Consider the following 72,089-nt stretch of genomic DNA (forward strand, 5'->3'; position numbering starts at 1 on the left):
TTCCCTATCGAGGGAACTCAACACTGCGTCGATAAAATCGACTCTTTGGGGACGCTCCCTAAGCGTGCGCCTCTGAAGTATGAATGAAACTAATCCAATCCTGATTGGTGTTGCGTCGTGACGTAACATGTGACGGCATACCCGGAAGTATAAAAGTGACGCTGTCACAACACACACTAGCTTTCGCTCTTCAGCAAGCGCTTTATGTTGAAACTGTCTGTCTTATTTGGTGTTGTTTGTCTTATTATTGAAAGAAAGTATGGCCAGTGAACAATTCAAGATGTGTGTGCATCCCTGCCCTCGTTTCATCACGGGTGGGGACGCACACTCTCTCTGTGTGTATTGTTTGGGAGTGCAGCACGCACGGGCAGCTCTCGAGGGGGCTGCTTGTGAAATGTGTGAGGCTTTGCCTATTAGAGTGCTGCGCTCCCGGCTGGCGTGCTTTGACGAGCACGGTCAGGCTCGCGTTCCCCAGGGTTCCGGTCCCGCATATGTCGAGGCGATGCGGCGACTGAGATCCTGGGGTTCGCAGCGGGATCTGGCGGAGGAGAGTGAGAATGCTGAGGCATTTTCTCGCTCGCCATCGGCTGGTCCCGCAGCCTCTGAGAGTGGTGTGGGAGCCCGCGCTGCGGTTTCTCCTACCCGCGATCAGGTCCCGGTGCTTGAGCTGTCTACTTCTGAGGAAGGGGACGTGCTCAGCATCGATGCGGACGACCGTGATCTCAGCACGCCATCACGCGGCCTGGGTTATGAGGAGCTGGTGGAGGTTGTGACACGCGCTGTGGCCAGACTAAACATCAGCTGGCCACAACATGAGCAGGAAACGCAAGTCACCAGTAAAATGGACGAGCGTTACCTGCAGCGCAGGTCACAGCCTCACCGCCGGGGTCTGCCGTTTTTCCCTGATCTCCATAAAGAGATCTCGAGAACGTGGGAAAGACCGCATTCGTCCCGTATTTCGAGTCCCAATGTAATAGATTACAGCAATGTTATGGGGGCTCGAGATATGGGATATGGGAAGATGCCGAAGGTGGAGGAGGCTTTAGCGAGCTATCTCTCTCCCGAATCGGCGTCTTCCCTAAAGACCCCGGTGTTGCCTAGTAAGCCCTGCAGAGAGACATCTGCATTGGTGGGCAGGGCTTACATGGCGGCGGGTCGGGCTGGTTCGTGTCTGCACTCAATGGCGATTTTGCAGGCATACCAGGCCGACCTCCTGAAAGATTTGGATGAGGGGGAGGGGCCTACTCCTGAAGATGTCGCGGAGTTGAGGAAGGCCGCAGATTTGTCTCTCCGGGCCACTAGGGAAGCGGCCAGCGCTATTGGCCGCTCTATGGCGGCCATGGTGGCCACGGAGAGGCATCTGTGGCTGAACTTATCCGGTATTAAAGGAAAGGATAGGTCCTTCCTGCTGGATGCGCCGCTTTCGGCTTCTGGCCTGTTCGGCGACGCCGTTAATTCGGTTGTCGACAGGTTTCAGGAGTCGAGAAAACAATCTGCGGCGTTCCAGCAGTACCTCCCCCGGAAAGCGAAGGCCAAATCTAGTAGGGGGGGGCAAAGCAATCAGCCCCAGCCATCAGCCAGCTCCTCCCACAGGGCAGAGCAGAAGGAGAGCGTTTCCTCTAGAGCCCCCCCTCCGGGGTCTTGGCAACAGAGGAAACGCTCCCAAAAACCGAAGTCCTCCAGCCAGAAGGGCGACCTGAGGGACGTCATTCAGGCTAAGAGGACTTCGGAAAAGAGGTCCTAGCCAAGGCAGGACTTCAGAGGGCTGCCCCCTCCGCAGTGAGACAACCGAGGTTGTTCTCACAACGGGGCCCTCTAGGAAAAGATGCAGGTCCGCCGTTAACAGCGCTTCGGGCCGCATCAATTTCCAGCGAAAAGACACCAGAGGCCAGCCTCGAGAGGCTGGTACCCTTAGCAGATTTTGTAGAGGGATGGTATCATCTTCCCAACATATCTCCATGGGTCCTGCAGATAATACGAGTTGGGTACAGACTGCAGTTCGCGCACCGCCCCCCCAAGTTCTCTGGGGTGGTGCTCACTGCGGTGGTCCCAGAGCAGGCTCAGGTGTTGGAACAAGAAGTACAGACTCTGCTGTCGAAAGGAGCCATAGAACGTGTTCTTCCGGTAGACAGGGAGTCCGGGTTTTACAGCCGGTACTTTATAGTTCCAAAGAAGGATGGGGGGTTAAGGCCAATTTTGGATCTCAGGGTGTTGAACCGGTCTCTGAGAAGGTTCAAATTCAGAATGTTGACCATTCCAACAATCGTCAAATCAAAATCAGATCCGAGGACTGGTTTGTCACGATAGATCTGAAAGACGCCTATTTTCACATCTCCATCATTCCTTGTCACAGGAGGTACCTGAGGTTCGCTTTCGGGGGCGAAGCATACCAATATCGGGTTCTTCCGTTCGGCCTAGCACTCTCTCCCCGCACATTTACCAAGTGTATGGACGTGGCCCTTGCTCCACTGAGACTTCAGGGGATTCGCGTATTGAATTATCTCGACGACTGGCTTATTTTGGCCCAGTCTCGGGAGATGGCAGTTCGGCATCGAGATGTCGTTCTTGGCCATATTCAAAAATTGGGGTTAAGACTCAATTTGAAGAAGAGTGTGCTAGAACCGTCCCAGGGCACGACCTTTTTGGGAGTCGTGTGGAACTCGATTACAATGCAGGCACGTATGTCTCCCGCACGTATCGAGTCAATTCTGGCGATGGTGTCCAGGGTGAGGCTAGGTCAGGCCGTCACTGTGAAACACTTTCAAAGGATGCTGGGCCTCATGGCAGCGGCATCCAACATTATTCCTCTGGGCCTCCTTCACATGAGGCCCCTCCAGTGGTGGTTGAAGACCAAGGGGTTCTCACCCAAAGGAAATCCGTTCCGTATGATCAGAGTAACGCGCAAGTGCCTTCAGTCTCTGCAAATATGGAAGAAGCCTTGGTTCCTATCCCAAGGGCCAGTGTTGGGGGTGTCATGTCGCCGGGAAACCGTTTCGACAGATGCCTCCCTTACGGGCTGGGGCGCGGTCATGGACGGCCGCTTTACCAGGGGTCTGTGGCAGGACCATCATCGCACTTGGCATATAAATTGCCTGGAGATGATGGCGGTATTCAAGGCTTTGAGGAGCTTCCTCCCAGACATCGAGGGTCGCCACGTCCTTATACGGACAGACAATACGTCAGTGGTGGCCTATCTGAACCGACAGGGGGGACTCAGATCGCGCCCTCTGTGCAAACTGGCGCATCAGATTATCCTTTGGTCCCAGGGAAAGATATTGTCAATAAGGGCAATGTATATCCCAGGGGTTCAGAATCGGGGAGCAGACATCCTGTCGAGGCAGGGGCTGAGGCCCGGGGAATGGAGACTTCATCCGGATGTGGTGAAGTAGATATGGGAGAGGTTCGGACCGATGGAAGTGGATCTGTTTGCGTCTCGAGAGACGTCCCACTGTCCACTTTGGTTCTCCCTCTCACATCCAGCCCCGCTGGGGTTGGATGCCATGGTACAGGCTTGGCCGAGGCTTCGCCTGTATGCTTTCCCCCCGATCGCTCTGCTCCCAGGGGTCCTGGAGAGGGTCCGTCAAGAGGGCATCAGTCTACTTCTGGTTGCCCCGAGATGGCCGACACGAGTATGGTTCTCGGATATAATATCACTCCTCATAGCTCCGCCATGGCCGATTCCTCTGAGGAGGGATCTATTGTCTCAGGCGGAGGGCACAATCTTCCACCCTCGCCCAGAGTTGTGGAAGCTGTGGGTCTGGCCTCTGAGGGGGTTCAGTACCTGAATGCTGGCTTATCAGCTGAGGTGGTTGAAACCATACTTAGCTCTAGGGCCCCATCTACCAGGAGATTATATGGCCTCAAGTGGAAGGTGTTTCACACTTGGTGTGGAGAACGAAGGTTGGATCCAGTAAACTGCCCAGTGGCTTCAGTTCTGGAATTCCTTCAGAATCGTTTCTCTGCGGGTCTCTCCCCGTCCACTCTTAAGGTGTACGTGGCTGCCGTTTCGGCTTTCCACGCGCCAGTAGATGGTGGACCTCTGGGGAGGCACCAGTTGGTCATTAGGTTTCTCCGTGGTGCTTGGAGGATGAGGCCGGCGATCAGGTCCAGGGTGCCTGCCTGGGATCTGGCAATAGTTCTGGAAGGGTTGTCCCTCGCTCCCTTCGAACCTTTAGAGTCGGCTTCGCCTAAGGACTTAACGTTGAAAATGGTCTTTCTCTTAGCGATTACCTCTCTTAAGAGGGTGGGAGATCTCCAGGCCCTGGCGGTAATGCCAGCTTGCTTGGAGTTTGCCCCTGGCAAAGTAAAGGCCTTTTTGCACCCGAGTCCGGGCTACGTGGCTAAAGTTCCTTCGAGTACGGCTCGCTCTGTAGTCCTTCAGGCATTCCATCCTCCACCTCATGTGTCGGCGGGAGAAGAGAGGCTTCACTTGCTCTGCCCCGTCAGAGCTTTGAGTGTATACTTGGAAAAGTCTGCTTCTTGGAGAAGATCTGACCAGTTGTTAGTATGCTTTGGGTCACCTAAGAGGGGGCTCCCGGCGACCAAACAAACTATAAGTGACTGGATTGTCCAGGCTATTACTGAGGCTTACAAGGTGCGTGGGGTTCCTTCACCTTTGGCCTTAAGGGCTCACTCGACTAGAGGCATGGCTTCCTCTAGGGCCCTTCTGTCGGGAGTACCTCTGCAGGAGATTTGTGAGGCAGCCGGCTGGGCTACCCCGCATACTTTCATCAGGTTTTACAGTCTCAGCCTTCCCAGTACGCCCGGTGCACACGTACTCGGCCCTTGCTGAGTGCCTAATCAGTTTCACTCTGGGGCGGGTCTGTTCGGTGCGTGGCCTAGTGGGTACTCGTTCCCCAAAGAGTCGATTTTATCGACGCAGTGTTGAGTTCCCTCGATAGGGAACGTCTCGGGTTATGACTATAACCCTTGTTCCCTGAGAAGGGAACGAGACACTGCGTCGTGTTGCCACGCCCCCTTTTCAGACCCTTGAGCGTCTTGCTTCATCGCGAGGCTAGTGTGTGTTGTGACAGCGTCACTTTTATACTTCCGGGTATGCCGTCACATGTTACGTCACGTCGCAACACCAATCAGGATTGGATTAGTTTCATTCATACTTCAGAGGCGCACGCTTAGGGAGCGTCCCCAAAGAGTCGATTTTATCGACGCAGTGTCTCGTTCCCTTCTCAGGGAACAAGGGTTATAGTCATAACCCGAGACGTTATCCATCAGAGAATGTTCATCTCTGGTCACAAATAAGTAGCCATGTTTTGGTTCATTAATTTGCGTCATCCAGTCAGGCAATACATTAACAAATGATTGCTCATCTTTTAAAACGAGGGCAAAAAGTTGATCTTACACAATAAGAAGAATGTTACCGATACCTGCTTTATACCTACCATGTCTATACCTTAATGTCCCCAGCAGTGGTTGTGTTCTAAGGGTAGTAACAATTACGTCATTATCTATCATTACCTATCATTTAAATGTTCATATTTTCATGATATATGACATTTAACAACTTTTGTTTTCATGCACATTTAATTTTTTTAACAGTGAACTTGCAGGAGGAGGGGCGTAGGCTAGATTAAAGATTATGCATTTATGTATTTATTATGAAGAGAGCAGATGAACAGAGACTGTGCGTCACTTTCATGTTCAGCACCAGATGAATGTTTGAGGCCACTATATCTAGTTCACTATGAACAACACAATTACAAAATACAGTTATGAACAAAACACTTAAAGAATTAACTGAACTAAATGCAATCACAGAGGTGAAAAGTACCTGAGGAAATGTAATTTGTTACGGTACATATGCTTTTGGCTATACTTTGTAATTTTAATTTATAATTTATAAAGTTATCAAAAATTTAATTTATAAAGAGTATCAAAAATGTAGTATCAACTTTTACTTTCTTTACTACATTTTTGGATAAACTATGTACTCTTTACTCATATACATTTGTAACAAGCAATTACACATTACCAGACATCCCACCTCTCCCAGAAGGTCTGGGAGTCTCATGCATATTGATAGCAGCTCCATGTCAGCCGCAATTTATATACAATATCCCGGAAATCAGCTGTGTAACAGGCATGATTCAATTTACAGAACCATAGATATGAATTACGGAATTCATATCTATGGTATCTGCAAACAGTGACTGACTGTCCCACAACTCTGAATGAAATTCAATGACGTCAAGGCTGTAATGTGATTAGCAATAAAGGCACATGTGATCCAAGTTAGCCGTTACGCTTTTTCCAATGGAGCCACATACCCTCGTACAGTATCTTCTAATAATAAGACCATCTCTGTCTGCATTATATTTTTGCATGGCACTTAAAGCTGCAATACCTAAGATTTAGATGCCGCTAGAGGGCGCTACATTCAAAACAACAACAATGGCTTTGCTTGATGACGACGTGGAGGAACGCGGAATGATGGGAACTGTTGTTTTCAACTCCACCGTGGATAAATCAGTCAGACGGGAATCGAAAATTAGTTGTCATGGATGAGGTAAAGTTCGATTTCTATAAACGTTGTGTTTAATGACATGCTTGTTTTTCATTAAACTGAAATAACCGCAAGAAAAGTCAGGTTTAAAAGTAAATTAGTTACTGTACGAGTCACTGGACGAAGCTATGGTGGAGAGGGTTTGAAGGGGCAGGTCTCTTGCAAGGAGTTGACGTGGCTGGTCCTCCTTGGTAACTTTATAAAAATAAAAAATCTATTTAATGTACATTTGACACATCTTTTCATGTCGTGTAAGTATTCAACCACAGCTACAGTTTCACAAAATTAACGTTAAGGGGGTCGCACACCGGACGAGAAGCTGCAGCTCCGCGTCGCGCCACATCTTTAAAATTCGAAAACATTATTATCTATAAGTGTAACGTTACACATACCGGCAGCGCCATTCGGCGTCTGTCCGCGGCGCCAACAACGCCTCAGGACCGTGTTCAAAATCCTGCTGCGCCACAGAGCGCCATTTACATAGTTTTATATAAAATTTTAATTATTTTTGTCTCAAATCGTTGCTAATGGATCCTGACTTCGCCCTATGCTGCAATATGCATTTAGTTTTGCAGTCATTTACAGAAATCAGCTGCTTGAATGACAATTGCTGATGTTATTATTAGATTTTTCAGGTGAGATTCTCAATTCATTCAGTGAACGGATGCTCTGAGGTAAAGTTTTCAGAATGCAAACTCAGCAACGATTGTATTTAATTGTACAGTACAATCATAACATAGAACAGACATTATCTTCATTTCATGTCATTAAACATAACAATATTGCTGGCCATACACTGATGAGAAAGTGCGCGTCTGGTGTTCGATAACGTTACTGTGGAGTTGTCCTAAACGCGCCGCTTCTCGTCCGGTGTGTGACCCCCCTTTACAGCCAACAGTTCTCATTCCGAGAATAAATGAAAAGAATAATTGTGCTCCATTCCATAACAAATGCGTGAAACAAGCTGACGTTTGTTGCTTGATAGACACTAAAGCACAACTACAACTACCGCATTTGTCCAGGACTACACGTAGTACGAGCGGAAACCGAGGTAAGCGGATATGGCGCGATTGACTGGCGACTCCCAGCTCACCCCTGCTCATACGCCCCGTTTCCTTGGTTAAAATCTCAATTTTCTCGCGATTTAAACATTGTTTGAAACATTTGGAATATTGTGAGTTATCATCATAAATAAATATATAACACTAGCCTTGTGATTTTGGGATATTTGAATGCAAAAATCTTAGGTATTCCACCTTTAACTTTTTCTGCCGCAGTTTATTTCAGCTACAAATGAAGTGATATTGCCATCTATAGATCATTGAAGGTACTATTTCTTGTGGGGTTTTTTTTTTTTTTTTTTTACTTTACTTTACCCAAACTTAAAGGTTGTATCAGGGATTTCAGGCCCAAACAAAAATGATCACATTCATCTAATCTTTCCTAACGATCCTCAAGCTGCCCGCCCCATAAACAGACTGTCAAAAAAATGTAGGCAGCCTAGGCTCTGAGATCTGCACACAAAAACAAATGGGTACAACCACCACTCAAAATCAAAATAAACAGTGTTCTAACCAATCACTGACAGGGGCCAGTGTTGTTTGTTTTTGCGCTAGTCCACGGTGCCTGAACGCGGAGCTGAAGAATAAGCCATCATCTATCAACCCTATGCTATCAACGGACCAGATACATTTAATATGGAAGAGGAAATCCTCAAGAAGAGAAGGAGGGAGGGAGGGGCGAGTTAACACTTGGTTTGTTTGGGATCTCACTTCAAACCCAAACAGAAGTGACGTCACCCACAATCGCTTATACAACCTTTAAAGGGTAACGGTAACACTTTATTTGAAGGGGTGTGCATAAGACATAACAAAAACATTTTAAACAATGTCAACTTTGCATTAAAAGTGTCATAATTTACAGAATGACACTTAATGACAACAGTCATAAACATTCATAAAGACTCCTTCATATTCATGACAGGTGTTATGTTATGTTGGTAACACTTTAAAATAATGGTCCGAAGTTAACAAGTAGCTATGCAGGAAGTAAAAGGTAGTACTGCATTAACACCGAACTTAATACTATTAACTAATATGGAAGCAATATTAACTAAGCATTAAGTAATAGGTAATTTAGTACAAAGGTAGTTCCTTGGTAGGTATTTGAGTATTACTAAAGAAATATATCCTCATTGAGAACTACTTGTGAACTAAGAAATAATAACCAATTAATTACTAATCACAAAAGTAACAGGTCTAAAAAGTGAACAATTGTGGGGGTTTTATACTCTTAACATGGTCATAACATTTCAGAAGCATGTGCCTCGAATGGGTTCTTTGTGGAAACCAGTTTATGCCCCCCCCCCCCCCCCCCCCCAAATACATTAGCTAGGTTGAGATTGTGACCACTACTCTTGCCAGGATGGACGCATGTTCTCTGTTTATTTAAAACTTAAACATAAAATAATACTAATAATGACCGTTTTTAAAAAATAAACCTTAAATAATTAGGAAGTGATGCTGACACTCTCATGATTGGATTAGTTCATCATGTTTCGTCAAAACCACTGCGAATCAAGAGTTGGAATTACGAGTTTTGAAAACGATCAGGATAAAGTATTGAAGCATCTATTTAGTATAGCCTTTATATAGTTATTTAGATTATTTTGTGTAGCCTAGTTAGTTAGTAGCATAGTACAGTTAGGATGGAAAAATCAAAATGGCGGCGCGCACAGACGCAGCGGCTCACAGCTCTCCCTATTTGTGCTTCTTTTTGTGTTTATTGTATGCATTGTATGCGTTCGTCTACTCAAACTACGAAACACTACAGTCGTCTGGACTTACTGGACATCGGTTTCCAACTGAAGGTGACCATCTCCGGCGACTTTCACCGCACTCACAACATTCCGGACGAGATAGCAAGACCAGCGGGATCTCCGTGGATTGTTATCGGGTCTGGCAGGCGACGCAGACAGCGACGCGAGAGAAAACAAAAACGAGGCTGCAGGGCTGGGCTACTGCTCAAGCTAAGGAATAAGCCACTCAAACCTCCGCTGCCGAGCATCTACCTTACAAACGCCAGATCCATGGTACACAAAACGGACGATTTGGAAATACAGCTGGCTGGAAATCGTTATGTTCGCGATTGCTGTGTGCTTATCATCACAGAGACATGGCTACGTACACAAATCCCTGATGCCACGGTGCAGCTAGCAGGCCGCACGCTACACAGATGGGACAGAAACAGTGACGCCGGGAAGAGCAGAGGAGGTGGGCTCTGCATCTACGTGCATGAAGGCTGGTGTAATAACAGCACTATCTTGGACAGACACTGTTCTCCTGACTTGGAGTTTATGTCGGTCAGAGTATGTGAGCGGTGCGGAGCGGAAAGAATTTGCGCTCCACGCTCAAAGCATTTCATAATTACTCCGCTCAAGCTCCGCTCTGGGTATTCAATTTTCCGCTCCTCGCTCCCTCCCCACTCCGTCCTTAATACGTCTCGCTCCGTTTTCGCTCCATGGTAAAACTTTTTTTTTTTTTTTTTTAAATAACACCAACCTCTGGCTCTGATCAGAAGATACATGTAAGTAAACAAATACGCATTACTAAGAGAAGAACATCCACAAACTTTATTGGAATTTTGAACACGCCCAAACGTCAAATCATTTACCTCACTTTTATACAAAGCAAAATAAAAAAATAAGTTTGGAATGAGGCTAAATAAAATAAACTATCAAATAAAAAACATATTAAATAAAAATATCAAATGCAAAACTTTACATTAAATAAATAAATAAATCCCAAACGAAAATATAAAGTAAAACAAATTTCCAAACGAAAAAATATAGATCTCTTTAAGCCAACATTTATATTAGGCTATGCTAGTATCGAGAAATAGCCTAATATGAACAGGAAAAAATGCTGGCTGGTTGAACATTTTTTTTAATAAGCAAAGCTATATCTTCTCCAGTGCTGCGTTAACTTTCAGAAAAACGAGCTTTTGCAGAGTGGCAGGTGCCAAGCACATGCGATTATTGCTGGACATCAGACCAGCAATAGAAAACACCCTTTCCACGCTGGCCGAGCCGCTGGGAATGCTAAATATGCGTCTTGCAATTTGTGAAAGTTGTGGGAGTACATTGGAATTTTCTTTCCAGAAGCGAAGGACGTCGTCAACTTCGGTGTTCAATCTTGGCATTCCAAGGTATTGCTCGACTTCTCCCTTTACGTCTAGCGTTGTAGAAGACGAACAGGTCACAGTTGCGTATGACTGGAACATTGACTTGATTTTTTTTGCGCTCGATGGCTCAGGGTCAGGGACAGTCACAGGGTCAGCGACAAGGGAAGGGGATGTTCCTCTTTTATTTACGCTGCAGAGAAGTTCTGTTTGACGAACTAACAACTCCCGGATCTCAATCTGTTTGCCTTGAACCTACAAGAACAAGACAATTATGATTATTTTGCCCTTCTGTATTATTATTATTATTATTTATAATAATATTAATATTAATAATAATAATGAGTTTTCATACAGGCCTACTATATTATTTTTACCATAGTTTGCTACTACTCTTTTCTTTTAATAAACCATGGTTAATTTCTGAATTCTATACCGTGTGAATTACTTGCCTTTTCATCTCTTGCAATCCACTCGTTCTTGAAACGTGGATCTAATAATGCAGCCAGAATAACGTGGGTGTCGTCATAAAACCTTTGATAACGAGTGGAAAGGTTCTCAGCTAGAGTTTCTGCGAATGCAGCTATTTCCAGTGGAGTGTCACTGGAAATATCAGACATCACTCTGTGTATTTCCGCAACTGCCGGTAGGATCATGCCCAGGTTTCCCAGTTCCTTTTGTAAACTGTCTGTCAGTTCAGCAAATGGTGTGAGTACTTTCACTAAGCCTTGAAGAATCAGGACATCATTGCATGTGAGTTTCCCATCATCTGTGATTGACGTCATCCTGTTTTGCCACAGCGTGTCCTTCTCAAACATTTTCAGGACCGACTCGATCATCCGCAACTGACTGTTCCATCTGGTTGCGCATGCAGTGGTGGGACGAACACCTAATTTGTCGATTTCCTCTGTGTTCAGTGTGCTTTTTCTGACTGTTTTAACTACTTTTCCAACCTTGTTGATTATTGAATTGATTGCATTGTGCTTCGCGATTGCGTCTTTAATTGCCAGTTGGAGTAAGTGGATCGGACATCTCAAGTGAAGATTTGATTTTGTGACGTATTGATCTACCATCATGTTCAATTGGATGGCCAGCTGGTCTGCATGGAGCTGCAGGAGTGCAACATCTGGAGCATCACCCTCACAAACTGTCTCCCTGTCCCCGACATCTTGGTCCAGCTGATCCCCAAATTCGCAAAAACCCGGCAGATTGAAGGCTTTTACCATATTGCTAGCACTATCAGTTACTACTCTGATCACACCACGCTTCTGAATATTCCAGCGTCTCAGGACGTCTTCATATTTGGCATAAATGTGATTCGCTGTGTGGTGTCCCTGAATGTGTTCACAACTCAGCAGAACAGTGTGGCTTTGGAAGTTTTCATCTAAAAAACTGCCCACGACACCCAGAAAACTGTGACCTCGTCGGCTCGTCCAAATATCAAGGGCCAATGAGAGTCCATTGCAGTTCTCTAGCAGAATGCGCAATTTATTCTCCAACTCTAATAAAGCATGTGGCATGAGTGTGTCACGGACCGTGCTGTAGCAAGGTGGAGTGTAGCCAGGCTGTGCAATGTTCGCAAAATAGCGCATCCCTTCTCTTTCTCCTTTGGTGAGTGGCTCATAATCCATGTAGATCATTTTAAAGAAAGCCTGGTCTAGTTCACTCTTCCTCTCCTGTGAAATATGTGCTTTTGTCGTTCTTTGTTGAAAGAAGCCTTTAAATGCACTGCTCTGTGTCTCTTTACATGTTTGCTGTAATTTTTTCTCTGCAAATAAATGTAAATTGAACATATTATGGCGCTAAAATTAAATGCAAATAATAAGTAGCCTATGCTGCAAATTATTTACAAATGTATTCATTCTGCCTGAGTGGTTTAGGTTGTGCAACTGAATAATACCGACCTTCAGATTTTTTTTCCACGTGTGAGCGAAAAACGTGACCGTGTTTCCTTGACACATGCCTTTTAAGATTCCACAAGGAATCTTTTGACGTTGTGATCACCTCCCCGCACTCGCTTTCTCCTTTGTCATCACTACCTTTTACAATACATTTATATTTTTTCACCCCTTCTTCACGGTAATATTTCAGAAACTCCATCTTTCTGTTTTTCTTTAACTGTGTTTATTAACAAATTATACAATCGTCCGTCATATGGAGTTGCACAGGCGGAAATAGCGAGGGGTTCAGTGAAAATATCATTACAGCATGGGTAAAATTAAGTAAATGATATATACTTCATATAAATGTTTGTGAAAGTACTAGTAAATCAATTCAAATGCAAACAAATGCAAAATATGATTAGAAACATTTTGAGCACCCCTCCTTCACCGCCTCACAGTGGTTTGGTCCTATCTCGTGATTCGTTATTGAGCGATAGTGGAGCGTTTTCGGAGCGGGAGAAAATCACAACGCTCCGACATTTAAAAAATCCGCTCTTCGCTCCTGGCAAAATTACGCAACTCCGCTCCTCGCTCCGCTCCCACTCCGCACCGCTCACATACTCTGATGTCGGTGAGATGCAGACCCTTTTTTCTGCCTAGAGAGCTAGCTGTTATTGTCATTACTGCAGTCTACATACCACCTGACGCTAATGTAAACACGGCTCTCTCTCTGCTGCTAAATGCCATCAATACTCACCAACGCACCAACCCCAGTGGAGTCCACATTATTGCAGGGGACTTCAATAAGGTAAATCTCAAGACTGTATTACCAAAATTCCACCAATATGTAAAATGCCCTACAAGAGGGGAAAACACTCTGGATCATGTATATTCCAACATCAAGCATGCATACAGAGTTGTACCCCTTCCCCACCTGGGCCGGTCAGACCACCTCTCTCTGCTCCTCACTCCAGCATATATCCCCCTCAGGCGACAAACAAAGCCCACAAAAAAGACCATCACCACCTGGCCCGAGGACGCCCTCCACCGATTACAGGACTGCTTCGATAACACACAGTGGGAAGCCTTCTACCACGAAGACCTGGAAATATTCACAGACACAGTACTGTCTTACATCAAGTACTGTATTGGGAATGTCACTGTGGAAAAGTGCATCTGGGTGTCCTCAAACCAGAAACCCTGGATGACACGCCAGGTCCGCATGCTCCTCCGGGCCTGTGACTCAGCCTTCAGGTCAGGTGACAGATCATCGTACAGCGCCGCTCGTGCCAACCTGAGGAGAGGCATTAGGACTGCTAAAGTCGAATATAAGAGGATGATAGAGGAACAGCTCAACAACCCCAGGCAAGTGTGGCGGGGCATACAGACCATCACCAACTACAGAGGCTGTGCTGTGACACCCGGGAATTTGGATGCGGGACTGGCAGAGGAGCTGAACAGCTTCTTTGCCCGCTTTGAGTCTCAAACACAGCATCCAGTCTCATCACTTTAACAACCATCACAACCCCAACTAGCTACCCAGCACCCCTCCCCCCCCACTTACTCTTGATGCACATGATGTGTGGCGGGCGCTCTGTGCAGTGAACCCCAGAAAGCCTGCTGGTCCAGATGGAGTACCTGGGAAGGTCCTCAAGGCATGTGCTTGGCAGCTATCACAGGTCTTTACAGACATCCTCAACCTGTCTCTGGAACAAGCTGTCATTCCACCCTGCTTGAAGTCTGCTATAATCATCCCGATCCCTAAAAAGTCACCCACGACCAGCCTCAATGATTTTCGCCCCATAGCACTCACCCCAGTTATCACCAAATGTTTAGAGAAACTGGTTTTGAAACACATCAAAGCCTGTCTACCTTCCACACTGGATCCGCATCAGTTTGCATATCGGACTAACAGATCCACCGAAGACGCCATAGCCATCGCTCTCCACTCAGCGCTGAGTCACTTGGAGCAACAGGGGAGCTACGTTAGGATGCTCTTCGTTGACTTCAGCTCAGCTTTTAACACAATAATACCGGACATTCTGATCCCCAAGCTAACCAACCTGGGGGTGCCACCACAAACCTGCTCCTGGATAAAGAACTTTTTGGTCAACCGACCCCAGCAGGTGAAACTGGGTCCTCACCTCTCTTCTTCCCGCACTCTTAGCACTGGCTCTCCACAGGGCTGCGTGCTGAGCCCATTACTCTACTCCCTATACACATCCGACTGCAGTCCCGCCCACCCAGAGAACATCATCATCAAGTTCGCTGATGATACAACGGTGGTGGGGCTGATTACAGGGGGAAACGAGGCGGCCTACAGAGATGAGGTCCTGAAACTTAGCGAGTGGTGTGCATTAAACAACCTGGCACTAAACATCAACAAGACCAAGGAACTCATCCTGGACTTCAGGCGGAACAAAGCCGCCCCTGCCCCCCTGTACGTCAACGGCAGATGTGTAGAGCGAGTGGAGTCCTTCAAATTCCTCGGCATTCACATCTCTGCAGACCTCTCCTGGTCCTCAGGAAGGAACAACTAAAAACCCAGCTGCTGGTGACCTTCTACCGTTCCACCATCGAGAGCCTGTTGACCTATGCTGTGACAGTGTGGCACTCCAGCTGCACGGAGGCCGACAGGAAGCGACTGCAGAGGGTGACAAACACTGCACACAAAATAATTGGCTGCCCTCTGCCCTCTTTGACTGCCATCTACAACTCCCGTTGTCTCAGCAGGGCTAGAAACATCCTGAGGGACACCACCCACCCCGGCTGCCATCTCTTTAACCTGTTGCCCTCAGGCAGGCGCTTCAGGTCAATACGGGCCAGAACAAACAGACTCAGGGATAGCTTCTTCCCCAAAGCTGTCACCATACTCAACCTACACTCAGACTTGCACTAATGTATGTATGTGTTATTTATGTGTGCACTTTTAGAGAGTTGCTCTCCAAATCTCATTGTACTGTGTACAATGACAATAAAGGCTTTCAATTTCAATTCAATTCAATTCAATTCAATTCGATAGCTTCAAATTAGCATAGATTTATCTGTGTCTAGTACAGTGATCAGTATGTTAATGGACATGCACCACACAGCTCGCGGTGCCAAACTCTGCTCCTCATGCATGGACCCCACCGCAGCGGCATCTTGATGTAAGTGATCATGTATATTTTAATCACAATTTATGGTTAGGCTAAAGTTAATCCTCTGGGGTAGACCTGTGAAATGCCGGCGCATTTCACTGGTTTTTTTCACATAGCGGCAAAATATCAATAAGAATATGTGTCTGCAGAGAGCTTGCGCTATTGACATCAACTCGACAAAACTCATCAGATGCCGGTCGCGATGCGGGAGTTAAGACCGCAGTTGGATTTGGCCCTGTGTCGACAGACAATTCACCCTCCTCCACTTCAGGTGAAGCTGGGGGAGATAAGTCCTCGACTTCAAATGACCGTTCTGTTGCAAAGCTACTTGCATCACTCCAGTCGCTCTCCATTTTAGAGTCTGACAGCAGCTGTCACTCACTGCGGGTCTCAGGTGCACGTCCAACCCCTGCTCAGCCCTGCCCTGGGTTTGTCCCCTCTATCTCCGCTGGGGTCTGCCATTTTTTCAGCATTTTTCAACTATTGCTTGTGGGTGGAGTCAGGTTAGTTACCCTTTAACAAGACTACTTTATGCACATGCGAGTGGATTAGCAGGTACTTTTACCTTATTTGAGAACTTGATCTGAACTGAGACTTGAGTGTTTGTAGACAGTTGAGTCGACCTTGATTTATTGCCATTTTGAGGTGTTCAGTTTTTTTTTTTTTTTTTTAAATGAACATGTAATCTCCTCAAAAATCAACTGTTTCATGATTTTCACCTGCATGTCTTAAGGCCGGGACACACCTACCTGATGGTTGGCTGTTGGCGAGCATGTCAGGCTAGTATTTGAAGAGTATCTTGAAGAGTCTGTTTGTATAGGTTACATTGTATTTACAGTCAATACGTTCCTGTGTATATTCTTTGAATGATGGTGGTTGGCCAGATATTGTGTTTTGCGGCAGGTGGTATGCCATACGGAACCGTTGCCACTGAAACTGCATTAATGCACCAGTGGGGCTCGACAGCCTTAGTCAAATGGGTTGGCGCATATGGTTGGGTTGCGCAAGATTGTGGTTAGGTCTTAGCAGCAGGAGGAATGTAGAGGTCAGTAAGCTGGGCTGAGTTGAGTGTGGGACGGAGGGGGGTGACTCTGGGATGCCAGAGTCACTGTCGAGCCCTCTTGAGGTGTCGTGGGCTAGTCGACGAAACACTGAGGACGGAAGGTGCCCACTTGAAGACCCTAGAGATGACCCCTACTCTGCTCAATCCAGACGGTTGTCATGTTGGTCCACTGGGGAGATCATGCTGTAGCCGTCGTGTGTGCTGACACGGCAAGTACACTGCAGTCGTTAACGCCGGACAGAAGAGGAGTCACACCGCCATATGGAAAGAAGCGTAAATGGATGGAGAAGCACAGTTTACTGTAAAGCTATGTCTTAGTTTTGCTTACACTCTTAAAAGAAATGGTTCTATTTAGAACCAGAAATGGTTCCATCCCCCGCTTCATATATGGAACTCCAAAATGGTTCTATATAGAACCACTTTTTTTGGTAAAAGGTTCTATTGGCCAAGTATGGAACCCCAGGGTTCTATATAGAACCCAGAAGAACCCCTTTTTTAAGAGTGTATAGAACCTTTTAGGGGTTCCAAATACGTAGCGCTGATAGAACCTTTTAAGGTTCTATATAGAACCTTTTCTTCTAAGAGTGTACCTTGGCGAAAGCCGAGTACAAATCAGCATGAAGTTTTAACATCTACTCTCGTGTAATGGAAATCGTGCAGTGTGTTCCTCACATCAACATGCCGTCGGTGAGAGGGAACTTTGATTGGATGTTCAGTTTAGCGAACGAGTCAGTGCATGAGAATTAAAGTGAAAGTGATGAAAGACAGAAGGCGGTCTAATGTTATGTTATCCTACCTGAGCATTCCAAAACGGAAATATTTTCATAACAACATGAGCCACTTAAAAGAAAGAAAGTTATCAGCATAACTGATATTCAAAATGATAAGCAAGTCTTCCTTTTTACGTTTTGTTAGGGTTATCTCGTTTGTCCTCGTTTCGGTTTCTCCTTATACCTGCTGATATAGAGAGTTAATTCCTTACACGCAGATGTGGAATGCACATGCTAATTTGCTATTGGCTGCAGTCTGTGCTGTGTGTTCAAGCTCTGCTTTTTGGTCCAGATGCAGCCGACGCAAGGCAACAACACCGGTTAGTTCTTTTAAGTCGGCTTGGTTTGTCCTTGGCTTTAAGTGTTGAGGAGTGCATCTTATGTCCAGTATTAGCAAAATACTAAAGTAGGCTACTGTCAAAATCAGATTGGCTATTTTAAGACTTGCACAAATCGTAGTGGAATTGGTGGCTTATCTTAGCCTGACTTCGTAATACTCATATTCTAGTTAAAATGTGAGTCTGAAACTACTCCATAGGGCTTTGATTATGAGGCATGTCTTAACCGAACCAGCAAAAAAACCCTCTCCACTCAATTGGATAGTCGGTAGACCTAAAACCAATCAAAGCAACACAGTAAGTCAACTACTTTGCATAGCGCAGTTTTCAACTATAAAACTTATTTTAGAAGTAAAATAACGAGTGTTGCTTCTTTTACTTACTCCTCCATGAGTGAGAACCAAAGGAGAAACCACAACGACCACAGGCTTTTCATTACGTCCCATCTTCTTAGCGACCATTGGAGCCAGCTGATAAGTTACACTTCGAACACGAAGTGTACACGCCGAATCATGTAGGAAGGACGGCAAAAATATCTTTCCGATCGACGAATGCCTTGATTGCAGTTTTCTGTTCGTCTATTAAAATAAATGCGCTGTAAATTTATTTTACAACAGACACGACAGCAGAATCTACAGTATACATCTCAATTCTCCAGCTGCAGTCATCTTTGAGGGAAACCAGTTAAGCGCTCTTTGATTACGTGATGATTACGTCCCTGCAGATCATCTGACCATCATCGTATAAAGCCTGCCCTTGCAATCTGATTGGCCCGTTCATTTTTTGACTGATCATAATTTCTCCTCAATGGATCAGGTTCAGGTTCAGGTTTATTTGAGTCCAGACCGAACTTCCCAACCAAAAAATGTTGTGGGCGGGGTTCGGGCTGGCATCCAGGCTAGCCTTATCTTGTAATGGAGACATTTTTGCTGTACTTTTACTGAAGTATCATTTTCAGGTACTATTTACACCTCTGTGCAATTGAGTTTCTGTGTCTGAACTCAAACCTTCCTCCTGGGTGCTCGCCTGTGCCGGGGACTGATAAATGTATTCTTGCTGTTTGTCCTTTGTAGATAATCCCGGTTTAAGGTTTATAGCTCAATTTGAATTCAGGGGAAGTATATTCCAAATTAAAGATCTGGATCAGCAATTTATAGAATATTTGTTAAACCGAGTTTCTCACATACATTAAATCACCCAACGAGGGGTGTTTCACAACACACGTCTGCTTCAGGTATATATGACGAAATTAAACACAACGAATTTATGATTAATTTGGAGCATATATTTTCCACAGATCGAGGCTGTTTGATCTTTAAACACAACAAAGGATTACACAGTTTTCTCAGTCAGTGCGCCAGCGTGCGGATCTGTAAAACTATCAATCACTTGATCTGTTTAGCTTAATTTTCTGACAATGTTTTGTGCACTCAACAAAATCAGATTGTAGCGTTAGGATCTCATATTAAAGAGGCTTTGTTATGTGATTAATACAAACAATGGCAAATAATGTATAAATGGAGTTTAATAAAATCACACGACTAAGTTACACTACAAAAATCACACGATATATGTATATACACAAAATGAAAATGAAACTTAAGAAAGGAAACAAGGGAAAATGGAAATACAAAGAAAATTACAGTTACTGGCACAGCTTTAAACCTTAGAGACAACCACAGGATTATATCTTGAGTCTCAAATTTGATGGAACAAATTGCATTCAGACCTGTGTGATGGAAGCATGTGGTCGTCCGGGAGGCGGGAGACGGATTTCTTTGTTCTCTCACATGGGTGTGTTTCGCGGGAGTTCAAAGTGTCCTAGAGAGTTCTATCATGCTGGGTGTTGCCTTCTCGTTGAAGAAAACGCACTTACGAACTTTAACTGGCTATTCGCAAAAGTAAACGTGAAGTAAAAGTACGAAAGACTGATAACTTTGAAAAGCTTCAGAAGATGTTGGAAGACGACGAGAGGGTCCAAGGAGATTCCGGAGGGAGGTAAGATGTAAGAGATGCTGGATGTAAGAGATCAAGAGTGTAAGAGAGCAAGAGTGTAAGAGAGCAAGAGTGTAAGAGAGAGATGATTCTGTGGCACGAGATTTTCAAGGGTGTTTCGGGACTCCCCCTAAAACTCAGACGGCCAATGATTGTCCTCGGGCATACGCCCACTTGATTAACATACCACGTTGTTAATTTCGGTTCTTAAGACAAAGGAAAAGTTCTGCTAACTTTGAAAACAAACTTATACATAATGATATACATTTCACAATATCGATATACAGTTTAAAGGAAAACTCCACCGTTTTTTGAAATATGGCTTATTCACATTCTTTCCTACATTTAGATATGTGTGCAAATGCATTTTTGTCTCAGTGCATGCATTGTTTTAGTTTGACAGGGTCGGCGCTAGCTTAGCTTAGCAAAATGAATAGATTCCTTTGTTGCTAGCATGTCCTGAGTAAAAGTGATTAAAAAAAATAAACAAACCCACGTAATTACTTCTTGTGGCCTGCGTATTCACAACGAGTACAAATAGCGACGCAGATTAACACTAGGCGATTTCCTAGGCAGATATTGACTTGGGACTATATTAGGGGGAAGCACAGGCGAAGCACTGCTGCTAAGGCGAATCACTGCTACTGAGGCGCAGAGACGTCATGCAACACATGAAATCCCACGACTTCCGTAAACATACCGGCTTGAATAGTAGCTACCTGACTATTTTCCTTACAGTACATGACTGGCGATGAACATGGCTGATTTTGTGAGAGACCCACATTTTATAAAATGTAAATTTGTCCCCCGCACTTTTTCATAGGGGAAGTGTTCACGATATGTTGAGGTTTTCGCGAGCCAATGTGTATTTATAGATACAGATTTAAAATTCAAAGAGAAAAGATCACCTATCTACTGTATCTACATGTGACTTTCACGTTGCCATGGTAATCAGTCACTCGTGCTCGTGCATCACCACACGCCCGTGCTCGCACCCGCACTGAATCCAATCCATACTCAGGACATGCTAGCTGGCAACAAAGGAATCCATTCATTGTGCTAAGCTAAGCTAGCGCCGACCCTGTCAAACTAAAACAATGCATGCACTGAGACAAAAATTCATTTGCACACATATCTAAATGTAGGAAAGAATGTGAATAAGCCATATTTCAAAAAACGGTGGAGTTTTCCTTTAAAAGACAGATCACACCAGGAGGATTATAACGAGATCAAACACCTCATACAGCGTTGTTGAGTTATGTCTTAATGCATTGTATTACAGATATTTAAACTCTTTTGGCACTCATAATACATTTCATACTAAGTTAGTGGATTACAGTTCTTCTACATGTATTTCAAACTTAATTTGATAATGTTTTACAAGCTTTTCCAGAGCTGTTCGCGTTCGTGCGGGGTATCTTGCACGTGGATGTGTGTGTGTGTGTGTGTGTCTGTGTGTGCGTGTGGCACGTAGGTGCGGGTCACGCTAGTCCGCATGTATATTGCGATAGAACAAAAGAGGGTCTGGTTTGTCTCCAGAATCCCCCCCCCCTTGAAAGTGTCACAGGATCAAACAAGGAGAAAGCTGTCTTTGATTGCAACCCAGATTAACTGCGTTGCTGGTGTGTGGCGATGCCTCGCGTACTGTCGCGTACTGGGTGTGTGGCGATGCATCGAGTACTACTTCCTGCTCAGCTACTGTTCGGACGCTCTTGCTTACCGCTCCGCGCTTTGCTCTATCGCTTTTATAATTTTAAATCGCTCTATCGTTTTTATATTATTTTTTTTATCTCCTTTTTATCACCTAATTATCACCTAATTCTAACTTCAGCAAACCAGTACAGTGCTCAAACGTTTGATTACTACAAAAAAACAGAATTCTTTTCTCCGACCAGCCTCCCACTGAAAGCTTACATTCCGGGGAAGGAAAGCTTACATTCCGGGGAAGGCCTACATTCCAAAGGATAAGAGAAAATGCCTCTTCTGGAATCTACTTGCTGCACTAACTGTCAGAGACTTTTACAAAGGATTGCAATTATTGAAACAAAGTTACTTCCGGGAACACCACACCAGACGGAACACACAACAGAGCTTCATCATGGACGCCCTCAGCATACAGTCGGTGAGTCCCAGAAATCTAGTGCTACTCGACAGGCAGTACTGAGTGTAGAGAAACAAGCCGATCGACTCAAATCGATGGCACAAACAGGGCGCGAGACCCAAAGGCACTCGAGACATCAGATTTTCACAAGCATCACATATTGCTGCAATAGCATCTTCTACCCCAGATACGGCTCTGACAAGGATTGCAAACACTGGTCTCCTACCACGCCTATACATCTTGAGAACAGATTTGAAGTATTAATGAATGAGAAATCCCTGAATTTGATGAATGTGATCGATCAAAGACTGAGCCAGCCTGTCGTTAACACTGATGCTAACTGGCGCTCAAGGTCGAGCAGACAGCGGCACTCAGCTCAGAGCACAGCGGGGCCCAGGACTCTGATAGTGGGCGACTCCATAATCAGAAACATTAGTAGCAGGGATTCAACTACATCCTGCCTTCCACAAGCAACAACTTCTGATGTAAACAGGGAACTTGAGAACATTCTGGTGAAACATAAAACTGCAAATTGACTCATCATTCATGTGGGGAAGAACGATATTCATAAAGAGCAGTCAGAACTCCTTAAGAAGGATTTCAATGAACTTTTTGTAATACTTAAAAGACTGAAAGTTCAGACATTCATCAGTGGACCACTCCCAGCAAGAGGAGTATAAAAGGAGTAAATTTCATAGACAACTTCAATCTTTTCTGGAGTCAGAGGCAACTGTTTCAACGGGATGGCCTCCACCCAAACAAACTCGGTTCAAGAGTACTAAAGGACAATATCTACTTCTCCCTCCATCATCCTTCTGCAGTGTGTGCCAATCCACTCAACATGAATGGCACACACACACCTGGACACAATATGAATGACCACAGGACTTCATTTCAGCACCTGAATGGACATATTGCTGACACATCACACAAGGACAATGATAACACCACTCAGCCACAACAACCTCTGCTCACGGATACAATCTCAGCAGAGCCCCGCCCACAGAGCTCACCACAGACAGACGGTGACAAATCAGAACTGCTCCAAGATTCAGCACCCAAGGACGACTTTCTGGAAAACAACAAGGGAAACCAGGACAGCATACTACAGCCTCCAATAACACCAGAGCAACAGCCCCTCTTACCTGACACGTTCTCACTCTCTCCAGAATCTCCACTTCTGTGCTTCTCAGAGAAAATGAAAAAACGGGTGTATGCTGGAACTAAACTATCGCAACTCTTTTCGCACAACCACCAAAGCCTGCGGGCCCAGCTCGCCCTCCTCCTCCTCCCCCTGATAGAGGTCTTCGGCCTCTGCCACGGCGCCAGGGCTCACACCCTCCTCCATCTGCTCGAGGTGAACCAAAAACAACTGATACCAACTCTAAATGATATGAGTCGGGTATCCGCTTTGATATCAGTAACTCTCTTAAATGTTTACAAAACAAGCGGGAACCCAGTGTGCCTAAATCCTTCTCTATAGCGGTTCAAATACATCATAGAAAATCTAAGGCCTTCAAAAGTCGCACTGCAAACCCATCTAATCTGGTGTCCATTACACGCCAAACTAAGATTGCTGTGGGGACAAAAAGTAAGACTATAAAGTTAGCACTTTTAAACATCCGCTCACTTAAAAAATAAATCACTTCTAGTCAGCGACTTAATAACCACATACAACTTGGACTTTATGTTTCTAAAACTTGGCTAGAAGACAGCTGCAGTGCAACGGTCCTAAACGAAACATCCCCTCCTTACTTTACTTATATGAGTGTCTGCTGAGCGGGTAAGAGAGGCGGGGGCTTAGCTGTTCTTTTTAAAGATGTTTATCAATGTAAGCAAATATCATTTGGGATTTACCCCTCTTTAGAATATCTGGGTATTGTGTTAAAAGGTGCTCCACGTATTTTACTTATCATTGTTTACAGACCTCCAAAATACTCTCCAGCCTTTGCTGAGGATTTTACAGAATTGCTATCAACAATTGCCTCTGAGTTTGACTGTTTTGCCATCGCTGGAGATTTTAACATTCATATAGATAAGGCAGAAAACAATATGGCAAAAGAAATCAAAACTGTTTTAAAATTTTTTGATCTGACTCAGCATGTACATGGTCCCACATACAATCGTGGACACACTCTAGATTTACTTATCAGTACAGGTTTAAACATCTCATCGATTGTTATTAAGGATGTAGCATTGTCTGATCATTTCTGTATTTTCTTTGATATATTAATCTCTCCTGCAGTTGAAGCTAGATCTGTGTCTGTCAAGAAGAGATGCTTAAATGAGAACACTGGTGTGCTATTTATGGAGGCTATATCTTTAAAACCAAGCATATCTGCCGACTCTGTTGATTTTCTCCTTGATTCTTTTAACTCAAAAATTAAGAGTGTAATTGATGATATTGCTCCTGTAAAAGTCAGGAAGAATAGTAGACAAAAAGCACCTTGGAGAAACTCAACAGCAGTGCAAAATATGAAAAGACAATGCAGAAAAGCAGAGCGCATGTGGCGGAAGACAAAACTTTTAGTCCATTATAACATCTACAAATGGCGCTTTTCCACTGCATAGTACGGTACGGTTCGGTTCGGTACGTCTCACTTGTGGTGCTTTTCCACTGCATGGTACGGTACAGTACGGTTCGCTTCAGGTCGCTTTAAATGGTACCTGGTCTGTTGAGGTTCCAAACGTACCGTACCGGTACTAAAATGTGACGTGAAACACTGCAGATCACTGATTGGTCAGACAGAATCGTCACTACTAGCGTCATTGGATTTGCGACACGAGACACTTTTTTAGCAGTATTTTTGTTTTGCTGCCATCAGCCTCATTTTAAACACATTTTTCCGTCTAGCAGTTAAAAACAACCACATACCGAGAATCAGGAACACCATCCCCTCGATAGGCTCCATTGTTCCTGTGTTGTGGGTTTGAAAATGTGGCGCTTTTAAGATGATGTCATGGCAGTAGAGGTGCGCGCAAATAACGATCAGTCCCACACACTTTGAAGGGGTACTACTGCGGTGGAAAAGAAAAGCGATCCGAACTGTTCCGCGCCGAGTCGAAGCGTACTGAGCCGAACCGTACCATACTATGCAGTGGAAAAGCACCAAAAGACCACACTTTCAATAGGGAACTAGGCAAAGCTAGACAAACTTTCTTCTCAAAAATTATAAACAGCAATATAAACAACACACGCACTCTTTTTGCTACCGTAGAGAGACTGACAAACCCCCCAAGCCAGACTCCCCTAGAAATGCTCTCAGACAGCAAGTGCAGTGAGTTTGCTTCTTTCTTTTCTGAGAAAATTAATAATATCAGAAAGATGATCAGCACATCCTTGAGTTGCTCTGGAGTCAGTCAGATCAGACCACAATCTGTAGTTACTACAAAAACTCTCCTGAAAAAGAGCAATCTGGATAAGACCATCTTAAGCAACTATAGGTCAATCTCAAATCTTCCTTTCATAGGCAAGATCATTGAAAAAGTTGTCTTCAATCAGCTGAACAAATTCTTAAGCTCAAATGGATACTTTGACAATTTTCAATCTGGTTTCCGATCGCATCACAGCACAGAGACTGCGCTCATAAAGATAATAAACGATATTCGCTTAAATACTGATACAGGCAAATTATCCGTGTTGGTACTACTCGACCTCAGTGCTGCATTTGACACTGTTGATCACAACATACTTCTTGACAGGCTGGAAAACTGGGTGGGGCTTTCTGGGATAGTCCTAAAATGGTTCAGGTCATACTTAGAAGGGAGAGGCTATTTTGTGAGTATAGGGGACCATAAGTCTGAGTGGACATCCATGACTTGCGGAGTCCCTCAAGGCTCGATTCTTGCGCCACTCCTGTTCAACCTGTATATGCTCCAAATGAGCCAAATAATGAGAAAGAACCAAATCCTGTGCCAATGCATTGATGAAGTAAATAGTTGGATGTGCCAAAACTTTCTTCAGTTAAACAAGGACAAAACTGAAGTCATTGTGTTTGGAAACAAAGATGAAGTTCTCAAGGTGAATGCATACCTCGACACTAGGGGTCTAACAACTAAAAATCAAGTCAGGAATCTTGGCGTGTCTCTAGAGTCAGACCTTAGTTTCAGTAGTCATGTCAAAGCAATAACTAAATCAGCATACTATCATCTGAAAAATATTTCAAGAATTAGATGCTTTGTTTCCAGTCAAGACTTAGAGAAACTTGTGCATGCTTTCATCACCAGCAGGGTGGATTACTGTAATGGCCTCCTCACTGGCCTTCCTAAAAAGACCATAAGACAGTTGCAGCTCATTCAGAACGCTGCTGCCAGGATTCTGAGCAGGACCAGAAAATATGAACACATCACACCCGTCCTCAGGTCTCTACACTGGCTCCCAGTTAAATTTAGGATTGATTTTAAAGTATTATTACTGGTATATAAATCATTCAATGGGTTAGGACCTCAATATATTGGAGATATGCTCACTGAATATAAACCCAATAGATCACTCAGATCATTAGGATCACATCAGCTAGAAATACCGAGGGTTCACTCTAAGCATGGAGAGTCTGCTTTTAGCTATTATGCCAGCCGCAGCTGGAACCAGCTTCCAGAAGAGATCAGGTGTGCTCCTACAGTAGTCACATTCAAATCCAGACTCAAAACACATCTGTTTAGCTGTGCATTTACTGAATGAGCACTGTGCCTCTGTACATCTGACTGTTTTTACTGTACTGCTTTAACTGCTTTAATACTGCTTTAATACTGCTCTGACTGGAAGAGATTTTGATGGAGAGCGGGAGAGTCTTCACTCCGATGAGGCGAGTGAAGAAGTAAATTACTTGTACTGCTGAGAGTATAAGAAGTCGCTGAGAGCGTCATTAAGGGTAATGGCAGCAGAAACGTGCTCTGTGGGGGCCCCGATGGGCATTACTGGTGTAGCACCACCCCAGCAGAGTACGTCCCTGGGCTGGAGGTCCAGTTGCACCGTAAACCAGCTCAATCTCTTCCATGTCATATAGGGGTATACTGGAAGAGATTTTGACGGAGAGCGGGAGAGTCTTCACTCCGATGAGGCGAATGAAGAAGTAAGTTACTTATACTGCTGAGAGTATAAGAAGTCGCTGAGAGCGTCGTTAAGAGGAGAAAAGTGCTCTGTGGGGGCCCCGCTGGGCATTACTGGTGTAGCACCACCCCAACAGAGTACGTACGACGCTCTACGTCCCTGGGCTAGAGGTCCAGTTGCACCGTAAACCAGCTCAATCTCTTCCATCTCATATAGGGGTATACTGGAAGAGATTTTGATGGAGAGCGGGAGAGTCTTCAATCCGATGAGGCGAGTGAAGAAGTAAGTTACTTATACTGCTGAGAGTATAAGAAGTCCCTGGGCTGGAGGCCCAGTAGCACCGTAAACCAGCTCAATCTCTTCCATCTCAGATAGGGGTATTACTTTATTTTATTTTATTTTTACTCTTAACTGTTTTTATTTATATTGATTGCATTTACTGAATGAGCACTGTGCCACTGTTCGTCCGACTGTACTATACATTTTAATTTCGACACTGTATTTTATTTTTATTATTATGATTTTTTTATTCTAAACTGTTTTAATTATTCTGATTTCTTTTGATTATTTTAATTTCTTCCATGTAAAGCACTTTGAATTGCCACTGTGTATGAAATGTGCTATATAAATAAACTTGCCTTGCCTTGCCTCGCGATGTCCCCGTTTTTGCCCTTAATCACACTTAAAGTCGGTTAACCCCAGACACTCAGGCGCCTAAGGTAACGAAAGTCAAATTTGGATTAAAACACATGTGTTGTAGGAATGTGTTAAGAGCATCCTTGTGGACCACTCTGAGTGATCGCATGAAAACTGGTTAATGATTGTCCGATCAGAATCTCTACATTCCCCCTTGATAGGAAGATGACGTCCCTGCGGAGACGTCCTCTGCCGATCATTCATGGGAGGATGGAAGGTGAATCATGAATTTGTTAGCAGGGGATCATCAGGGCTGAGGGCTTAACTCAATGAGGTCGCTGGCAACTTCCAGCGTGGAAACTTCTTTTCGAGGGTTTTGGTGGAAGCCTCCGGATACAGCTTTGGTGAGCTTGACGGTAGATGATCGCACCTCATTGAGTCTCCTGTATAGGATGAAGGCCAAGCCCAGTGTTAAGAGGTGGCTGACTACCATGGAGATGCACAGCGCTGTGTCGGCTGCGCTCCAGGCTCGGATGACAGGTGAGGTAGTCAAGGGAGGTTGTCGAGACAAAGCTTGCAGAGCAGAGTCGAGAGGAGCAATGTCAATTAATTGTGACCCCCCTGTCTCAATTCCCAGTTCCAGTTCTGGACCCAGGGTGAAGTTGTGGTCCTTGAAGAAGGAGGGGATTTCCAGTTCGGATTCATATTCACTGCTCGGGAGATGATACAATGCCAGATCATTGACGTGGAGGATGGCACCTTTAGGTACTTGAATCCACATGCTCTGGTTGAGCAGGCTGACACGAGTGGCAGTGTCATGCTGGACATAGGTGAGAGTAGCCGTGAGCACCGGGGTGTTTACGAGCCAGCGGTCGCCGATAATTTCTGCTTGTGTCTCGCCGACTTGCATGCGAGGTCTGGCCTCAGCAGGTCACCGGTTGTCACTGGACATGGGTTGCAATCCACAGATTCCATCAGTGTTGTCTCTGAGGAAGGGTTTGCTTGGGCAGAGATAATGAATGTCTTTGGTCAAGGTGCACATGTGCAGGTTTGGAGCCAGGTACAATTGTGGATCGCTGTCGTGGTAGGCTACCACATCGGGGGTGCGGATCTTGATGTGCGTGTTACCTTTCCAAAACCCGACATTGACGATGTCATTGAGTCGGTAGATTCGGCTTGACACTATGATGGGTAGGTTCAGGAGAAATCCCACTTCTCTCTGCTCGGGGTCGATGTAGAGTGGGATGGCGCTGCCCAGAGAGTAGGCCAGGTGAACTTGGAGCGGGTCGGCTGGCGTGGTGATGGCGGAGGCTCAAAGGTATGAGACTGCTTCATGGAATTCACAGTCTGGTTCAGTTCCCTTTAAAGTCTTTCCGATGGTCTGCAGGGAAGCGCTCTGCGTGGTGAGATGTTCTCTTAACTGTGGGATCTCTGTTTGAATCTCTTCCACGTGTCGTCTTACAGTGGCTAGGTTAACTGCGTTGACGCTGGACATACCAATGTTGAACATGGTTCCCACGGCAGCTGCGGCTCTGAGCAGGGCTCCCAGGAACCGTTTGGGGTGGCGGTTGTGTCCGCTTAATTCCGCTTGGGTGACGGTGATCTTTTCAAGTTGGTTCAGCATGTGCCTGATGTCAGCATCGGCGTGGGAGAGGGAGTCTTCTGTCCAGCGGGCACCAGCCCAGCTGTACTGGATTACTGTGCGGGGGTAGTGTGCTCTGTAGACATTTCGGGGATCTAGTCGGACATACACTTTCTGGGTGTGGGTCCGACAGTTGGTGATCAAGAGACCTGGTTGCTCCCTCAGCACGATGCCTGATGCCGGGCCTGGTGAGATGACTTTGGGTGGCGGCTGCCCTCTGATCGCTTGAAGGCAAAGGATGGTAAACCACAGCAGCATCCTAGTAGCAGTAACGCCCTCTCAGGGCTTGGGCCCTAATAATCCTAAGGAAAACAATAGGGCCTTCGCCCTTTCAGGGATTGGGCCCTTTCAGGCCCCCCCCCCCCCCCTGAAAGTGTCACAGGATCAAACGAGGAGAGAGCTGTCTTTGATTGCAACCCAGATTAACTGCGTTGCTGGTGTGTGGCGATGCCTCACGATGTCCCCGTTTTCGCCCTTTATCACACTTAAAGTCAGTTAACCCCAGACACTCAGGCGCATAAGGTAATGAAAGTCAAATTTGAATTAAAACACATGTGTTGTAGGAATGTGTTAAGAGCATCCTTGTGGACCTCTCTGAGTGATCGCATGAAAACTGGTTAATGATTGTCCGATCAGAATCTCTACACCTTCATCCTTCATTGCATCCGGATCAGTCCCTCTCTTTTTACCTCTTTTTTATCAGCGCAGTCTCATCCCAAGACGTCATATAACTGACATCTTGGGACGTCTTTTGACCATACGTCAACATCCGCCTTTTTAGGGCACCCTTAAACGTCGGTTAGATGACGTTGTCAGATCCTAACCCTACCCCAGACCTAAACCTACCCCTATAACGTCACCTAACCGACGTTAAAGGTAAAGCGTCAGTTGTATAACGGCCCAGGATTGTCATGTAACCGATGTTTAAGGGTACCCTAAAAAGGCGGATGTTGACGTATGGTCAAAAGACGTCCCGAGACGTCAGTTATATGACTTCTTGGGATGAGACTGTGTTACTTTTATCAACAATGTCAAAACTATTTTAGCCATTTGAAGAAACTTTTTGCAATCAGCTGCCATGATATTTTTGCAATTTTTTGTAGCGGTGATTAAAGCCACATGTCATGCATTGAGGTCAAAGACGAGGCAAAACTATAATAGACCATTTGGGTGTTGGCAAACAGCGATGTGTTTTGTGTGCACGGAGCCTTGTTGCAATTTCAAATTTATTTTGAGTCTTTTTCCTCTGAAGTAGCCTACGAGTTTATATCCCGCATTTCTGACTTCCCTCATAATTGTAACCACTGCAGTGTGCTACCATTTAAAATACTCACCCTCAGTATACCATTTAAAATACTCAAAATGATGGACGGCCTTCAGATTTTTCCGTCACTGCTAAAAACAATTCACTCAATAACGGAAAATATTTGGTCCCCTGTGTTCAGTGTCCGCCCAGCAACAGCCCCATTTCCAATAACTTTATTCTAATATGACAAAAGACTGAAAGTTAATTCCGGTCCAGTGGTGGTCAAATTTGATGTAATATGTCTTTGATGGGTTGAGGGTTTGATGCAATTTAATTTTTGTTTTTATCGGTTTGATTACAGCCCACTATAGGATTGTGCTTTTATTAAGAGTCAGTGAAGGGAAATTATGATGTTTTGAATATGACAGTTCTGTCCTGCTCTCAGGCATTTAAGGCATAATCAGGCCTTATTATTGTAGACAGTGACACGTTTGTGTGTGTGTGTGGGTATATGTGTGTGTCGGCTGTGTCTGAAGACATATGCCATATCCACTGCATCTTGGTTATTATACAGAGAGATCCATTGCATCTGTCTGTCTTCCAGTCTATTTCTGTCTTCATGTGCCTGTCAAATGGAAATCTTTACCCTTGGACAGCGTATCAAGCTCAATAAGTCCCCTGAGTCTGCTTTGAACATATATAAGAACTTTCTACTCTCTCTTTCCATTTTCTTTGTCTTTGTCTTAGACCATCTGAATAATTCAAACGTCTTTTCTAACCAGAAATTTTACCACTCTCTCCTCTTAATGTTCTTTTAAAGCATTTCTTCCATTAATTCACTTACTCATTTATTGATTTTCCAATTTCTTTTGAAGCAAAGAGGCTTCATAAGCAGTTTGAGCCGCAAATACTTGTTAAGCCATTTCTTGAGTACTTCCTTCCATTAAAAGCAAGTTCTTTTGGTTGCGAGTTGATTTGATGGACAAAACGCCAGAGTCTGTAGGATTTAAGGCCAAAGTTGAATGCTGACCTGATTTATTGAAAACTGTGGTTCCATGAATCTGATACACATTAGGTTAATGGTTCTCATTTATGCAAAACCACTGACAAAGAAAAGCAAATAAAATGACAAGATTTAAAAACAATACTTTAGTAATACGTTTTTTTTTGTCTTTTTTAGTAAATTTATTCATATGTCTATTCTGCATTATACTGGTTTCTAAACAAATGTACATTGGAATAATAATAACAATAGTAGTAATAAATATACTCTTTATTTTGTAGATGAGGAACCAGATGATATTTATGGTTTTTATGATGAGTATTCATATTCCTCAGCACTCCGGCGGCCAAAATCCATCCAGCCCACATAATCCCGATCTTTTATCCGGTGGTTACTGTTTGCGCTGTTGTTCATGGAGGAGTTACGACGAACAGAGCCTAGGAGAGAAATAAATAAATGATGTCTCTTAACATCTTAAATATATGGTGGCATGATATATCAAGCGAGTTAAAGAGTAAAAGTAGAATAAAGAGTTAAAGTAAAATATAGGTGTCTATATTAGATAGATGGCCAGAAAGAGTATTGTTTAGTACAGGTATTTGAGTGGAACTAGATATATGGATCTAGTTCCACTCAAATACCTATACTACAATACTCTTTCTGGCCATCTATCTAATATAGACACTGCTTTCAAACGTAACACTATAACATTTTCAAAATGGCATGCTATCAAACAAGTTGTACTGTGCCCAGATTTCTGACACCCATTTGAATATAATTCTTATTTAAGTGAGCGATTAATAGCCTACTGTTAATGGCGAACAAACCGTTCACTGCTCTTTCAAAAGGATTGGAACCTTTTGGTGAATGTGTCAAAGTGGAATTTAAAGAGTCATCTTGGACTGCTATGAACTGTAGTACTTGCAGATCATTAATTGATTGGAATAGTAATTGGAAAAGAACATTGTTTTCCAGAGTGGCATAATACTGTGTGTGACAATGTTTCAGCTACATACAGCATGTTAAGCGTCGTTCAATCTGTTGGTAGGGGTGTGATAAGGTTTGCAACAGATGGGAGGCTTTTAACACACTACATACTAGAATTTTGTTGAAATTTGTACAAGTTGTAGACTTGTTTTCACATGCTGACATGTGTAAAACTTGCACTTTCTACTCACAATTATTTGAGAGAGAGAGAGAGAGAGAGAGAGAGAGAGAGAGAGAGAGAGAGAGCTGACCTTATTTAAAAACTAAATGCACTGATAAACTAGGGCTGTTATAATGGGATCAATTAGTTTGCACTAAGCACTGAATGCCATTCTTTTGAACACGCACAAACACACACACACACACACACACACACACCCATTTGTTTTTCTATCGTGATTTAGACTTTCCATTTTTTGTATACTTTCAATGCTTATCATTAGCAGTATACTTTTGTATACTGCTAATGATATTATCTCATATTGAATCTAATGACGATATTAAATATTTTACAGAAAACCCTTCTGCATTTTTTAAACAATACCATTTATTAAGCTGTATTCCTCTTGGAGACCATTGAACTTTGGTCACTTTACTGTCTGAAAAATTTGATAAACACACACACATGACATGCACTGTTAACAATTAATGTTTAAATAAAAATAAAAATACCACACTGCACTTACTTGTTCAGAGGAACAATTCCCTGTTCCTGCATTTAGGAATGATAATTGATACCCTTTGAAGAGGTTACACCCTAAGAGTGGTTATGCAATTTAATGGTGCAAACCTAACCCAAAAACATCCACCCCTTGTACAACTCTGGTATAAACATGCTTCACTCGGCTGTGTTTATGTTTATCAATGCCAAGCAACGCTAACCTGGAGCTACAGTGCGTGACAAAGGTTTTTCTTTCATAATGCGGAAACCCGTAATTTCATGTAATGATTTTATCTGCTTGTTTTTTCATTTTTCCTTTTGCTTGTTGTTGAACATTACACATTTTTTTTAAATTGAACATGACTTGCTCTAAATTTGTTTAAACCCCTTTTTTAAATCAAGTTGTATTTGTGTATGTTGTGTCCATGTTACATGTTGAAAAAGAATCCAATTTGTATTTTTACGTTTTTAAACACATTTGTATATTGTAAAAGGACCAAACGAAACTCATGCCTAGTTTTCAAATGTCCTGAATAAAGGTTAAAAAAAATAATAATAAAAACTGTATTCATACACAAGGACATATTTGAGCAGAAAATGTCCTAGTCTGTCTACTTTGCAGAACTTTAAGCATTTGTTGAAGCTAATTTTTGGTTTTTAAGACAATTGCGTTCTTCCTGACATTGAGGATCATCGTGTATTCTTCTGATACTACCCTGTGTTTGGCCATTGAAGTGTCTCTCACCTTTCTTAGAGATGAGTTTGGCCAGCAGTTCGCTGAGGTTGGCACGGGTGTCTGGGTCTGTGTTGCCTGCTGGCTGCTGTTTGAGGGTGAGGCTGGTGGAGCGGGCGACCCGGTGATGCCCACTTAAACTGGTTTCCTCCTGCGAGGGCAGAGGGCTATCATCAGTGTCAAGGGAAGAGGAGCAGGGCCGACCCAAACAGGAGGCGGAAAGCGCAGCCAGGATCACACACACGCACACCCAGCTGTTCATCCTGGAAATGTGAAAGAGAGGAGAAGAGAGGGACGAACATGTTAAAAGAAATCCTTTTAGTATGACTTTGTAATTCTGTTCATATTCTATACTATTTTTTTTAAAAAATCTATAATTAAATTATTATTGTTAAACTATGTGTTATTTTTTCTTGCTGCAATCATTTAAAAAAATTCTCTTCTAAATATTATTACTGTATTTTTCCTAAATACAGTTATTAAATTACATTCATCTTTAATTTCAGTTGGTAATTTTTTTTCAGAAGAAATCTAATTTAACCTTAAATTTGATTCATTAATCAATTATCAAATTTAAGGCTGCAAGAGAAGATAACTGGGAAAATACAGGTAATTGATGTAACAAATAGCTATTGTAGCTATTATTAAGGGAAAATTATAGCTATTATGGGAAGAAAAGACAGTTTTTAAAGACAAAAGTTATCAAGCACTGTTTAAGATAGTTGCCATCTGTTATTCTTGTATTTATTTTTAATATTTTTATCATAAAATAATGAATAAATAAAATATTAAATCCTTGTGAGGTTAAATAGATAGATAGATAGATAGATAGATAGATAGATAGATAGATAGATAGATAGATAGATAGATAGATAGATAGATAGATAGATAGATAGATAGATAGATAGATAGATAGATAGATAGGATCTCTTACCTTATTCTGTTTTGTGAGCTTGGATGAGAATGAAAGTGTATTCTCAGGAAAGAGGGAGAGAGGCACTTATATACCCAGCTGTGACGTGCACACACACACGCACACAAATGCATTCACACACACTTACACAGACATGCATGCACATAAAAAGCGTTTAAGCCCTATACATATTTACTAGTCTGCATGCTATTGTTGAGTCTGCTTTATCTTAGAATTAAATAAATTGTAAAAAAAAAAAAAAAAAAAAAAAAAAAAGGCGGGGCGGGGGTGGGGACGGTGTAATTTGAATTATTAAATTATTCTATTTAAGAGACAGTGAGAGATGTCTGGCTAATTGGCGATCTGGGCGGAAAAAATCAAACATGCAATTTGTAAGCCATGTTTGTTTAAGTGTTAGATATGCTGCCCATTTTAGTCCTTTGTCATGCCTGACTTTGCTGTGCTAGGTGTGCTCACTCCACCATGGACAGAAGATGTTGGGCCGGTCTTCTACTCCCAGCCTGAAGAGGGAGCTGTTGGTTTCCGGTCCACCAGACAGCAGCTGATGGGAGGGACTGTTTAAAAGCATCTCCTGCCAGTTGTTTGGTCTGCTCTGTGCTGTGCGTCTCGGCTTTGTTCGGGCTGCCAGGCAGGCAGCAACTCCACCATATTTTCTTTTGTTTTGTTTGCATTACTCATAGTTTACACTTTACTGATCTGCACTACATTTTGATTAATTTTCTCTTGCTTCTCATACACTGACTTAATGCATTTCTTGATTTGAATTATGATTCCATTTCATCATTTAATGTTTAAATAAACTATTTTTTTATTTAACTTTACAAACGGTGTGGTCTCCCCTATGTCACTGCTACTGTGAGCTAGGTAGACGTGACACCTTGCATTTCCTGTGTAAGTGAGTGCAACCATGGCACCAGTCCATGGACCTGTACTCTCTGGATGTCCATGTATGAGCCAGACAAGAATTTCTGAAGGGCTTTTTTTGAGGGGAAGGACTACATGCTTGCGCACAAAGGTTCAAACGCGCGTCTGTGGAGTGGGCTCTTAATACGCGTATGCGTTCTGTTCTGCTTTCTCACGGGTTCGCGTTTTTGAAATTTGATCCCTGATGCTTACTGATGATGTCATCAAGTAGAGACACAGATCACCTAACCTAAATGGCTGTTTTACAAAACCTACCATCAGGGGGAGGTCTAAGTAACTTAAAATTTCTAACATAATAAAACAGCACACTCCCCGCCTGGTATCACTAGATACCACAATTTGCCACCTTTACAGTTCAAGTTACTTGTTCTTAGTCCTCAGGGGGGACCACTTCCGTAACAGGCCCGAGAAACAGTTTTGTTCCATCCCGTCTGTTAATCTTCACCTCTACCTTACGAACTCTTCCATCCTTCCTGGGAAATACTCGCGAGTCCTAAAGGCCAGTCATTTCTCTTGGACTGACAGTCTCTCAAGAGCACAACAGAGCCTGGGGTGATTTTTGGGCTACTGGATGTCCATTTCCTTCGTGACTGTAGGGTAGACAAGTACTGTTTGCGCCATTTGTCCTAAAAGGTGCTGGAAAAGCTTTGCACTTGCCGCCACTGTTTTTTGTACAGGTCATTGCTGGTGAACTCTCCTGGAGGAATGGGAGGAGGGCCACTTTTCTGTGTGAGCAGCGTGGCAGGAGTGAGGATAAACGGATCTTCTGCATCTGTAGACACTGGCACTAGTGGTCTGTTGTTCACAATGGCCATCACCTCCGCCATAAAGGTTGTGAGCACCTCATGAGTAAGTTTAATACGTCCTGACAGGAGAAGCATGGAGTCCAGGATTTTGAGGGTGATGCCAATCATCCTCTCCCATGCCCCTCCCATATGGGAGGAATGAGGTGGATTGAATGTCCAGGTACAGCCCTTTTCTGAGAGGTACCTCTTCACCACATCTTCGTCAACATTGGAGGAGATTCCCAGATCTTTGCATGCTCCAACGAAGTTCGTTCCCCGGTCAGAACGGATTTGCCTGACTGGCCCACGGATCGCCAGGAACCTTCTCAGGGCATTTATAAAACTTGAACTGTCCATGGACTCTATGACCTCAAGGTGGATAGCTCTAACGCTTAAACAGGTAAATAGGACTGCCTACCTTTAACTTTCGGCATGACCACCCCTTGTCCGGCGTGTGGAGATGGTCCAGGGTCCGAACACCAACAAACGTGAAGGGCGGTTCCATGCTGAGTCTATCTGGAGGTAAGTCAGCCATTTTTTGGACTTCACAAGACCATCGAAGCTTACGGCAGGGGACGCATTTAAAGATGGAGCTGTTTACACACCTTTTGGCTCCCACAATCCAGTAGCCAGCTGAGCGGACAGCGCCCTCCGTAAAATGGCATCCTTGATGTTGTGACTCCACATGGAAATGTTGCACAAGGAGAGAGGTAACATGATGCCGTCCAGGAATGATCAGAGGCCTTTTCTCTTCATGTCCCAACTGTGATTCCACTATGCATCCTCCTACTCTTAATAACCCATCCCCATCAATAAATGGGTCTAGCATCCTCAGAGGACTTTCCTTGGGGATCTCCAGTTGGGTTCTAATGCTTATTATTTTGTCAGCATAAGTGTTCTGTTGAACAGATCGGATGATGATGTTTTTACTCAGTCTGACATCCTCGACTGTGTATGGTGACTCACAATGATGCCATCCTTTGCAACTTTCTGTAGAACCCTTTGAGGTTTTCTCGAAAAGGCATGTGATATGTCTGTGATACGTTTTCTTTCTGAAGAATGTGAGATGTGAGTCTCAGGGTGTCCTGCCTGACTTCCGACTACTGAAACACGCTCCCTAGAATGACTGGGTTTATCTTCCAGCTTGTGCCACCGCTCTGTAGCTTTGTATGTACTCTGTACAACAGTGGCTTGTTGACTATCACTGCCTGTAGAGACTCCTTCTGGTGCATGTGTTGGCTGATAAGTAACACGTTTTGCCTGCTCATCGACGTACTCTTTTGTGCGCTCCGCTGGGTCATGGGTTTGAAGATCAATTTTGGAGCTATGGTGCTCAGATTGCTCTTCCATGTCAGCCTCTAACGCTTCCGCTTTAGCTACAGCAGTTGAAGAACTTTTCTTCTACAGCAATTTTTCTCCAGTTGAAGAGCATCCAGTGATACCTCTAAATGTGTCTTCTATACCTTTAAGAATGCCTCTAAGCTTGCTTGTTCCATTTTGATTTGGCTTTCCTGCCCTGCAAATGCTGCCTCAGCTTTAGCAGCTTGGGCTTCAGCACGAGCTAAGGCTGCAGCTGCACTGGTAGAGGAACCAGGGGATCTTCTTGATAAAAGTGAACCTGAGGCTTGTCCGCAGTGACTGAGATCCTGATGATTTTTTTGTCTGACATTTTCCTTGGTATCCCAGAAGCGTTGTTTTACTGTTCTGTCCTCTTCACACGCCTTTGCACAAATTGACAGGCAGATGAACTCCATCCCCAGTTACTACACTGACAAAGATGTTCAAACTTGACTTTCCTTTAATGTAGCAACTGGCAGTAGGGTAAAACTGACAAAAACAAAAACAAACATATAAGGTCTCTGAATTGCCACTATGGAGAGCACAGGAAATAAACTCAAATTGTACACAGTATTTAAAGATACTAAATCAAAATTATAAACTACTGGTAAGCATAATGTAGCAAAATGCAATGTATATACACTTTTCTCACTGGAAGTTAGCTAGCACATGCGGCCAACATAGACAGACTATCTGTATGAACCCACCTACTGTTCTGTGAAAATAAATATACAAACTCAACAAATGACCTCTTAAATTTATTTTACATACTAACGATGCTTTCAAAGACCCAAATGTCAGGATGATGACCGATGAAAGACTGAGCTTTTCCTAGGCTCTTACATGGATAACTTACCTGATGCTTACTGATGATGTCATCAAGTAGAGACACAGATCACCAAACCTAAATGGCTGTTATACAAAACCCACCAGCAGGGGGAGCTCTAAGTACTTTAAAATTTCTAACATAATAAAACAGCACGATGTATAATTTCAGACGTAATGGTTTAGTTTTATCAAATGCCAGCGCTGGCTTTATAGCCACTAGGCTACTAGTTATGCTAATTTGTGTCTACGACAAACGCGTACAAACATTATGGACCTGAATTTTGTATATGTACTAATGTTGTAAAGGTATTTTTCATACTTTATGATGTTATTTTTTGATTTGATAAAGAAAACACAATAAATAAGCAACGCTATAGAACACACACATCAATCCCGTAGGACACTGCACACATTCAAAATGCACGTGAACTTCAAACCTAAGACGCCCTCCGACTACTACACAAAGATTTAGTTCATCATAACCCTCCCACCCCGTCATGAAATGGTTACACTACCAGCTTTAAAACAAATCACACACACACAATAATACTTCTAAAATTCAACACTTAACTCTCCCAGCATGTAAGACCCTCCCCCGTGGTCTAGGCTTTGGCGCTGGTTGGCAAGGGGGAAAAGCAGACGCCAGTCCAGCGCTCAGAAGGCCTCCGAACAATAGCGGGAACGGAGCACCCTTGCTGAGAAGCCGCGCTGCCCACGCACTCCTATACCTGGTGTAGCGGGCACTTGGGGAAAGAAGGAGAGCAAACACGTAAGTGGTTAAACCCAGAGGGTGCGTTTTATTTGTAGTGCAGTGAGGATTGAAGGAGTATTGGTGCTCTTGTGCTCCTGTGGTGAGAGTGCTGGAGAAAGTGGATTAAAGACTGCAAACTTCGGCCAGACAGCAGAGAGTTGACTTGAATGGCAGAGAGTTATTTCAAGGCTTCCAGGTTCCTTCTCATTAGTCACTTTCTGTAGGGAAACCACAGGACAAACAGACATTAGTGAGTGTCTGGGAGATCACAACACCCACTTGGCCTTTCTTCACTGGCATTTATATAGCCCCAATGATGAATAGGTCGACGGCCGTCAGGTGTGTGTTGATTGCTGGTCAGCTGCTCTGTATGTGTTGCCAGCGGTGACTGATGTAAGGATGAAGAGAGATAGCTGTCAGGTGTGTGAGTTGATTGCTTGTCAGCTGCTCTGTGTGTGTTGCCAGGGGCGACTGATGTCGGAACGATAGTAGTCTGCCACACCGGCCTTATCTATCGGTTAATCCGCTAAACTATCTTCACCGCCGGCAGCCCTAATTAGCATACGAACGGCACTCACCCCCCAACCTTCAGTGCAGAAGGCATTTGCAACAACAGCCCGCTTCTCAGGCTCGCTCCTTCACTGTGCTCACCTTTTTTTAATCCCTCGGGTGACATTGAAATTCACAATAATTACTGCTTTCTGGACCTTCCCATTCATCAGTGATCAGGTGCAAACACTCACTAAACCCAACCCACTCCACCACTCCACCCACGCCAGTCATAACAATGCATTCATCCACCGTCACTTCATTACAATAGTAGCCAGTCAGTTCAATGCTATTGTGTTAAACAAACATGTATAAAGTTATAAAAAAATATTGGCAAATTACCATTCAGAAACTTTTTGTAAGAGCTGTGTGTGTTGAGGTTCTGCTTGCCTCTCTTCATAGCCGCTTTCTGAGTCTAATTCTGGCTCATACTGATACTGCAGTATCGACACAATTATGTACGTGACATGAACAACACATGCAACTTCGCCAGTAAAGGTAATGGGTGTGAATTTTCTGGACAACACGCACTATAGTTTAGCCAATCACAAAACACCGGCCCAAACTAACCAATCTGAGCCCATTGCCTGTTTCTGAGGGAGTGGTTTCATAGACTCATAGAAAAATAAGACTTTTTAAAAAAGAAAAACGTCTCGGTTACGGATGTAACCCTCGTTCCCTGAGTAGACTAAACTCGGCGTCTACCAAGCGGTACAGCAGAAGTGGCAAGGAGACGTAACGTCTCCGTTCCCTACTCAGGGAACGAGGGTTACATCCGTAACCGAGACGTTCCCTTTCGTAGTCACTCCGAGTTACGTCAGGAGTGATGGAAAATAGGGGTCTGTGCCATCACGCCATCTTCATAGCTGTCTTCCAGTGCCCTGCGAAAGTCTGGACCCCTGAACTTACCTTATAACCAGGAGTTCCTACTTTAACACAGGAATACCAAGGTACACTGGGAAGCATATCCCGGGAGGGACATGCAACCAAATGCCTACCGAAGGGAGGACTTAAGAATACACATATGGTCGTGTTAGGGACTACATATGGAGATCACTGGAGCGCCAACCTAAGGGTGGCTAGAAACTTAGCTCCAGGAGTGGCAGATGGCTTGCCAAGGGAAGACACATGCTCAGAGACGCTTACAGTGGATAATACACATGTGACAGTTACCGGAGGGAACCGTGCACACGGAGGCACCTAGCCGGCACCAGAGCAAGCGCAGTGGTGCCCGCATCATGAGTGCTGGAGGACTCAGGGCTTCAACGGAAGACTCAACTGAGGAATATCGCACTTATCCAGTCCGAGGAGTGGAATGGCGAGCAAGCGAAGACACCTGAGTGGGTCCAGTACTGGCGGGAGCGAGTACGCGAGAGGACACCGACTCAATTCGCAGATTATAGAATCTTGCGAAGGTGTTTGGTGTCGCCACGTCTTGGTGGGCCAGTAAGGGGCTACCAACAAGACCTGCTCCTCGTCCTCCTTGATCTTGCACAACACCCATGCAAGAAGGCTCACTGAGGAAAACGCATATTCGCGTAGCCCCACGGCCAGCTCTGCGCCAGTGCGTCTGTGCCGAGCGTGACCTCGGACAGGGAATAAAACTGGGCGCAGTGGGATGAGTCCCAAGAGGCGAACAGGTCTAACTGTGCCTCCACGAACTGGTCCCAATCAGGTGGACCATCTGGGGATGGAGTCGCCATTCGCCGGAGATAGGGCAGACCCGCGACAGCTCGTCGGCCGCCAGGTTCCGGTCTCCTGGAATGTACACTGCACGAAGGGACCTCAGGTGCTTCTGACTCCATAGCAGGAGGTGGCGGGCGAGCTGTGACAAACGACGTGAGCGTAGACCACCCTGGTGGTTGATGTACGGTACTGTAACGGTATTGTCTGAACGGACAAGTACGTGTTGACCCCTGAACAGTGCTCGAAAGCGGTGCAGGGCCAGGCGTACTGCCAGCAGCTCGAGGCAATTGATGTGCATGAGGCGCTGGGGTCCTGTTTGCACATGGCACCCCAACCCGTGGTAGATGCATCCGTGGAGACAACGAGATGCCTGGAAACTCGCTGAAGAGGGTAAAGTTGAGGTTCGACCACGGGAAGAAGGTTTGGCCGCCCGCTGGAGTCACTGGAACTCGGAGCGAGCCGCGATGCCATACCCACCTCGGGACTCGATCGCGAAGCCACAGCTGAAACGGTCTCATATGAAGCAATCTGAGTGGCGTTGCCGCGGCTGCAGATGCCATATGCCCCAGGAGCCTCTGAAAAGTTTCAGTGGGACCGCACTCTTGCCCTCGAACTGTTGAAGACAAGGCAGCAGTGAGTGTGCACGCTCGTTCGTGAGCTGCGCGGACATGGCGACCGAGTCTATCTCCATGCCGAGAAAATAGATCCTCTGCACTGGGCAAAGTTTGCTCTTCTCCCGGTTGACCCGAAGGCCCAGACGGGCTAGGTGCCAGAGCACCAGGTCTCTGTGTTGGCAAACCTGTTCTCGAGAGTGTGCCAGTATCAGCCAATCGTCGAGATAGTTCAGGATGCGAACCCCGTGTTCGTGAAGGGGAACAAGGCTGCCTCGATGATATTCGTGAAGACGTGAGGTGACAGAGCTAACCCGAATGGGAGAACCGTGTACTGATATGCCTGGCCTTCGAAGCAAACTGAAGAAACGGTCTGTGTCGAGGCAAAATGGAGACATGAAAGTACGCGTCCTTCAGTCGATCGCTGCAAACCAATCCTGAGGCCGGACGCATTCGAAAATGCGTTTGGCTGTGAGCATCTTGAACGGTAGTCGATGGAGAGTACGGTTCAAAATGCGCAGATCCAGGATCGGTCGTAACCCACCGGTCGTCTTGGGGACAATGAAGTTGGGGCTGTAAAACCCGGACCTCACCTCGTCTGGAGGGACCGTCTCGATTGCACCCTTCACCAGCAGGGTCGCAATCTCCGCTCTCATGACCGGGGCATTGCCACTGACCATAGTGGAGCGAACACCCCTGAAACGAGGAGGAGACTGAACTGAATCGCGTAGCTGAATCTGATCGTTCCGATGACCCAGCGGGACAGGCCGGGGAGCTCTAGCCAAGCTCCCAGGAACTGAACCAGCGGGGTCATGCGAACCACAGACGTCCCCCCGGAGGGGCAGCAGGACGGGGAGACCGGCATGCACACAGGAGTTACACCGTGCGGAGTTACCCCGTGCGTGTGGACGTCGAGCACACTCTTTCCCGTCTGTGTGCTCAGTGACAGTGTCAAGTCTTTCCTCAACCAACTCAGGGTGCTGCCCACTCGGGGGTGAGCAGCAGGGAGCTGGGAACAAAAGATTCTCCCCGGCCCTCCACCGGGGGAAGGAGGGGCCCTGCTACCGCCTCCTGTGAAAAACCCTGACACTATCACTGAGCAGCCCGTCTCAGGAACGTCGCTTCGCCTGGCGTTAGCGGGGCACGCGGCCTGAGGGGGCTGTGACGCTCTCCTATGGCCTCCTCCGCGACGCGATCCGGCTGAAGGCTGCTGCTGGGGCCGCGTGGGAGGGAAGGGAGCCGCAGGGGGGTGTCCTCAGCGGCGAGCAGGCGGAGGCGTCTGAACCAACGGCTGGGTGGTGGCAGCAGCTGGCCGTCGGGGCTATAATCGCCTCTGTCTGCTCCTGGGCGGTCGAAAACTGCTGGGCGAAGTCCTCGACCGCACCGCCGAAGAGGCCAACCTGGGAGAGGGGGACACCGAGCAGACGGGTCCGCTCGGCATCCCGCTCCGTCAGGTCGAGCCATAGATGATGCATCTGGACCACACTGGTGGCCATCACCGGACCAAGGGAACGAGCGGCCACTTCCGTCGCCCGTTGAGAGCGAGGTCGGTGGCAGCTCGCAGCTCGCCTGGTCAGTCCCCCCCTCGTGCATATCCCTGAGCAGCTAGTAGGGTGCTCATCGTATGCAGGGCGGAGGCTGCCTGCCCGCCGCTCTATAGGATCGCACCGCCATAGACGACGAGAACCTACAGGCTTTGGACGGGTGTGCAGGAGTACCGCGGAAGGACGCGTGCGGCGGACACAGTTGCATCACAACAGAGCGCTCCACCGGGGGAACCCCAACACACCCACGGCAACCGCACCGTCGAGGGGAGGAAAGGCGGGGGAAACTGAAAACGCTCTCGGGAGGTCAAAAGAGCCCTCCAAGTGCGTGTCAGTACCGCATGCAGCTCAGGAAAAAAGGGAATTGGGGTCGACCGTGGCCGTGAGGCGGCAGCCTTGCCCAAAAACCAATTATCCATCCACGCTGTCGCTCCCGAGGGAGGCAACGCAGCCGCATCCTCACTTCCCGAGGAGTCAAGCCCGCCTTGTGATGCTGCGATCGACATCGCATAATCCTCTGGAGCGCTGAACGAAACAGATGGTACCTGCGAAGAGGCAGACGCCTGAAGCGATACAGCGCTCGCTGGCTCTAACACTGGAGCGGTGGGTGTGGCCCAAGGAGCTAGCGTCGGGGGTTGTGCCACACAATCACCGTCATATCACCCTGTCCGCGAGTCAAAGAGCTTCTAGAAGAAGAAGCAGAACGAGTAGCGGACACGGGGACTCTCACTTTATCAGATCACTCACCGCGTTTTACAAAATACAACACCCGTTCATTTTTCATTTTGCAATTAGGCCAACGGATTAAATTAAATAAGGGGAAACGAATGAAGACAAAATTAGACCGTTTGGACATAATACGAGGCCGAGTTCTTTTTTAAAATTCATAAAATTCATAAAAGATACAAGGAATAGCCTATAGACAAAACCTCAAAGAAATGCCACAATCAAGACCTCGGAGCAGAAATGAGGGAGAACTCTGTCTCTTTCCCTGCCATTAATGCTTGGATAACACGCACGTCCATAATAATAATGTCTAGTGCGGTGATACTACCAACGTCCGTTGCCATTATTTTTGGAATGACTTATCGCGAAAGAAAAAAAGATGTTTTAGTCACATAACATCGTTAATGGAAACGCTGTCAATTCACATTATTTTTTTATTGACTTTCAGCAAATTACGCAAAAGTTTTGTGCAAATATGTATTGACGCCACTTAGCTGAGCAAAAAGGTTTCACTCGGTTATGCAATTTTAAACGGTTAATCGGTTAACCATGGACACCCCTAGTTAATAGCCTATACATGCTATCTTCCTAACTTAAAAAATAAATTAATAGAATAGAATAGAAGGTTTATTTATAAAGCACATTTAAAAACAACCGAGGTTGACCAAAGTGCTGTACAAAAGAAGATAAAACAAACACAAGCTGTAAAATAGATGTAACACATAAAAATAAAATCCTGAAACAGCAAATCAAGGTATAATTAAAACGCCAAAATCTTGAGGGAGGACTTAAAAGTAGATACAGTTGTGGAAGTTCTAATATGAACCGGGAGAGTGTTCCATAATTTGGGGCCGATGACAGGGAAGGCACGATCACCTCTATTTTTTAATCTTGTCCTGGGGACTGGGGCAATAGTCCGGAGTTTGCGGATCAAGTGACTTTGAATGAACGTTGGGGTGTAGCAAATCTGTTAAATACTGTGGTGTCTCATTACGAATGGATTTAAAAACAAACAATAGAATTTTTAAAATCAATTTTATATTTGATCGGCAGCCAATGTAGTGAGATCAATACTGGCGTGACATAATCATATTTACGTTTCCGTAGAGAAGCCGAGTCGCTGCATTCTGAACTAATTGTAGACGTGAAACACAAGCCTGAGGGGCGCCGATGTGCACAGAAGTACAGTAGTCCAGTCGAGATATTACGAAAGCATGCATAAAATTTCTAATTAATTCATAATACCCGCTGAAATGGGTTGGGTTGTATGACGTTTGATCCAGAAAGGCATGTTAGGGCAGCGCTGTGGGGCTACTGGCCAGGCAGTGGAAACGCAAGCCCGGTGCTTGAGGCCCGAGGCCACTAGCTCGGCTCGGTTCGCTGTTAGCTCTGGCCCAGCCCTAGCCCGGCAGTGGAAATGCGGCTATTGAGTCCTGATCGCAGTGTAGAGATGCTCATGTTCCCACAGAAGGAACATGAGTCATCCACGAACGCTGCTACTGCATGCTGAATGCCAAGGGCACACAGAGCAGCGATCGTGACCATCAGAAAATTACATGAATCAACCTCTCCCAGAAGAACACGGGCGAACCGTCTTTAAAAAGACGTGCCTCGTGCAGCTCTTTCAATAAAGAGGAGGAAATTCACTCTTTCAGCGCTGAGGCGACCAGGGAGAAGCGCAAAGTCTGGCAGACCACTGCTCAGATCGCAGGCAATGCAGTCTCGCTGGGTACCGCCGTCACACCAACACTGAAGAGGACGCTCGTCTCGAAGAGTCTTGAATCAGTGAGAATGGCTTGAGGAGTGAAGAAGTCTCTTGGCTCGGAAGCGAAAACATACTGCGGTTGCGTTCACTTCCTCCTTTATACCCACGGGGTGGGGCGGAGTACGTTATGCAAATTCCGCAGCCCCAAGGCATTTTCATGCCATTGGCTTGTTATTAAATACTCGAAGAGGATTGGCTTTCTATGCTAAACCCCATTCTCCATCACTCCTGACGTAACTCAGAGTGACTACGAAAGGGAATTATAAATACATGTTATATTGCACCCCATAAACACAATCATACAAAGAAAAAAAGCAATAAACCACCCCTTTAATAAATAAGGTTGTGACACCACGTTGTCAGGTCTAACATTAATTTTCAGGTCAAGAAAATTTATAATCAAAGTAAAATAGCACTAGTCTTCACTAAGTTAAATGTAGAATAATCCTTATTAAAGTTACAGAAGTTATTCAGTCAAGAGCAGTGTTTTTTCTTTGTCCTTTGTTGTTTGATAAACATTAAACAAAGACAGCAGCAGGTTTATTAGGCTCACTTTAAAGCTAGGGTATACGATTTCAAAGATTGTTCATTTTATTAATATCCTTGTTTAGATGCTGGTTATGGTTATATAGTACAATCCTAACAATACGAATAGAAAAAAAGAATAATAAAAAATTCATTCACTCTATTGGCTGTACAGCCGCAGAGAAGTTGACCAGCTGCTCTCATCCAATCACCAGCTCCACTTGAAACTCCGCCTGGGGCTCGTGTCTCTAACCCAACTGCACCCGACCCCGCCCCCCTCCTTGTGCGAGCAAGCGGCTGACAGTCAATGGTAGCTAGCTAGCGAAGTAGCATCAGATCAGCAATGGACAAAGCAATGGATAAAAATATAAACGACAGCAGCAAGCGGCCCCTGCTTGCCCCTACTGTAAAGTTTGGATGAAAGAGAACGTCTGTAGAGGAAAGAGCAGAGATAAAAAAAAAAATGTAACGCCGGACTCTAAGTAGGATAAATATAGGGTCCACTAGCTTCAGGGTGATCTGGGACTGAAAACCGAAGCTTACACAGATTACTTTTTTTTTTTTTTTTTTTTTTTGAGCAAGTCCTTGAATATATTTCAGTATGCCTAGCGGGTTTCTGTTTGAGCCGATCGGAATTTGAACAAGATGTGCTGTGTGACTGAAAACCTTAGCAATACTAGTAATATTATACTAATGGTGGTGGGCAGTTTAGAACATTTCATGTGTTGCTATTAATCTTGCGTTGACGTGAACTCAAAAGTGACATAGGTCAGGGATCAGGTAGCACAGAGGGGAGGGGTGTGTGTGTGAAGGGGCAGGATGAGTTTTTTACCGTCTCAGGCTTTCTCGACCGATTATTAACATCGTATACTATAGCTTTTAGAGGTAAACGGATCCAATGTACTGTCCCAGCTAGGATTTTTTTGTTCTAAAAATGTTCTGAGAACATTACCATGCAGTGTTCTAATAATGTTTTCAGCGGGTAGTTTTCTTTTGGTTCCTAAAATGTTCTCTTAAAAGTTCTAATAACATTCTCTAAAAACATTCTAAATATGTTAAATGCTAACATTGTTAGAACATTATTTCCTGACGTTCTTATAACATTTTCAGCGGGTAGTTTTCTTTTTGTTCCCAGAATGTTCTCTTAAAAGTTCTAATAACATTGTCTAAAAACATTTTAAATATGTTTATTGCTAACATTGTTAGAACATTATTCCCTAATGTTTTTATAACATTTTCAGCGGGTAGTTTTTTTTTGGTTCCTAAAATGTTCTCTTAAAAGTTCTAATAACATTGTCTAAAAACATTTTAAATATGTTTATTGCTAACATTGTTAGAACATTATTCCCTAATGTTTTTATAACATTTTCAGCGGGTAGTTTTTTTTTGGTTCCTAAAATGTTCTCTTAAAAGTTCTAATAACATTCTCTAAAAACATTCTAAATATGTTAAATGCTAACATTGTTAGAAAATTATTCCCTGACGTTCTTATATCATTTTCAGCGGGTAGTTTTCTTTTTGTTCCCAGAATGTTCTCTTAAAAGATGGCATAACATTCGCTAAGAACACTCTGAAAATGTTTTGTGATGACCTTCTATAAAGGTTTAATCATAACATTTTTAAAACATTATCCCCTAACTTTCTTATAAAGTTTTTAGCGGAAGTTTATTTTTGTTCCCAAAATGTTCTCTTAAAACCCCTCAAAAATGATTAGCTATAACATTGTTAAAGCATAACATTTTTTTAATCTCAAAACTAAAACATCAAAATCTAACAGGTTTAAATGGCATCCACATAAATTATTAGAAGTTCTGCGTACAGTAAATGCCCAACATTACATGAAGAACTCAGTAAAGTCACTCATGCGTCTTGACTGCGGTGTTTGCTCAGAGCACTCATCATCAGTCTTTGCTTGTTTTGGTTCTTGCAGAAAAATAATCCAGGAATCTGTATTAATAATAGTGTTCTACTATTCTCTCTTCTAGTTGTCCAGCTGCTCCCCCAGTTAGCATTGAGCTCTGTTCTCTGTGTGCACAGTAGAGTTTTTCCTCATAGCCTAAAAAAGAAGATCATGCAAAAGTGTAAACATAAAGAATACACATACATTAAGATCACAAGCAATATTGACATTGAAAACTTTCGAAATTAGCCAGCCTAATTAGCAGTCAGAAATTATGTAAAGACTAATTTATTGAAAGTATAAATATGATAAATTATGAGTATCTTTTTTGTTTCTGTAATTTAAAACATACTTAATCCATGTATCCAATATCTTAATACAATAAAGTTTTAAAAATGGATATTTTTCTTACACAAATGCTTCGCTTTAAAAGGGCTTTATAACCCCGCCAGAGTCATGTGGTGGATTACTTTTATCATGGATGGATGCGCCTTGATAGACGGCCATTCACTGCCATTCTAAAAGTCAGAAGAGTCAGGACATTTTTTTTAAATATAACTCAGATAGTATTCATCTGAAAGAAGAATGTTATATAAACCTGAAGCCTTGAGAAACGCTCTTTCCAATTCATTAACGTTAACCTCTAACGTTATATGAATTACTGAATTATTATTAACTTTTACTTTCAAAAGACATTAAGATCACTTTTAAGTAAAAATACAGTATTCGTATGCATAGAACACATACCGGCATTATAGTAGGCTACCTTGGTTGTAAATGGAGACTTTATTGTGTCATCGGTAAGTTAATCATCTTGAAACAGTCCGTTTGGAGTCTGCATTAAAACAAATCTAGCTGTTATTCAAAAGTAGCATACACTCAGATTTAATGCGACTGTCATACAATTCTAAGAAAGTAGAAAGTTAGGTCTAATACTGAAAGACATCAAGGATAAGAGAAAGCTATGTAAACTGAAAAAATACACACAAAAACTTACAGTTGTGAAAGAGTTCCGTTGACCAGGAGTTCTGCTGTTTTGGGCCAATGTGTCGCCAATTTAGACAACGGACATTCTGCGCCGATTTCTTCAACAGAAACGTTGCTTTATTTGCGCTGTTTGTCGAGTTCAAATGTTCTTACGTCATGGGAACATCGCGCTGTGATTGGTGGTTTTAAACGTCGATCTACAGCGACCTCCAATCAGCTTCTCATCTCTTGTAAACGCATTTGTCGCAACAGTTCAGTTCAGAGTAGCCTAATATATCCTCAAAACACTTTACCGTATGCTGTTTTGACAATGTTCCTCTTTCATTATGGAAAATTATGCCATTATTCTATAGGTTAAAATAATTCTACAATCTGTTACCTAAACAGCTTCCTTAAAATATCCTTACAATTTTATGAGCTTTTGTTAACATATATTATGAGATTTTGTCATCTCAGGTAAATGTCCTCAAAACATTTGATGAATGTTGCTTTGATAATGTTCCTCCTTTGTTATTGTGCCAATGATTTATAAAAGATAACAACATTTCGACAAAAAATCCTCAAAATGTATCATGCAAAATGTTTGTTAAAAAGTCAATTTAAAGGAATGTTTTATTAAAAACATTTTATCATCTCAGGACTAAATAATATCCTCAAAACATTTTGCGAACGTTAATTTGATTATGTTCTTCCTCTGTTATTATGGTAGGCCTACATTCAATATTTTATGAAAGATCATTCTATAAACTTTTACCTCATCAACATCCTCAAAATGTTACATTTAAAACATTCTAGTTTTGTTAACACGTCACATTACAAGAATGTTTTATAAAAACATTCCATCATCTCAGGCCTCAATGATATCCTCAAAACATTTTTCGAACGTTGATTTGATAATGTTCCTCCTCTGTTATTATGGAACATTGTTTCAGTGTTTTATTGAGAACGTTAAAATATCTGTTATCTCAACAACATTCCCAAAACATCCTTAACATGTTACAGTGTTAATGTTTAAACACGTCACATTACAAACATTTTATCAAAAAACATTCCATCATATCAGGCCTCAATGATATCCTCATAACATTTTGCGAACGTTGATTTGATAATGTTCCTCCTCTGTTTTTATGGGACATTGTACCAATGTTTTATTGAGAACATTGTAATATCTGTTATCTCAACAACATTCCGAAAACATCCTCAACATGTTACAGAAAATGTTCTAGTTTTGTTAACACGTCACATTACAAGAACATTTTATAAAAACATTCCATCATCTCAGGACTAAATAATATCCTCAGAACATTTTACGAACGTTGATTTGATAATGTTATTCCTATGTTTTTATGGGACATTGTTTCAATGTTTTATAAAAGATCATTCTACAAACCTTTACCTCATCAACATCCTCAAAATGTTAAATTTAAAACGTTCTAGTTTTGTTAAACACGTCACATTACAAGAACATTTTATAAAAAAACATTCCATCAACTCAGGCCTCAATGATATCCTCATAACATTTTGCGAAAGTTGATTTGATAATGTTATTCCTATGTTTTTATGGGACATTGTACCAATGTTTTATTGAGAACATTGTAATGTCTGTTATCTCAACAACATTCCGAAAACATCCTCAACATGTTACAGTGAAAATGTTCTAGTTTTGTTAACAAGTCACATTACAAGAACATTTTATAAAAAACATTCCGTCATCTCAGGACTAAATAATATCCTCAAAACATTTTGCGAACGTTAATTTGATTATGTTCCTCCTCTGTTATTATGGGACATTGTTTCAATGTTTTATAAAAGATCATTCTACAAACCTTTACCTCATCAACATCCTCAAAATGTTAAATTTAAAATGTTCTAGTTTTGTTAAACACGTCACATTACAAGAACGTTTTATAAAAAACATTCCATCATCTCAGGCCTCAATGATATCCTCATAACATTTGCGAACGTTGATTTGATAATGTTATTCCTATGTTTTTATGGGACATTGTACCAATGTTTTATTGAGAACATTGTAATATCTGTTATCTCAACAACATTCCGAAAACATCCTCAACATGTTACAGTAAAAATGTTCTAGTTTTGTTAACATGTCACATTACAAGAACATTTTATAAAAAAAATTCCGTCATCTCAGGACTAAATAGTATCCTCAAAACATTTTGCGAACGTTAACCTGATAATGTTCCTCCTCTGTTATTATGGAACATTGTTTCGATGTTCTATAAGAGATCATTCTACAAACCTTTACCTCATTAACATCCTCAAAATGTTAAATTTAAAACGTTCTAGTTTTCTTAACACATCGCATTACAAGAACATTTTATAAAAAACATTCAGTCATCTCAAGCCTCAATGATATCCTCATAACATTTTGCGAGCGTTGATTTGATAATGTTCCTCCTTTGTTTTTATGGGACATTGTACCAATGTTTTATTGATAACATTCTAATATCTGTTATCTCAACAACATTCCGAAAACATCCTCAACATGTTACAGTGAAAATGTTCTAGTTTTGTTAACAAGTCACATTACAAGAACATTTTATAAAAACATTCCATCATCTCAGGACTAAATAATATCCTCAAAACATTTTGCGAATGTTGATTTGATAATGTTCCTCCTCTGTTATTATGAGATAATGTGCTAATGTTTTATTGAGAACATTGTTTAATCTGTTATCTCAGCAACATTCCCAAAACATCCTCAAAATGTTACAGTGAAAATGTTATATCTTAGTTTACATTTAACCTTATAGGAACATTATTTGAAATGAGAAAACATCCTTAAAACATTCTTAAAACATTGCATTCAAATGTTTTATTTAAAACATTAACCAAACCTCTAGGGAATGTTAGCCAAAGTTCTAAGAACGTTCCCTGTTAGCTGGGGTTACACATACATTTTATTTCTTAACTGTTTATGTTCACTTAAGATATAACAGACTATGGGCCAGATTTACTAATAGCTTCTGCCAGCATAAACCCTATTGTCTGGATTTACTCAAGACACTCAGTGTAAAGGCATGGACAGGGTTATTTTTGCGGCTGATCTTATTGCATATGCATTTTTTTGGAGTTTCCCTTTCAGATGCAAAATTTATGGATGGATAGTATTTAAAAGAATCATTCAAGGTCATTTACTAAGGTTTGCACTAGACAATTTGCTAGTATTTGCACCATTATTTAACACCCCCATTGGCCTGATCTGGCAAGATAGATAGATGGAACTGAACTGTCCAATGTTTAAGCTGGCCCTGGGCCATTGGGCAGTCCTTATTGTTGAGCCCTGAAATTTGTGTATCTTTTTTATATTTTTTACTTCTTTTTTAAGTAACAATTTAAGTTCACATGGGGTTCTTTTAATTTGTTTTCACAGAAAACAGCTGTGAATAAATATATCTGTGTCTGTCCACCTGTCTCTCCTTCATTCTTTCTCATTCTCTCCATTAATCTCTCCCTCTCATGGTTATCAGGGTCCAACATTTGCGTGGTTGGTGTGGGAACACTTGTGTGGGAGGTGCTGGGAAGCATGAGAATTGATTGGCTTGTGTGGGAGGTGTTTGTGTGATTTTAGCCGGTTGTAGTGTGAAGGCAACCTGCACTTCAATTTGCCTGACTTCTTTACTCCAGGTGTGAAGCAACCTGTGCACACATGAGCACCACTCACAACCTGTGTTTCATGAAACAATTATTATTGCAATCTATGAACACCACCTTTAAACTTTCATCACCTTACCAAATGAGTAGAAATCTGCTACGGATTAATGGAATGATAGTTTTAAAAAGTGACGTTTCACTATTATTTACAACAGGATCTGCATTTCCATGGGTTAAAATAAATATTTTTGTTATTTGAGACAATAAAATAACTTTGTGCAATAAAAAACACTCATTTCCTGGTAAAAAAAAAATAATAACTTGATTTTCAAAAGTCTACATATTTGCAAAAACTGAAGATCCAAACATGTCAGTCTTTGCGTAACATGCAATTTATATAAGCCACAAAATAATCTTTAATAATAACTTTATTCTGTAAAATAAGTATATGAAGTTACTGAATTTTTTTCTTACACAAACTAATGGCCTTGCTTCAGAAGGTCTTTATTTACCCCCCGGAGCCATGTGGAGTTCATTTATGAGCTTCAAACAGTTGGTTGCAATTCTCTGACATTATCAAGCAAGGAAGAGCCAGGATCTTTTTAAACATAACTATTGCAAATTATTTTAGGATGGCTTGAGAGTGTGTAAATCATAATTTTCATTCCCTTTCGTAGTCACTCCAAGTTACGTCGGAATGACGGAGAATGGGGGTTTCGCATAGAAAGCCAATCCTCTTTGAGTATTTAACAACGAGCCAATGGCATGAAAATGCCTTGGGGCTGCGGAATTTGCATAGCGTACCTCCGCCCCACCTCATGGGTATAAAAGGAGGAAGTGAACGCAACCGCAGTATGTTTTCGCTTCGGAGCCAAGAGAACTTCTTTACTCCACAAGCCACACAATCTGAGTTTACTACGGTGACTCACCTCTTCGAGACGAGCGAACTCTCTGGTGTTGGTGTGACGGCAGTACCCAGCGAGTTTCACATTGCCTCTGATCTGAGCAGTGGTCTGCCAGTGTGTGTGTCTCTCCCTGGTCGCTTCAACATCCGCGGAGTTTCTCCTCTCACTGAAAGAGTGTGCACGCGGCACGTCTTTTTAAAGACGCGTCTTTTTGAAGATGATCTGCCCGTGTATTCCTGAGTGCGGTATTCTGATAGAATCAGCTGATGGGCGCGAGCGCTGTTTGACATGTTTGGGCTTTGATCACGCTCAGACAGCGCTCGTGGGTGTGTCGCGTTCTCTCAGTGGGAACGTGATCATCGCAATGTATCACGGTTGAGACTCAATGAGCTCAGTAGAGTGAGAGTCCCCTCATCCACAACCCGAATCATTTTCTCCACGTGAGATAATGCTTTGGCTGGTGGCCAGGGTGACCAAAAAGACGTCAGGTCTGGAACTAAACCGACGAAATTCCTCGGCCATGTGCAATGGTTATGCAGCTGCGGGTTCCTGGACAGGACCCCAGCGCCTCATGCACATCAATTGCCTCAAGCTGCTGGCAGTACGCCTGGCCCTGCACCGCTTTCGAGCACTGCTCAGGGGTCAACACGTACTTGTCCGTTCGGACAATACCGCTACGGTAGCGTATATCAACCACCAGGGTGGTCTACACTCATGTCGGTTGTCGCGGCTCGCACGCCACCTCCTGTTATGGAGTTAGAAGCACCTGAGGTCCCTTCTTGCAGTTTACATTCCAGGAGACCGGAACCTGGCAGCCGACGAGCTGTCACGGGTCCGCCCTATCTCCATCCCCAGACGGTCCAGCTGATTTGGGACCAGTTCAGGAAGACACAGATAGACCTGTTCGCCTCTCGGGACTCATCCCACTGCGCCTAGTTTATTCCCTGTCCGAGGGCACGCTCGGCACAGACGCACTGGCGCACAGCTGGCCGCGGGGCCCACGCAAGTATGCGTTCCCCCAGTGAGCCTTCTTGCACGGGTATTGTGCAAGATCAAGGAGGACGAGGAGCAGGTCTTGTTGGTAGCCCCTTACTGGCCCACCAAGACGTGGTTCTCCGAACTGATGCTCCTCGCGACAGCACCTCCTTGGCCTATTACTCTGAGGACATGATCTACTCACTCAGAGACGGGGCACCCTGTGGCACCCTCGTCCCGAACTCTGGAGGCTACATGTGTGGCTCCTGGATGGGTCGAGGCAGGTTTGAGTTCGCTGCCACCTGCAGTGGCGGCAACCATCACTTCCGCTAGGGCGTCATCCACGAGACACCTCTACGCGTTGAAGTGGAACCTTTTCGTCAACTGGTGCTCTTCCCGGAGAAGACCCCTGGAGATGTTCGATCGGTGTTCTGCTTTCCTTCCTGCAAGAAGGGTTGGAGCGTAGGCTGTCGCCCTCCACCCTTAAGGTTTACGTCGCGGCCATTTCCGCGTCTCATGATGCAGTGGAAGGTAAGTCTGTGGGAAAGCATGACCTGGTCATCAGGTTCCTGAGGGGAGCGAGGAGACTAAATCCACCTCGCCCTCCCCTCGTGCCCTCTTGGGACCTCTCAGTAGTCTTAAGTGCTCTGCAGAGGCCTCCCTTTGAGCCTTTGCAATCGGTAGAGTTAAAGTTTCTGTCCATGAAGACAGCACTCCTGGTTGCATTGGCCTCCATCAAGAGGGTAGGGGACCTGCACGCATTCTCCATTGACGAAGCGTGCCTGGAAATTCGGGCCGGCTTACTCTCACGTGATCTTGAGACCCCGGCCTGGATATGTGCCCAAGGTTCCTACCACTCCCTTCCGGGACCAGGTGTTGAACCTGCAAGCGCTGCCCCTGGAGGAGGCAGACCCAGCCTTGGCACTGCTCTGTCCGGTAAGTGCGCTCCGCGCCTACGTTGACAGAACGCGGTGTTTCAGGATCTCAGACCAGCTCTTTGTCTGTTATGGGGGAAGCCAGAAGGGAAGGGCTCTCTCAAAGCAGCAGCTGTCTCACTGGATAGTGGACGCCATCGCTTTGGCTTACCAACAGCAAGGTCGACCGTGCCTCCTTGGTGTGACGGCCCACTCCACTCGGAGTGTGGCTTCCTCTCGGGCGTTAGCGCATGGCGCCTCGCTAACAGACATATGCAGAGCTGCAGGCTAGGTGACACGAAACACCTTCGCAAGATTCTATAATCTGCCAGTAGAGCCGGTGTCCTCTCGCGTACTCGCTCCCGCCAATACTGGACCCGCTCAGGTGTGTTCGCTTGCTCGCCATTCCACTCCTAGGACTGGATAAGTGTGATATTCCTCAGTTGAGTCTTCCGTTGAAGCCCTGAGTCCTCCAGCACTTCTAATGCTGACACCACTGCAAATTGCTCTGGATGCCGGCTAGGTGCCTCCATGTGCACGGTTCCCTCTGGTAACTGTCACATGTGTATTATCCACTGTAAGCCTCTCTGAGCATGTGTCTTGCCTTGGCAAGCCATCTGCCACTCCTGGAGTTAAGTTTCTAGCCACCCTTAGGTTGGTGCTCCAGTGTTTCCCATATGAATTTCCCTAATGGACCATATGTGTATTCTTAAGTCCTCCCTACGGTAGGCATACTGTAGCATATTCCTCCCGGGATATGTTTCCCAGTGTACCTTGGTATTCCTGTGTTAAAGTAGGTAACTCCTGGATATATGCTAAGTTGCTAGGAGTCCAGACTTTCGCAGGGCACTGGAAGACAGCTGTGAAGATGGCGTGATGGGACGGACCCCCATTCTCCGTCATTCCGACGTAACTCGGAGTGACTACGAAAGGGAACGTCTCGGTTACGGATGTAACCCTCGTTCCCTAAGTAGGGAACGGAGACGTTACGTCTCCTTGCCACTTCTGCTGTACCGCTGGGTAGACGCCTGAGTTCAGTCTCGGCTCCTCAGCGAAGACATACTGCGGTTGCGTTTACTTCCTCCTTTTATACCCACTAGGTGGGGCGGAGGTACGCTGTGCAAATTCGGCAGCCCCAAGGCATTTTCATCCCATTGGCTCGTTGTTAAATACTCGAAGAGGATTGGTTTTCTATGCGAAACCCCCATTCTCCGTCATTCCGACGTAACGTCTCCGTTCCCTACTCAGGGAACGAGGGTTACATCCTTAACCGAGACGTTTTAAAGTGAAACACTTTTATATTTTTTTGTAAAGAAATTTTGAAAAAAATAAAAATAAAACATTTATAATTAACCAATTATTTCTGTTTAAAATAAATTCTGACCTTTTGAACTTTCTATTAATCAAAGATGTCCAAAAAAAGTATTACAGTGTCCACAAAAAAAATATTAAGCAGCACAACTTATTTCAACATAATAATAAGGAAAGTTTATTGAACACCAAATCAGCATGACCCAAGACCCAAGATACTTAAAAATGAAATAGTTGATCAAGAAAAATCACTGAATTACAAATAGCATCACAAAAAATATTAAAATAGAAAACAGTTATTTCAAATTGTAATAATATTGCCCAATATACATATATTCCCAGTATTAAAAAAATAAAATAAAATAAAAAACCTTGGCAAAAAGTTTTGCCATGATAAGTCATCTGTCATCAACCAACTCTGCAACTCATTTTTCAATCTCACTCCAAACGGTCTTGGTTGAAACAATTCTTTGCAGTCCTTGGATAAATTCTGCCTGTCACTTTAACTGATGCTCATCATGTTTTATTCTGATTGGTGTCTGTCATGACAGGGTCAAATCTAAATCGAGGGCTAGGAGGTTAAATGGTAGATGTAATTGTGCTCACCTCACAGTCTTCTGGAAAGAAATGAACCCAGCACCATTACCACAAATCATTCCAGAGTAATTGAGGATGACCCATGTAAATCTATGCTTCTTTCAAGACGGCTAAACTTTTCTGCACACATGAATGAGTAATTTAAAGCTGTTTCTCTTTTTGCTGCTGCCCCTCTCTCTGTCTATAATTACATGCTGCGGGGCATGCCAATTAATGAGACTTAATTACCACATTTCAGTCCAGAAAAGACTAAAATGTCCACGTTACTTCCATGTTAGCTGGAAGTAGAGGAGACCGAGCAAAATTGTCAGACTTGTGTCTTGTGCATAACTTTATGAAAATAAAATTCTAGCTCATATCTGTTAGCTTTAAGAACATGGATAGTGTAGTGGAGTGCACTCCTAAATGTTAAATTAACTTCTAGCTGATCAGATTTAACATGTAAAGTCATTCCTTTTGAGCAGAAATGGACCAAAATATTGGTGACTACTGCACTCTCAATAAATCTGTCCAATCAAATACTCTGTAGGGAAGTCCCTCCCTCAATACCATCTACTTCTGACTAGCATTAGCAATTAGCAAATAATGCCATGATAAAAATTAAAAGGACCATGTCAAATGAAAAGGTTTTTGGCTTTTGTTTATGACAAGCTCTTTGATATCCCAGGAAAGAAATGCTCTTCAAGCTATTGATGGGTACTTTAGGTTTTAAAGTGAATGCAAAGGACTCTGGAGATGTCAATAAACAAAAAGAAAGTTATTCATTTTGCAGATGCTTTTATCCAAAACTGTACATTGCATTTGTGGTATAGATAAGTTTGTGTGATCTCTGGGAATTGATCCCTTTACTTAGACGTTGCTTGTGCCACATTCATCTACAGCAACTGTCAAGTAGCTGAAGAATAAAGGTAAAGAATAGAACAGTGTGACAATAAAACTCACACACTGCCAGATGTCACAGTGATAAACCACATGTCCTTAGGTAAACATTAAATAATTCACAACTAAATGAATGCATGTTTTTTATGCGCAAGTCTCTGTCACCTTTACAATACCACTGTGATTTTAATGAAATAAAATTACAATTTTATTCAAGGACCCTGCAGATTTCTTGACCAAAATGATACTTCATCCCAGCTAAATGGGAACATTTCCATTGCTTTTACTAATGTTCTTTAAAAGTTAATGTTCATGGAAGGTCCTTAAAATGTAATATGTTAATCATTTGTACTTGATTAATGTTCTTGTAATGTTGAGAGAAAATTAATTGAATAACAATCTCGGAATGTCCATGTTGTTATTTGCTTGAATGTTATCATAAAGTTATCATAAAAACGTTCTGAGTACAACGTTCATGGAACATCCTTACGATGTAATTTGTACTTTTAATGTTCTTGTAACATTGAAAAAAAAAACATTATCTTTCTATTTCTATTACTCACATCTCATGCACATGCGCTCCATTCCACGCCACTTTTTTATACCAGACAATAACACTCAAAGGTCTTTCTTCAGCCTGAAGCATCACAAAGCATTTTGTAAAATGACAGTGTATGAAACTCCATATGAAACAGATCATATATAGCTGTATATATACCTGAATAGTAATCATACACTCACCTAAAGGATCACCTGTTCAGTAGTGTATATTTTACCCTTAATGCCAAATGGGCATTGTTTATATGCCACGGCATACCTGAGCATTGTTTCTGAGCATCCTCGGCTACTTCCATTAGGATAATGCACCATGTCACAAAACTCAAATCATTAGGGCCCGAGCACTAACAGTGCGAGGACCCTATTGAAACTGTTAGGGTTATTTTTTTTTTTAGGGCCCGAGCACTAACAGTGCGAGGACCCTATTGAAACTGTTAGGGTTATTTTTTTTTAGGGCCCGAGCACTAACAGTGCGAGGACCCTATTGAAACTGTTAGGGTTATTTTTAGGGCCCGAGCACTAACAGTGCGAGGACCCTATTGAAACTGTTAGGGTTATTAGGGCCCGAGCACTAACAGTGCGAGGACCCTCTTGAAACTGTTAGGGTTATTTAGGGCCCGAGCACTAACAGTGCGAGGACCCTATTGAAACTGTTAGGATTATTTTTTTAGGGCCCGAGCACTAACAGTGCGAGGACCCTATTGAAACTGTTAGGATTAATTTTTTAGGGCCCGAGCACTAACAGTGCGAGGACCCTATTGAAACTGTTAGGGTTATTTTTAGGGCCCGAGCACTAACAGTGCGAGGACCCTATTGAAACTGTTAGGGTTATTTTTTATTTATTTTTTTTCTGCAAAGTAGGCGCCATTTTCGGGGCCGCAACATGCTCAAAAACTCACCAAATTTGGCCCTCATGTCAGGACTGGTGAAAAATTTCGGATTTTGTGGGTTTCGCGGATGGGCGGGGCAAAATTGCTCGCTAGCGCCACCTAGAAAATTGGAAATAATTAGCCCCTCGTCCACGTTCAACCTACATGCACGAAATTTGGTGGGGACGTGTATCATATCAAGACGCACAAAAAAGCCTCAAGAACCCATACCCTAAACTCGACAGGAAGTCCGCCATTTTGAATTTGGCGGCCATTTTTGGACGATTTACACACTCCGTACTTTAACGAACTCCTCCTAGGGATTTAGTCAGATCGACTTCAAATTTCTGCTGTGCCTTCTAAAGGCATTGACGATGTAAAGTTGTGCTATGTCAAATTTCTGCTGTGTTTTTCTGCAAATTTCTGCAAATTTTTTCGTCGATGGGTGTGTCCGTGGCGTCGAAGATTCGCCATAAAACAGGAAGTTGTAGTAACTTGGCTGTAAATGCTCAGATCTGCATGAAATTTTACACATTTGACAAGAGTCCCGCCCTGAACAAATCTACATGCCGATATTCACCCACAGTCATAGCGCCATCTGCTGGCAACAGGAAGTGACCTTTAATGAAGCAGCCCCCGCCGCTTGTTTAACCGACATGTACGAAATTTCTGTGGTGCATCTACCATGACCAGACGCACAAAAAAGCCTCAAGAACCCATACCCTAAACTCGACAGGAAGTCCGCCATTTTGAATTGGCGACCGATTTGGGAAGATTTACACACTCCGTACATAACGAACTCCTCCTAGGGATTTAGTCGGATCAACTTCAAATTTCTGCTGTACCTTCTAAAGGCATTGACGATGTAAAGTTGTGCTATCTGCGCATTTTCGTCGATGGGCGTGTCCGTGGCGTCGATGATTCGCCATGAAACAGGAAGTTGTAGTAACTTGGCTGTAAATGCCCAGATCTGCACGAAATTTAACACGTTTGACAAGAGTCCCGCCCTGAACAAATCTACATGCCGACATTCACCCACAGTCATAGCGCCACCTCCTGGCAACAGAAAGTGACCTTTAACGAAGCAGCGTAGCAAATGCACATCCGCACTGGCTGAGCTGCAGAAAATTCAACACGGCCGCCTCAGACCCCGACGTGCTACAGGTGCGAGGGCCCGCCCATCGCTGCTTGCAGCTTTAATTAGGGCCCGAGCACTGACAGTGCGAGCACCCTATTGAAACTGTTAGGGTTATTTATTTTTTTAGGGCCCGAGCACTAACAGTGCGAGGACCCTCTTGAAACTGTTAGGGTTATTTTTAGGGCCCGAGCACTAACAGTGCGAGGACCCTATTGAAACTGTTAGGGTTATTTATTTATTTTTTTTATTAGGGCCCGAGCACTAACAGTGCGAGGACCCTATTGGAACTGTTAGGGTTATTTTTTTTTAGGGCCCGAGCACTAACAGTGCGAGGACCCTATTGAAACTGTTAGGATTATTATTTTTAGGGCCCGAGCACTAACAGTGCGAGGACCCTCTTGAAACTGTTAGGGTTATTAGGGCCCGAGCACTAACAGTGCGAGGACCCTATTGAAACTGTTAGGATTATTATTTTTTTTATTTATTAGGGCCCGAGCACTAACAGTGCGAGGACCCTATTGAAACTGTTAGGGTTATTTTATTTTTTTTTTTTTTCTTTTTTCTGCAAAGTAAGTGCCATTTTCGGGGCCGCAACATGCTCAAAAACTCACCAAATTTGGCACGCATGTCAGGACTGGTGAAAAATTTCGTATTTTGTGGGTTTCGCAGATGGGCGGGGCAAAATGGCACGCTAGCGCCACCTAGACAATTGGAAAAAATTAGCCCCTTGTCCACGTTCAACCTACATGCACGAAATTTGGTGGGGACGTGTATCATATCAAGACGCACAAAAAAGCCTCAAGAACCCATACCCTAAACTCGACAGGAGGTCCGCCATTTTGAATTTGGCGGCCATTTTTGGACGATTTACAGACTCCGTACTTTAACGAACTCCTCCTAGGGATTTAGTCGGATCGACTTAAAATTTCTGCTGTGCCTTCTAAAGGCATTGACGATGTAAAGTTGTGCTATCTGCGCGTTTTCGTCGATGGGCGTGTCCGTGGCGTCGAAGATTCGCCATGAAACAGGAAGTTGTACTAACTTGGCTGTAAATGCCCAGATCTGCACGAAATTTTACACATTTGACAAGAGTCACGCCCTGAACAAATCTACATGCCGACATTCACCCACAGTCATAGCGCCACCTGCTGGCAACAGGAAGTGACCTTTAACGAAGCAGCCCCCGCCGCTTGTTTGACCGACATGTACGAAATTTCTGTGGTACATCTACCATGACCAGACGCATAAAAAAGCCTCAAGAACCCATACCCTAAACTCGACAGGAAGTCCGCCATTTTGAATTCGGCGACCGATTTGGGACGATTTACACACTCCGTACTTTAACGAACTCCTCCTAGGGATTTAGTCGGATCAACTTCAAATTTCTGCTGTACCTTCTAAAGGCATTGACGATGTAAAGTTGTGCTATCTGCGCGTTTTCGTCGATGGGCGTGTCCGTGGCGTCGATGATTCGCCATGAAACAGGAAGTTGTAGTAACTTGGCTGTAAATGCCCAGATCTACACGAAATTTTACACATTTGACAAGAGTCCCGTCCTGAACAAATCTACATGCCGACATTCACCCACATTCATAGCGCCACCTAGTGGCAAGAGGAAGTGACATTTAACGAAGCAGCCCCCCTCGCATGTTTGACCGACATGTACGAAATTTCTGTGGTACATCTACCATGTCCAGCCGCACAGAAAAGTCTCTTGGAGCGATGCCCTAAACTCAACAGGAAGTCAGCCATTTCTAATTTTACCGCCATTTTTGGATGATTTACTCATTACGTACTTTAACTAACTCCTCCTAGGGCTTTAGTCGGATCGCCTTCAAATTTCTGCTGTGCCTTCTAAAGGCATTGACGATGAAAAGTTGTGCTATCTGCGCGTTTTCGTCGATGGGCGTGTCCGTGGCGTCGATGATTCGCCATGAAACAGGAAGTTGTAGTAACTTGGCTGTAAATGCCCAGATCTGCACGAAATTTAACACATTTGACAAGAGTCCCGTCCTGAACAAATCTACATGCCGACATTCACCCACATTCATAGCGCCACCTAGTGGCAAGAGGAAGTGACATTTAACGAAGCAGCCCCCGTCGCATGTTTGACCGACATGTACGAAATTTCTGTGGTACATCTACCATGTCCAGACGCACAGAAAAGTCTCTTGGAGCGATGCCCTAAACTCAACAGGAAGTCAGCCATTTCTAATTTTACCGCCATTTTTGGATGATTTACTCATTACGTACTTTAACTAACTCCTCCTAGGGCTTTAGTCGGATCGCCTTCAAATTTCTGCTGTACCTTCTAAAGGCATTGACGATGAAAAGTTGTGCTATCTGCGCGTTTTCGTCGATGGGCGTGTCCGTGGCGTCGATGATTCGCCTTGAAACAGGAAGTTGTAGTAACTTGGCTGTAAATGCCCAGATCTGCACGAAATTTAACACATTTGACAAGAGTCCCGCCCTGATCAAATCTACATGCCGACATTCACCCACAGTCATAGCGCCACCTGCTGGCAACAGGAAGTGGCCTTTAATGAAGCAGTGTGGCAAATGCACAGCCGCACTGGCTGAGCTGCAGAAAATGAAATGCGGCCGCCTCACACCCCGACGTGCTACAGGTGCGAGGGCCCGCCCATCGCTGCTTGCAGCTTTAATTTTTTTTCTTTTTTCTGCAAAGTAAGTGCCATTTTCGGGGCCGCAACATGCTCAAAAACTCACCAAATTTGGCACGCTTTTCAGGACTGGTGAAAAATTTCGTATTTTGTGGGTTTCGCGGATGGGCGGGGCAAAATGGCACGATAGCGCCACCTAGAAAATTGGAAAAAATTAGCCCCTCGTCCACGTTCAACCTACATGCACGAAATTTGGTGGGGACGTGTATCATATCAAGACGCACAAAAAAGCCTCAAGAACCCATACCCTAAACTCGACAGGATGTCCGCCATTTTGAATTTGGCGGCCATTTTTGGACGATTTACAGACTCCGTACTTTAACGAACTCCTCCTAGGGAATTAGTCGGATGGACTTAAAATTTCTGCTGTGCCTTCTAAAGGCATTGACGATGTAAAGTTGTGCTATCTGCGCGTTTTCGTCGATGGGCGTGTCCGTGGCGTCGAAGATTCGCCATGAAACAGGAAGTTGTAATAACTTGGCTGTAAATGCCCAGACCTGCACGAAATTTTACACATTTGACTAGAGTCCCGCCCTGAAAAAATCTACATGCCGACATTCACCCTAAGTCATAGCGCCACCTGCTGGCAACAGGAAGTGACATTTAACGTAGCAGCCCCCGCCATATGTTTGACCGACATGTACGAAATTTCTGTGGTACATCTACCATGACCAGACGTACAAAAAAGCCTCAAGAATCCATACCCTAAACTCGACAGGAAGTCCGCCATTTTGAATTTGGCGACCGATTTGGGACGATTTACACACTCCGTACTTTAACGAACTCCTCCTAGGGAATTAGTCGGATCAACTTCAAATTTCTGCTGTACCTTCTAAAGGCATTGACGATGTAAAGTTGTGCTATCTGCGTGTTTTCGTCGATGGGCGTGTCCGTGGCGTCAATGATTCGCCATGAAACAGGAAGTTGTTGTAACTTGGCTGTAAATGCCCAGATCTGCACGAAATTTTACACATTTGACAAGAGTCCCACCCTGAACAAATCTACATGCCGACATTCACCCACAGTCATAGCGCCACCTAGTGGCAACAGGAAGTGACCTTAAACGAAGAAGCCCCCGCCGCTTGTTTGACCGACATGTACGAAACTTCTGTGGTACATCTACTATGACCAGACGCACAAAACAGCCTCTTGGAGCGATGCCCTAAACTTGACAGGAAGTCCACCATTTTGAATTTGGAGGCCATTTTTGGACGATTTACACACTCCGTACTTTAACGAACTCCTCCTAGGGATTTAGTCGGACCGACTTCACATTTCTGCTGTGCCTTCTAAAGGCATTGACGATGTAAAGTTGTGCTATCTGCGCATTTTCGTCGATGGGCGTGTCCGAAGCGTTGATGATTCGCCATGAAACAGGAAGTTGTAGTAACTTGGCTGTAAATGCCCAGATCTGCACGAAATTTTACATATTTGACAAGAGTCCCACCCTGAACAAATCTACATTCCGACATTAACCCACAGTCATAGCGCCACCTGCTGGCAACAGGAAGTGGCCTTTAACAAAGCAGCCCCCGCCGCATGTTTGACCGACATGTAAGAAATTTCTGTGGTACATCTACCATGTCCAGACGCACAGAAAAGTCTCTTGGAGCGATGCCTTAAACTCAACAGGAAGTCGGCCATTTCTAATTTTACCGCCATTTTTGGATGATTTACTCATTACGTACTTTAACTAACTCCTCCTAGGGCTTTAGTCGGATCGACTTCACATTTCTGCTGTGCCTTCTAAAGGCATTGACGATGTAAAGTTGTGCTATCTGCGGGTTTTCGTCGATGGGCGTGTCCGTGGCGTCGATGATTCGCCTTGAAACAGGAAGTTATAGTAACTTGACTGTAAAAGCCCAGATATGCATGAAATTTTACACCTTTGACAAGAGTCCCGCCCTGAACAAATCTACATGATCGACATTCACCCACAGTCATAGTGCCACCTACTGGCAACAGGAAGTGACCTTTAACGAAGCAGCGTAGTAAATACACAGCCGCACTGGCTGAGCTGCAGAAAATGCAACGCGGCCGCCTCAGACCCCGACGTGCTACAGGTGCGAGGGCCCGCCCATCGCTGCTTGCAGCTTTAATTTTTTTTTTCTTTTTTCTTTTTTCTGCAAAGTAAGCGCCATTTTCGGGGCCGCAACATGGTCAAAAACTCACCAAATTTGGCACGCATGTCAGGACTGGTGAAAAATTTCGTATTTTGTGGGTTTCGCGGATGGGCGTGGCAAAATGGCACGCTAGCGCCACCTAGAAAATTGGAAAAAATTATCCCCTCGTCCACGTTCAACCTACATGCACGAAATTTGGTGGGGACGTGTATCATATCAAGACGCACAAAAAAGCCTCAAGAACCCATACCATAAACTCGACAGGAAGTCTGCCATTTTGAATTTGGCGGCCATTTTTGGACGATTTACACACTCCGTACTTTAACGAACTGCTCCTAGGGATTTAGTCGGATCGACTTCAAATTTCTGCTGTGCCTTCTAAAGGCATTGACGATGTAAAGTTGTGCTCTCTGCGCGTTTTCATCGATGGCCGTGTCCGTGGCGTCGATGATTCGCCATTAAACAGGAAGTTGTAGTAACTTGGCTGTAAATGCCCAGATCTGCACGAAATTTTACACATTTGACAAGAGTCCCGTCCTGAACAAATCTACATGCCGACATTCACCCACAGTCATAGCGCCACCTGCTGGCAACAGGAAGTGGCCTTTAACGAAGTAGCCCCCGCCGCATGTTTGACCGACATGTACGAAATTTCTGTGGTGCATCTACCATGTCCAGATGCACAAAAAAGCCTCAAAGACCCATACCCTAAAGTCGACAGGGAGTCCGCCATTTTGAATTTTGCGGCCATTTTGGGACGATTTACACAGTCTGTACTTAAACAAACTCCTCCTAGGGATTTAGTCGGATCGACTTTAAATTTCTGCTGTGCCTTCTAAAGGCATTGACGATGTAAAGTTGTGCTATCTGCGCATTTTCGTCGATGGGCGTGTCCGTGGCGTCGATGATTCACCATGAAACAGGAAGTTGTAGTAACTTGGCTGTAAATGCCCAGATCTGCACGAAATTTAACACATTTGACAAGAGTCCCGCCCTGAACAAATCTACATGCCGATATTCACCCACAGTCATAGCGCCACCTAGTGGCAACAGGAAGTGACCTTTAATGAAGCAGCCCCCGCCGCACTTTTGACCGACATGTACGCAATTTCTGTGGTACATCTACCATGTCCATACGCACAGAAAAGTCTCTTGGAGCGATGCCCTAAACTCAACAGGAAGTCAGCCATTTCTATTTTTACCACCATTTTTGGATGATTTAATCATTATGTACTTTAACAAAATCCTCCTAGGTATTTAGTCAGACCGACTTGACATTTCTGCTGTGCCTTCTAAAGGCATTGACGATGTAAAGTTGTGCTATCTGCGCATTTTCGTCGATGGGCGTGTCCGTGGCGTTGATGATTCGCCATGAAACAGGAAGTTGTAGTAACTTGGCTGTAAATGCCCCGATCTGCACCAAATTTTACTCATTTCACAAGAGTCCCGCTCTGAACAAATCTAAATGCAGACATTCACCCACAGTCATAGCGCCACCTGCTGGCAACAGGAAGTGACCTTTAACGAAGCAGCCCCCACCACATGTTTGACCGACATGTACGAAATTTATGTGGTACATCTACCGTGTCCAGACGCACAGAAAAGTCTCTTACAGCGATGCACTAAACTCAACAGGAAGTCAGCCATTTCTAATTTTACAGCCATTTTTGGATGATTTACTCATTACGTACTTTAAATAACTCCTCCTTGGGATTTAGTCGGATTGACTTCACATTTCTGCTGTGCCTTCTAGAGGTATTGACAATGTAAAGTTGTGCTATCTGCGCGTTTTCGTCCATGAGCGTGTTCGTGCCGTCGATGATTCGCCATGAAACAGGAAGTTGTAGTAACTTGGCTGTAAATGCCCAGATCTGCACGAAATTTTACACATTTGACAAGAGTCCCGCTCTGAACAAATCTACATGCCGACATTCACCCACAATCATAATGCCACCTGCTGGCAACAGGAAGTGACCTTTAATGAAGCAGCATAGCAAATTCACAGCCGCACCGGCTGAGCTGCAAAATATGCAACGCGGCCGCCTCACACCCCGACGTGCTACAGGTGCGAGGGCCCGCCCATCGCTGCTTGCAGCTTTAATTAGGGCCCGAGCACTAACAGTGCGAGGTCCCTATTGAAACTGTTAGGATTATTTTTTTATTTTTTTATTTTTTATTTTTTTTTTTATTTTTTCTGCAAAGTAAGTGCCATTTTCGGGGCCGCAACATGCTCAAAAACTCACCAAATTTGGCACGCATGTCAGGACTGGTGAAAAATTTCGTATTTTGTGGGTTTCGCGGATGCGGGGCAAAATGGCACGATAGCGCCACCTAGAAAATTGGAAAAAATTAGCCCCTCGTCCACGTTCAACCTACATGCACGAAATTTGGTGGGGACGTGTATCATATCAAGACGCACAAAAAAGCCTCAAGAACCCATACCCTAAACTCGACAGGATGTCCGCCATTTTTAATTTGGCGGCCATTTTTGTACGATTTACAGACTCCGTACTTTAACGAACTCCTCCTAGGGATTTAGTCGGATGGACTTAAAATTTCTGCTGTGCCTTCTAAAGGCATTGACGATGTAAAGTTGTGCTATCTGCGCGTTTTCGTCGATGGGCGTGTCCGTGGCGTCGAAGATTCGCCATGAAACAGGAAGTTGTAATAACTTGGCTGTAAATGCCCAGACCTGCACGAAATTTTACACATTTGACTAGAGTCCCGCCCTGAAAAAATCTACATGCCGACATTCACCCTAAGTCATAGCGCCACCTGCTGGCAACAGGAAGTGACCTTTAACGTAGCAGCCCCCGCCATATGTTTGACCGACATGTACGAAATTTCTGTGGTACATCTACCATGACCAGACGTACAAAAAAGCCTCAAGAACCCATACCCTAAACTCGACAGGAAGTCCGCCATTTTGAATTTGGCGACCGATTTGGGACGATTTACACACTCCGTACTTTAACGAACTCCTCCTAGGGAATTAGTCGGATCAACTTCACATTTCCGCTGTACCTTCTAAAGGCATTGACGATGTAAAGTTGTGCTATCTGCGTGTTTTCGTCGATGGGCGTGTCCGTGGCGTCAATGATTCGCCATGAAACAGGAAGTTGTTGTAACTTGGCTGTAAATGCCCAGATCTGTACGAAATTTTACACATTTGACAAGAGTCCCACCCTGAACAAATCTACATGCCGACATTCACCCACAGTCATAGCGCCACCTAGTGGCAACAGGAAGTGACCTTAAACGAAGAAGCCCCCGCCGCTTGTTTGACCGACATGTACGAAACTTCTGTGGTACATCTACTATGACCAGACGCACAAAACAGCCTCTTGGAGCGATGCCCTAAACTTGACGGGAAGTCCACCATTTTGAATTTGGAGGCCATTTTTGGACGATTTACACACTCCGTACTTTAACGAACTCCTCCTAGGGATTTAGTCGGACCGACTTCACATTTCTGCTGTGCCTTCTAAAGGCATTGACGATGTAAAGTTGTGCTATCTGCGCATTTTCGTCGATGGGCGTGTCCGAAGCGTTGATGATTCGCCATGAAACAGGAAGTTGTAGTAACTTGGCTGTAAATGCCCAGATCTGCACGAAATTTTACATATTTCACAAGATTCCCACCCTGAACAAATCTACATGCCGACATTCACCCACAGTCATAGCGCCACCTACTGCCAACGGGAAGTGGCCTTTAACAAAGCAGCCCCCGCCGCATGTTTGACCGACATGTAAGAAATTTCTGTGGTACATCTACCATGGATAGACGCACAGAAAAGTCTCCTGGAGCGATGCCTTAAACTCAACAGGAAGTCGGCCATTTCTAATTTTACCGCCATTTTTTGATGATTTACTCATTACGTACTTTAACTAACTCCTCCTAGGGCTTTAGTCGGATCGACTTCACATTTCTGCTGTGCCTTCTAAAGGCATTGACGATGTAAAGTTGTGCTATCTGCGGGTTTTCGTCGATGGGCGTGTCCGTGGCGTCGATGATTCGCCTTGAAACAGGAAGTTATAGTAACTTGACTGTAAAAGCCCAGATATGCATGAAATTTTACACCTTTGACAAGAGTCCCGCCCTGAACAAATCTACATGATCGACATTCACCCACAGTCATAGTGCCACCTACTGGCAACAGGAAGTGACCTTTAACGAAGCAGCGTAGTAAATACACAGCCGCACTGGCTGAGCTGCAGAAAATGCAACGCGGCCGCCTCAGACCCCGACGTGCTACAGGTGCGAGGGCCCGCCCATCGCTGCTTGCAGCTTTAATTTTTTTTTTCTTTTTTCTTTTTTCTGCAAAGTAAGCGCCATTTTCGGGGCCGCAACATGGTCAAAAACTCACCAAATTTGGCACGCATGTCAGGACTGGTGAAAAATTTCGTATTTTGTGGGTTTCGCGGATGGGCGTGGCAAAATGGCACGCTAGCGCCACCTAGAAAATTGGAAAAAATTATCCCCTCGTCCACGTTCAACCTACATGCACGAAATTTGGTGGGGACGTGTATCATATCAAGACGCACAAAAAAGCCTCAAGAACCCATACCATAAACTCGACAGGAAGTCTGCCATTTTGAATTTGGCGGCCATTTTTGGACGATTTACACACTCCGTACTTTAACGAACTGCTCCTAGGGATTTAGTCGGATCGACTTCAAATTTCTGCTGTGCCTTCTAAAGGCATTGACGATGTAAAGTTGTGCTCTCTGCGCGTTTTCATCGATGGCCGTGTCCGTGGCGTCGATGATTCGCCATTAAACAGGAAGTTGTAGTAACTTGGCTGTAAATGCCCAGATCTGCACGAAATTTTACACATTTGACAAGAGTCCCGTCCTGAACAAATCTACATGCCGACATTCACCCACAGTCATAGCGCCACCTGCTGGCAACAGGAAGTGGCCTTTAACGAAGTAGCCCCCGCCGCATGTTTGACCGACATGTACGAAATTTCTGTGGTGCATCTACCATGTCCAGATGCACAAAAAAGCCTCAAAGACCCATACCCTAAAGTCGACAGGGAGTCCGCCATTTTGAATTTTGCGGCCATTTTGGGACGATTTACACAGTCTGTACTTAAACAAACTCCTCCTAGGGATTTAGTCGGATCGACTTTAAATTTCTGCTGTGCCTTCTAAAGGCATTGACGATGTAAAGTTGTGCTATCTGCGCATTTTCGTCGATGGGCGTGTCCGTGGCGTCGATGATTCACCATGAAACAGGAAGTTGTAGTAACTTGGCTGTAAATGCCCAGATCTGCACGAAATTTAACACATTTGACAAGAGTCCCGCCCTGAACAAATCTACATGCCGATATTCACCCACAGTCATAGCGCCACCTAGTGGCAACAGGAAGTGACCTTTAATGAAGCAGCCCCCGCCGCACTTTTGACCGACATGTACGCAATTTCTGTGGTACATCTACCATGTCCATACGCACAGAAAAGTCTCTTGGAGCGATGCCCTAAACTCAACAGGAAGTCAGCCATTTCTATTTTTACCACCATTTTTGGATGATTTAATCATTATGTACTTTAACAAAATCCTCCTAGGTATTTAGTCAGACCGACTTGACATTTCTGCTGTGCCTTCTAAAGGCATTGACGATGTAAAGTTGTGCTATCTGCGCATTTTCGTCGATGGGCGTGTCCGTGGCGTTGATGATTCGCCATGAAACAGGAAGTTGTAGTAACTTGGCTGTAAAT

At 44.1% G+C, this 72,089-nt stretch overlaps 1 protein-coding gene, 1 long non-coding RNA gene and 1 pseudogene across 2 annotated transcripts; all 3 read right to left on the bottom strand.

Annotated features, from left to right (window-relative positions):
• Positions 1 to 27,982: 27,982 nt before the first annotated feature.
• LOC148970915 (uncharacterized) lies at positions 27,983 to 30,594 on the bottom strand (annotated as a pseudogene).
• Positions 30,595 to 31,581: 987 nt separating this feature from the next.
• Positions 31,582 to 35,062, bottom strand: cckb (cholecystokinin b). The gene is made up of 3 exons (XM_039683067.2): positions 34,882 to 35,062; positions 33,960 to 34,210; positions 31,582 to 32,003 (listed from the first exon to the last, which is right to left on the bottom strand). Exons 1-3 carry the CDS (start codon positions 34,992 to 34,994, stop codon positions 31,876 to 31,878), a joined length of 492 nt encoding a protein of 163 aa, XP_039539001.1. The 5' UTR covers positions 34,995 to 35,062; the 3' UTR covers positions 31,582 to 31,875.
• Positions 35,063 to 48,662: 13,600 nt separating this feature from the next.
• Positions 48,663 to 50,918, bottom strand: LOC120486904 (uncharacterized). Its single transcript, XR_005624320.2, has 4 exons — positions 49,811 to 50,918; positions 49,580 to 49,648; positions 49,226 to 49,331; positions 48,663 to 48,969 (listed from the first exon to the last, which is right to left on the bottom strand). It is a non-coding gene; the product is annotated as an uncharacterized LOC120486904 (long non-coding RNA).
• Between the last annotated feature and the right edge of the window lie 21,171 nt (positions 50,919 to 72,089).

The sequence above is a fragment of the Pimephales promelas genome, chromosome 18 (assembly GCF_988280905.1).
Source record: "Pimephales promelas chromosome 18, fPimPro1.hap1.1, whole genome shotgun sequence".
NCBI lineage: Eukaryota > Metazoa > Chordata > Actinopteri > Cypriniformes > Leuciscidae > Pimephales > Pimephales promelas.

Bases quoted from the DNA above. Each gene is read 5' to 3' on its own strand.
- cckb (XM_039683067.2), bottom strand. From the start codon at position 34,994: ATGCATTTGTGTGCGTGTGTGTGTGCACGTCACAGCTGGGTATATAAG. The intron at 34,211-34,881 runs GTAAGAGATCCT...TCACATTTCCAG, and splicing joins AGCTCACAAAACAGAATAAG to GATGAACAGCTGGGTGTGCG. The intron at 32,004-33,959 runs GTGAGAGACACT...TTTCTCTCCTAG, and splicing joins CAAACTCATCTCTAAGAAAG to GCTCTGTTCGTCGTAACTCC.